This window comes from Canis aureus, chromosome 31 (genome assembly GCF_053574225.1).
Source record: "Canis aureus isolate CA01 chromosome 31, VMU_Caureus_v.1.0, whole genome shotgun sequence".
Taxonomy (NCBI): Eukaryota; Metazoa; Chordata; class Mammalia; order Carnivora; family Canidae; genus Canis; species Canis aureus.
The window spans coordinates 11,363,076-11,424,023 of record NC_135641.1 but is presented as its reverse complement, the minus strand read 5'-3'; the positions used below and the strand labels follow the sequence as shown (position 1 = coordinate 11,424,023).

At 39.6% G+C, this 60,948-nt stretch overlaps 1 long non-coding RNA gene across 3 annotated transcripts; it reads left to right on the top strand.

The window, feature by feature from the left end:
• Window positions 1-1,671: 1,671 nt before the first annotated feature.
• Window positions 1,672-58,189, top strand: LOC144302349 (uncharacterized). 3 transcript variants are annotated; one of them, XR_013369204.1, is made up of 6 exons: window positions 1,679-1,797; window positions 29,015-29,116; window positions 39,290-39,584; window positions 51,497-51,793; window positions 52,957-53,040; window positions 53,480-56,289. It is a non-coding gene; the product is annotated as an uncharacterized LOC144302349 (long non-coding RNA). The 3 variants fall into 3 exon arrangements; XR_013369205.1 differs by lacking the exon at window positions 29,015-29,116 and having other exon boundaries at window positions 1,672-1,797; XR_013369206.1 differs by lacking the exons at window positions 52,957-53,040; window positions 53,480-56,289 and adding an exon at window positions 57,730-58,189.
• Window positions 58,190-60,948: the final 2,759 nt, after the last annotated feature.

The window sequence follows — 60,948 nt, the reverse complement described above, 5'->3', positions numbered from 1 at the left end:
ATTCCATCATGCTGATTATTGACTCAATCTATCATATCATTTGCAGTAAAACTTGAATTTAGCTTTAATATAAAAGAGGTCATCTCTTTTGTATGGTATAAATGTCCTTGGCTTACTTATTTTTAACCAAAAGTATTCACAATGGAATGAATGTTTATGTTCCTCAAAACCCGTAAATTTATATGTTGAAATTCTAACCTCCAAGGTGATATTATTGGGTGGTGAGGGCCTTCGGAGATGTGATTAAGTCATAAGGGCAGAGCCCCCATGAATGGGACTAAGGTCCTTATGAAAAAGGCTCCAGAGAGATCCCTATTCCCTTCCCCTCTGTGAGGACATGGTCTGTGAACCAAGAAGTGGGCCCTCATCTGACACCAAATCTACCAGTGTCTTAGATTTCTTGGCCTCCAGAGAAATAAATGTTTGTTGTTTATATGCTGCCCGTTTATGCTGCTTTTGTTACAGCAGTCCAAACCAAATAAGACAGCATTATTTTAGAATTTCCTTATAAATTTCTCAAATATTAACTATTCAAGCAGATAGACTACAGGATTTGAACTTAATGGGGTGGTTCACAATGATCACTTTTGATCCTTTGTTTAAAGAGTCGATACATACTGGAGTGCTTGGGTGGCTCAGTTGGTTAAGCGGCTGCCTTTGGCTCAGGACCTGATCTTAAGGTCCTGGGGTTGAGCCCCATGTCAGGCTCTCTGCTCAGAGGGGAGTCTGCTTATCCCTCTCCTTCTGTGTTCTCTCTTTCTCTCATAAATCAATCAATCAATCTTTTAAAAAATCTTTTAAAAATTAAAAAAAGAGTCTATACAAACTACGTCTTTGCAAATATGCTTATTCACAACAATTAATTTTGTTGAGGAGTATATTCTGATATGTTCCCCCCCAAATAAACACAACCAGATGTTTCTTTCTTCACCTTGGGATTGCATATTTCAACACTAGAATGGCTAAAATAGGGCAGCCCAGCGGTTTAGTGCCACCTTCAGCCCAGGGCATGATCCTGGAGACCCGGGATCAAGTCCCACTTCGGGCTCCCAGCATGGAGCCTGCTTTTCCCTCTGCCTATGTCTCTGCCTCTCTCTCTCTCTCTCTCTCTCTCTCTCTCTCTCTCTCTCTCCCTCTCCTGAATAAATGAATAAAATATTTAAAAAATAAAATAGAATGACTAAAATAAAATCAATGCCTAGAAGAATGGGTTGCAAATAAATCCTCAGTTGGCTATCTAAGAACATGTAATTGATAAAGACAGTGGGTGCACAACATAACAATGTTTAACCACAGACATTGATTTCTCTGCCATGTTGATGGCATCAATCTCGCCATCAGTGTCTGGTGGCAAGCAGCAGTGTTGGGATAATTAATGTATTTCTGTTATCCCACAATGACCGCTGTAGAATCAAGTCGCTGACAGATATTTATTCCAAAAGCATAAGAAGTGACACATAAAAATTTATTTTTAATATTTATTGTCTACAAGTGAATAACTGAACGCCATTCATAACTCAAAGCACTGCGAAACATTAACATATAAAATCAGAGAGAATTCAGATAAAATTCAGAGAGAATTCTGCTGCAGCAGAATTGCAACAAAGTGGTTTATTTATGAATGCTTCCAGCAATCTTACCGTAGTTCAAGTTCAGCTCATGATACGTTATTTTGCTCACTGGATTCCAGATGGAATGGAACAAGGGTGGAACACTGGGCTGGGAATCAGGAAACATGACCCAGCATGTGGCCTTGGAAAGTTCACTTGTCTCTGAGTCTTCACCTGGGAGGAAAAGGTAGGGAGAGAGAAGGTAGAGTAGCAGGAAAGGGGGCCAGGGGCATTTGGGCCCCTCCTCCATGTAGTTCACCTGGGCCTTCAGGGCCTGATCTTGTATATATGACTTCCAATTAATGCTGGAGTGTTGCTGTGCACATCCAACTTTATGGCTTTGGAGGATCAGACACCTGTAAGAGAACATTTGCTCATGATGAGTTGTGAAAGCCCCTTCTGGCTGTACTGATCTTTGGGTTGTCTCTCTTAATAATCAAATAGGAAATGGGAGCTGTATAAAACCAGATGGTTTGAAATAAATAATAAGTCTATATGTCAAACAAAAATTTTTTTGACAAACAAAAAACAAAAAAAATATTTTTTTTGTCAAATAAAGTTCATAGCGAGAAAGCTTCTTATATCAGTATTTTAATAATTTAATGTTTGTATTGGATCAGTACAATTGCTTAATTATTAGCTTTGGAAAAACAATAAACATGCCCTTAGATTATGAATTTCTCAAATTGGCAGTGTGGATGGATACTACTGAAATGTGCTATAAGGTCTGCTAGAGAAATGCAAATCTAAATTTGTTAATATGAATAGACCCATTATAGAAATGGCCCAGGAGGTTAAAGGCTGAAAGCATGTATATCAAACAGATTGATCCTAAAAACTCCAACCCTAATTCTACTAGTAGCATGTTTTGTCCCTAACAAAATTATATTTCCTAAGCAAAATTTATATCAATTAGGGGAGAGCTGTATATTCACTAATCCCTCTGCCATCCACTCTGAAGAGATGGAATCAAAGAAGCAGGATTTTACTTTTCAAAACATTTTCCTTATGAAACTTTCTTATTCTGTAGGTTTCTTTTTCTTTATAGCTGGCAGTTATTGAATTTCTTACTGTATGATAAACTCTTAAACGTGATACAGCTGTCCACAAACCTATCACCTGTCTATGATTACCAGCATTATCGTTTCACACCAGAGGTAATTGATGCTCAGACATAAAGGAAGTCAGTGGCAGAATTGGGAGTGGAATGTCATGCCTTCTGACTTCAAGGTTCAAACCTACCCCATCTACCCCCTCTCTCCCTCCTCTTACCTCCTACCATCTTGTTCTTGGTTTGCAAACCAGCTCTTATACATGGTTTGCAAAGATGAAAGAAGAGGACCATTCCAGTTGGTAGGTGGCAGGTTTCATAAGCAAGGGAACTTACACAGGGGCTTGTCTTGAGCCAAGACAAGTAGATCCACACATGCATCAGCCAGAATCCTGAAAGTTTATATAGACCCCTTAACAGAGTTGAGTCAGGTATTCAGGACCTTTGGTCCCAACAGCTCATTGCTTCTCAAGGCTATGTCCTTGAAATGGCTGCTGGAATGGGAATAGGGGGCAGAATGAACATTCCAAGGGCAGAGGAGGGGGTTAGGTGTCTCTAGTTGCCCAGGACCCACGGTCACATCCTCTCGGTGACCTCCTCCAACACTTGTTCTTTTCCTCTGCTCTCACAACAACTCTGCAAGGTAAATGGTAAATGCTATTACCTCTATTTTGCAGTTGAGGAAACTGAGCCCTTGTGTGGAGAGGTGACTTGGCTAGGCCACTTAGCTGGTAAGATGCTGAAAAATCTATATTCTGACCTATATCCCAGCTCCGCTAGGCTACTGGCTCTTTGATGTGGGTGCAGACGCCCTGTGCGTGTTGGCCAGGAACACTGGATCCAATGCCATCCTGAACTTTCTGCTGCTTCAGGGCAGAGGCAGAGGGAGTGCTACTTCAACCCTTGCTGTCAATTAAGACCTGAATATATTTTGTTAATAGTTTAATGTTCACATCTTTCTGTACTTTATTTCTTGCAGTGACCTATGTTCCGAAAGTTAAAAAAAAAAAAATTAGGAATTCTCAGCTGAGAATTGTGCTGGTCTTAAAATTCATCATCATTTAGAATATCTAAAACCCTTAAAGTGAGGATATGGTAAAATCACTGGGGACAAGCACTGGGGGCCACCCAGTGAGAGGCGAGGAGGGCAAAGGTGGAGAGACGGACTTACACTCAGGCTAACATGTGGGCCGGTGCACCAGCTCTGATTTGCCTCCTCTTCTAAGCATCACCAGCACCTGCAGGTCATGTGTTGCCTCATGTTGTTTTCTTAAGATTTATTTATTTTAGACAGAGAGAGAGAGAGAGCAAGCAGGGGGACAGGCAGAGGGAGAGGGAGAGAAAATCTCAAGCAGACTCCATGTCGAGTATGGAACCAACTCTCATTTAAGCCCCTGATTCTGAATCCAGGCCCCTGTTCTTCTCCTAGCATTGCTTTAACCTATGTCTTTGTCCCATACTGTCGCTGACCGCACGTGGGCCTTTCATGGCAATTGTCAAGAATATTGTAAAGGATGTTGAATTTAATGACAAATGTAGTCTTTGCAGCAGTGATCACTTTCAAACTTTGGCAGTACATGATCATGGTCTTCAAGGGCTACAACAGGGGAAAAGAAAACCAGTGTTTTTTTTAGCTCAACAAAACCCTGAATTTGTTACCAGCACGCAAAATCGGTAACATATGTGACACCTAATGAAGTACACCGTGAACGTGGGTGAGGTATGTATTGAGAGAGATATATGTTATTTATTTATTTATTTATTTATTTATTTATTTATTTGAGGAAGGAGGGAGGGAGAGAATCCCAGATTCCACGTTTGGTGCAGAGCCCAAAGCAGGGTTTGATCCCACAACACTGAGACCATGACCTGAGCCGAAAAAATCAAGAGTCAGATGCTTAACTGGCTAAAACACCCAGGCTTCCCTGTGCTATTTATTGGAAGGTGACTTTTTGCTAATTTTACAGAAAATACCAACAGCAGGTTTCTGTGAAACTTCAATAAGCAGAAGCATAGGATGCAAATATTGGCGAATATCTTTTGGAAACAATAGGAACTGTATTGTGCTAAATATAATATGTTAAATGAAACAAGTGGCTCCGATCGACTTTTCTTTGGATGACTAAATATTGATTGGTAGACATGGCTAGTGTAAACACAGGATTTTTTTGGACTCTGGTTTCTCTTGAATAACTGGAATTTTCATGCAGAGGATACTTTTCACTTTACGACACAATACCACATGCATCAGATGAGGAAACCAAAGCTCAGACAGACAGGTTAGGCTATTCTCCCATGGTCATAGAGCAAGCAGAGAGTAGGGTGGGGATTTGAACTCAGATCTGCTACTTCTGTAAATGTTTAGCTTTATTGATAATGTAGGGACTGCTGGCTATGAGTCTGAATTCCAGGATACAAGTTATGTCATGCTTTTTGGTTCTTACAACGTAGAGGTTGTTTTAAATGTGACTTGCTTCACATTTTACAAGCTGCAAAACATAAAGAAAAATCAATTAGGAAAACATTCTGTTGATCATAAGGGACGTAGATGAAAAGGCTGTGTATTAGGCCAGCACTCAGCTGAAATGTCTCGGTGTAGGGGTCACACCCCAGCCTTATGCATCTCCCTCTCAATGGTTTACTTAGATTTTAGAATTAGGTTATGAAGAAGTCCCTTAATTATACTCAAATGAATCCTTGACAATGGAATTCTTGACAATGAACTCACATACATGAAAAAATTGCTCTTGATTGACATATCCTAACAACATCTGTGATGTTCTAGAAATGAAAATAATTACTCATTATCTCCTTGTTCTAAATAAATGTTTATTTGAAGCTGCTCTAAATTGGAAGTTTTTTATTGTCATATGCCTACTTCATGAGGCTGCCTGTGAAACCCAAGCCACTCAGGACTATCATGGAAGAGAGAGGCTGTCAGAGACTGCTCTCCATCACTGCACATGGGGGAGCCACTCCCAGGGGCCCTGTAGGGCTTAGCTCCCAGGCTGAATTATTCTGCATTCTTGTAAAATTCAGATGTCAGGGGTGACTGGGTGACTTAGTTAAGCGTCCAACTCTTGATCTCAGCTCAAGTCTTGATCTCAGGGTCATGAGTTCAAGCCCCATGTTGGGCTCCTCACTGGGTGTGGAGCCTACTTAAAAAAAATTTTTTTTTCAGATGTCAGCTATAGTTTCTCAGCCCCATGGTGGGGGAGAATGTGCCATAAATCTCCTGGTCTTCCCCACTGTGCCTGAGCAATTGTATAGCTAAGAGAGGCTAAGCTGCCCATAAGATACCCATGAATTTCAAGGAAACCTTGAGAGTTTAAGAGCTCAGAGTCTCTTTGACCACCTGGAGTTGGCTTCTTTTGTGGACTCTCTGTTCTTACCGTTGACCTCAGCCTTCATCAGATTTCTCCACCTAACCTTCTGTTCTCACTCCTGGCTTGATTTGTTCCCTCCCTTGGGTTTAATTTCCCTGGACCTTTGTGATGACTGCTCTCTGACCACCACACTTCCTCCCACAGCTTCCTATCCTTTCATGGATGCATGTTGGAGGTCTTCTTCAAAGGACTGACAATGCTTGGTTGCCCATTTTTATTTGAAAGGGAGTTGGTAAAAACCTGATTTGACACACTGTGCGAGTGAGCACCTCTGAAGGGGATTGTCCTGCAGGTGCTTTCGATAGAGACCACATCGTTCTGCTGGAGAACCCACAAATGTGTCTGTGTCTTTCTTCCTGGGCGGTTCAGTTTTTCCAGGAGAAATCTGCCATTCTCTCCTGCCTGTGCCCTAAAGTGGCTGCTGTTACCCTAGGCTCGGTGGGGATAATGACACAGGGACACACATATATATAGTTTCTAGACCTCTGCTGTCCTACATTGGACAACAGGAAGCTACCTAAATTTAAATGGATTAACATGAGTTAACATGAAAATCTTACTTCTTTGCTTACACTAGCCTCATTTCAAGTGTTCAAGAGCCAGAACTTGCTCCTGAGTCATTGGGTAGTTTTCACTTAGAACATACTCATCATTTCATAGTTTATTCCGAGAGAACTATTCCAGAGTTTCACTCCATCTTCAGGAAGCCAACCTGTGCTTAGCTGAGTCTGGTGCCCTGAGAGTAGAATCTCTATGTATCGACCTCTCCAGAAAGAAAACCCCAGCATTTGGCTGGGGTAGAGATGAGGGCTCTCTCTGCCTCTCCCACAGACTGCTATTAGGTGTTCCTCCCTGGGATGGCAGCTGTGTTCCTGGACCTTCGTCATTCTGGGACATGACACTTTGTTCCTCCTGTGTTCCCCCACTGTAGTCTCTTAATTTATACTTTTTTTCATTCTGCTAAGTGAGTTACCACTCATGCGTGCATCTGCTCTCCAGCTCCCAAAACTTGGTTTTCATTCACCGTTATCTCCCCTTCTTCTTGCTTTGTCTTTGTGGCTTCATAAGCTTTTTATTTATCCCTTTATCCTCCTGTGGCAGGGGCTCAGGAGAAACCATGGTTTGTTGCATGGATTCTTCCCACCATGTTTGATCTGGAAGACTTGTCACTTCTTATTACCTGTATCAGAGGCCTTAGGCAACAGAATGACACTAAGGGATATTTTGCCTCTGGCAAAGGAAGGCATAATTACCGTGACTCACAGCTGAAGGCACTGATAGCCGAAGATGTGCAGTAAGTACCACAGCTGTTATGTAGAACAGAAATGAGCCTGAGACCCTAGTTTTCCACCTCCTGGTTTAGATGGCAACTCTCCATCCATGTCATGTGGTTGAACCTGTTTCCAAAGGTTTAGGTGGAATCATCCCCATGATGCACATTATCTCAGGCTGATTAAGTTTTCCTCTTTCATTGAAAATTAATTTCTTTTGGATATAAGTAATTATTGATAACACCAGTCAAATTCTGGTGTTAATAGTATCCCAGAAGAACTAACACTACCCTGATATCCAACCATCAATCCATCCATCCACCATCCATCCATCAATTCAATAAACATTTATGTAGTAGGTTAAGAAGCCAGATCTCTAGTCCAGAATAACAAAAGTTCTAATAATAGCCTAACAATTATTTTTAAATGTTTTAAATTACTTTTGAATTAATAATGTAAAAATTCTTAGAAATATCCTACTTCCCCATATATTTTCACTAATCCTCTGAATTCTTTTATAAAGTTAATGAAAATGATTAGTTTCAATTTTAGACATACAACCTAGATTAACCCCAAACTCCAAAACCATTGGGATCTGAACAGTAATTTTTTTCTTCAGAACTTTTCAGCTGCTTTTAGAATCCAGCTTTCCATTCATTCCTTCCAGTGGATGATAACTGCGTTCATCTTGCAACCATATGATTCATTGTCCACCACCTCATTTTCTCTGTCTCATTTCTCCCTCTGAGTGCTTGACACCAGGCAGGCGACTTGCAAACCCCTTTCCAGCCCAACTCCCCTTCCCAGCTCTTGTCCTCATCTTTACCTTCCTCCTGAGCATTTACAGTTAGTTGTTCTGCTCTCCTCCAAGCTCAGCACAATTGAGCTAGCATGCTTGTACTTTCCAAGATGCTATTTATCTCTGTTTCCCTAATATCTGTAGGCTTAGCATTTTCTAATTCCCTTTAGATTAGAACTTTGTTATGTTTTCCTCCTTCATCTCACTCTATGTATCCTGTTCTCAAGTCTTATGATCTTCTTCCACTTTTTTATTCCTTCCCACACCATTTCACTGCAGGCATTGTCACGTGTCACTTGCCCTCATGCGACAGCTTCCAAACTATGGTTTCTTGCTCTCCATGGTATACACCAACAGAAGTCTAGCCTTCCTAAATTGATGCTTTATTATATCATCAGTTGACACTAAAATGACTGAGGTTTCCCTATTATTCTAGATGATAAGCATCCAATTCCTATATCTGGCATTCCAGGCTTCTAGTACAAGACTCCATCTCTCCTGACCTCTGTGGAGCTCTTCTCTGGTAAATCACTATCTGAAGTTGCATGCGTTGTCTATGCTTCTGACTTCAATAAATCTCTTTGCCCTATGTAATAGCAATTATCTTCCAAATCTTCCTCCTAACCTCTCCAAGGTTGACGTATCTGTCATGGCTCAAATCAACTGTTCTTCAACTTGGAATTCCACCCGGTGGCTCCAGCTCATCATGTTTACCTCCTCTCTGGACTCAGAACAAGTATTCCTTTATCTTCCTCTGCATCACTTTGGTCTTTTGCATTTCTACCCTTCTTTCTGTTGTTACACTGTTTGATTCTGAATTTCTCTTTGCCCAGGAATCATGGACTAGATTTTAAATCCTTGGGACTCCGAATGAAGATTTATATATCTGTGCTTGTCCTCAGGCAAATGAAGTTCATTGGACAGGCGAGTATTTACTGGCAGGCTTGGGCAGCACCAAATGAATCAAGTATACCACCTAATAAAAAAGTCAATAAATTCTTCACTTTATCTAAAATATAGCTAGAAAAAAGTTAACAGAAAAAAGAAAAAGAAAAATGTTAACAGAAATAGTGGTGAGGTTTAGTGCTGCCAGCCTCTAAATTTTACTCATACCCTAAAACATACATCTCTTTGGTATGTGACTAAATGTAAAATACTGGCAAGATCTTGAGATCAGTAGAGTTAATATGAATCTTGTAGACTGGCCTAAATCCATAAATTGAGGTGGCATATTCATAGAATTAACCAAATAGGATTATTTTCCCCACAAAACAAAAGCCTGCAAAATTTAGTTTGCCTGGATTTTTCTTACCTATGATGAACAAATGCAGTAAGATGATTGATGTCCTATTTTTATTATTCTGTTTGAAGTGCTTCATTCTTTATAGGTACTAACTAAACCAATGCCTGTGGCATTTGATATTAGCTTCCATTTTTAGCCATGCTAGACCTCATTGGTTTGAAAGTGAAATGAAATCATTAACAGTGTTTGCATGAATAATGGAAAACTTCATTTCCTTCACGGAAAATTGCAATATTTAGTTTTTCAGAAGTCAAAGTTCCTTTCCTGCTGGGGAGTCAGCTTGTGCCACCTGCCCTCCTTTCAAGTCTCTCTGCGTTGATGCTACTTTTCACCGGCAATTCCTGTGGCTTGGAGACCAAGGGATATTCCATTAAATTTCTTCCATAGCTAGCACTTAGGTGTGAAGGAGAAAATTAATAACCAGAAGAGGACTTAGGTGTATTTATAGTTTGTTGTAACTTCCCTCCTCACCTGAAACCGATTGGCTCTAGGGTACATAATGTAAAAGACATGACAAGTCAGTGATTTTAGGTCTGTCCTGATAGAGTTCTCTGGAAATAAGGTTGGAAGTGAGTAGGCAAAGAGAAGCAAAACAAAAACTGATGGACTTGGTCTGAAAGCCAACAGATTCAGGGCAGAGGGAGGGTAGGCCCTGTCATTCCTTCCATCGTGATGTCATACTTCTCTGTACCACATCTCTTCCCCCAAGCCAAGAATTTCTTTTACCAAAATGAAGCCCATCAATGCAACTTTTGACTGCATATTCCTTTTTGTGAACTTCTGGGGGACTATGCTTTGCCATGTTCCTTTCCCCTAAATTTGCCATATCCTTTCTCTGAATCAGAAAGGAGTTCTGAAATGTAGCTCACATTCTGGTTGTGTTACTCAGGTGGTGATAATAAGAGTACTGTGTTAACAGGCAGGTTACATAACTTGGTGTTTTGTTTCTGCATAATTAATGCCTCAAACATCCCCAGAGAGAGCTGTTCTAAATTAAGGTTCGACCTGGAGCACTCTGGCCCTTTCTGTGCCTTAACCATTAGGATTCCACATGTTTGCACAGAATATGAAGATCATAGAGAATACTCACATGGGGAATTTGCATGAGAATAGGGTTTATTTAGTCCAGTAAATGAAAAAGAAGCAGATGGGTAGGCTTCAAGCTTGCAAAGAACTTTGCTATGAGCCTCATGTCTTGGCTCAGTGTGGTTAAGGCACTTTCAAGAAGCCCTCCTTCTGTGCTTCCCTATCATTTTGAACTGCTTCTACTGGCCTATGCCAACAAAACACTGGAAACCAAGTTGAGAAGTGGCCAATCCCGGAGCTGCAGTCTGAGGGCTACTTGTCAGCAGGAAGCATCTTTATGTTCACATTGTGCATAGTGAAGCATTTGCTTTTCTTTTCTTTTTTTTTTTTTAATTTTTATTTATTTATGATAGTCAGAGAGAGAGAGAGGCAGAGACACAGGCAGAGGGAGAAGCAGGCAGAGGGAGAAGCAGGCTCCATGCACCGGGAGCCCGACATGGGACTCGATCCCGGGTCTCCAGGACAGTGCCCTGGGCCAAAGGCAGGCGCCAAACCGCTGCGCCACCCAGGGATCCCCAGCATTTGCTTTTCAAATCTTACCCAATCAGGGCACCTGGTGGCTCAGTGGTTGAGTGTCTGCCTTCAGCTCAGGGCATGATCCACGAATCCTCCCTGTGGGGATCCTGCTTCTCCCCCTGCCTATGTCCCTTCCTCTCTGTATGTGTCTCTCATGAATAAATAAATAAAACTTTAAAAAATCTTATCCAATCAAAGAGGACTTTTCTCTTTCCTGGCCAGAAGTAGTAGGCACCTGGTGGGAAACACACTAATTGGACATGGACACCAAAGATTTGGACAAAGAGAGAATTCAGTTGGGACAGATATCTCACTGTGTTTTGGGGAGCAAACCATTTCATGCAGCAGCAGATTTGGGCTGAATCAATTCTGTGGGACTTTGAGCAAGACTGGATTTTTCTGAAAATGGTAATGAACATCCAGAGAGGAGGACATAGCACTGGAAAAGCCATAGTGAGTGGGATAAGAGCTGTGGGAAGCACAAGAGTGGGCAGCGGATGCAGGTCCAGATATGAAGATTAGTGTGGAATGGTCCACAAAAGAGAGAATGAGGGTTTTACTCTAATTCCCCAATAACAAGAAATTGGAAGTCTATGTGTTGTTATTGATAGTTTGTGGTGTTTGATGCTATTCAAGATATTTAGGGTAGACCACTGACTTTACTAGTTGCATAATGTGGCTTGTCATTTACCATGAAGCTTTTTATGGTCACTGGGTGAGGAAGTGCAGATATTGGTACACACAGTTTCTCCCCCACCTGACACTTGCCCCTGGTTTCATAGAGAAGCAATCAGAGAATTCCATCACTATCTCCCCACCAATTCTGCCAGTGGCTTTGGTCTATATCCATAAACTCTGCTGTCTCTCCTGTGACAAGGAATGGATTCTCCTTATCCTGGCAAAGGCCAGCTCTCCCCCTGTGTACTAGACTGCCCCATTTCTCATCTGTTCTGGAGTTTGGCTCCTGAAATTCTCCTTTTAAATCTTATATAATCAAATTTTAATTTTGACAAGGGCATTTGCATCAGCATTTGAAAATGCTGTATTTTCTCTCTTTAAAACATCCTTCCCATGGCATAATTATCCCTTCAGCCATTTCACCCTGACCCTTGAAAGCAAATTTCCTGAGAGGACTTCTCTTTTTTTGTCTTCACTTTCTCAGCTCTTTTCTCATATGAGTGTATTTCAAGCAAGGCTTTGACCCAACAATCCCACTGGAACCACCATTATCAAGGCCCCTAACAACTGTCACTTTCTCCAATCCAATGGCCCATTCCAGCTCTCAGTGCCATATGGTAGACTCTATGTGCACTAATGTGCTAATGTAGTATATGAATCATGAAATGTATCCCAAAAGAGATATGAAAAATCTTACATTAAAGATAAAATGGGTAACACTTAAATTTTTCATAAATTTCCAACACTTCAAACTATCTTTTGCTTATATTTCAAAGCACAGTATGATTGCTAATGTGGGTCTATAAAATGTAATTCTGCACTATTAATAGTCTTCTGACAATTTTGAATGTTTTGGGCTAACTCTTGTCAAACCCAATTAGACCACTATCCTTTGCCTCTTTTGAAGGCTAAAGAAGACTCTGGAAACTCTGCCCTCCCCTGTTGGTCACCTGTGCTTGCACTGTGAGCTTTATGTTCCATAATTACTTTCTTTCCTGGGATCCTTTAAAGCCAGCTGTGCATTTTGTGGGGATTTACGTAGTTGAGATTTGATTATACCCATAAATATTTACTGCCATATGTAAATTGGCCACACATATGGCATCCATGGCAGCATTCGTTGAGGGTGAGCAATGGAGTGTAGAAAACCTGTCATGGGTTAACCCATCAGAGGTTAACTTGTCATGGTGAGGACCCCATTGCACTTGCCTGTTATAGTGGCTACCTGATATTGGGCCGAACAAGAGCACAAATGTCAATCCACACACTCGATATTATTCAGGCCAATTTTTTTTCTTTTTGAAAAATATAAATATATACTACACAAATAGAAATAATAAGGTTTCTTCTTTACTACAGTGTCCCATGGCACAATCCCCTTTGCTGAGTCTCTGCTTGGCAGAGCACTGCTCTGAATGGCACAATGCGTGGACGCACCCTTTCTCATCCCCCAGTACTGAGTGGGGACGCCAGGGTTTGAATGTAGGAACTATGGTTGTGATAGTCCCATAGGTAATCTGATAGGTGTGAACATTAGTATTGTACCAATCATTGTCTTCAATAGGCGACCTTCTCTCATTTTTTTCATAATACCTTGCGTATTATTGCTGCTAGGGCAATGTGACAAAACACCACATATTGGGTGGCTTAAAACATAGGAAGTTATTTTCTCACATTTCAGGAGGCTATAAGTACAAGAGCAAGGTCATCAAGGATGGTTTCTGGGGAAAGCCAGCTTCCCAGCTTGCAAATGACTGACTCTTGCTGTGTCCTCAGATCTCTGTGTCTCTTTCTCTTCTTATAAGGACATGAGTCCTATCAGAGTAAGGTCCCAGCCTTATGACCTCATTTATCCTTAATTACCTCCTTCTAAACCCTATCTCTAAATATAGAGATTTAGATTAAGGGGATTAAGGGGACTAAGGGGATTAAGGGTTCAATATATAAATTTTGGAGGAACACCATTCAGTCCATAATATCCAATGACAGTTAATTTTACATGTCAACTTGGCTAAGTTAGGCACTCAACTGTTTGGATAAATGCTTATATAGATGTTGACGTGAAGGTATTTTGTTTTTGTTTTTGTTTTGTTTTGTTTTTTGGCATTTTGTTGATGCTATTAGCATCTACAATCAGTTGACTTCAAGTAAAGGCAATTACCCTGGATAATGTGGGTGGACCTCATCTAGTCATTTGAAAATCTTAAGAGCAAAAACCAAGGTTTCCTGGAGAAGAAGAAATTCTACCTCAAGTCTGTAACATGGAAATTCTGCCTGAATGTCCAGCCTGCCTGTCTGGGCCCCAAACTTTGGACATGCCAGCCTCCACGATCCCATGAGTCAGTTCCTTAGAAAATTTATATCCATCCTTATTGGTTTGGCTCCTTCAGAGAGCCCTGTCTGACACACACTTTTCTTATTTTAAGAGTAACACATATTAAATTGATAAATTTCATATATATATAAATAAGTGGAAAGTATAAGCTAAAAACCATTATAATTCTAATGTGCAAAGACATACCTATTCTTCCATTGTGCTTTCTGTTGTGCTTTCCTCCATTAACATAATAAAATGCCCATGAAGCAAGAGGTTGCGATTATTTATGTTTGTCTTTACTGCTATACTATGAGCCCCCCAAGAAAAACACTCCCTGTTATGTTTTGTTTTGTTTTGTTTTTACCTCATTGCCTAATATACTATTTAGCAAACTGTGGACCACTAGTAAACATTTTTGAATTAGTGGCTGAGTAAATAGGAGAAGAGATGGGAAAACAGGTAGGCTATTAGACGTGTGGCTAGACTTACAAACATTAATTTGGAGAAAATTCAAGACTAGGGTTATGAGTCAGTAAAGGAAATGGGAGGGGGAGTTGTCTACCAGAAGAAGGACTGCTCTGTTACACATCATAGTGGTAGAGTGGATTATGCTGGCACCAGGAGAAAGGACTGAGCAATTCTTTACAATGGGTATCAGCTCCATCTGTAGAAGATGAGCACTGGTCTAGCATGGCACAGCACACGTAGGGCACAAGGACATGAATGATATCATTTGAAGGTACTGACACTGTTCGATGCAGGTTAGCTTAAAAAACATAAAGGCAAGAGGAGTCAAATGATTAGCTAAGTCCAAAAAACCCCAAATGTACTGGGAGGAAGAGAGGAAAAGAGGAAGGAGTTGGGTTTGTGGTATCTCAAATTTCCTATTTTCAGATGTGAAGAATTTCCAAATGATAACCAGATCCAGGATGCAGGAACCAACCACTGTGGTAAAATAGAAAAGAAGTTTAAAGAAACTGAAAGGTGAAACAATATGCTTTGAGATGAGCATATTGGATGGACTTTCCCAATTGCACTGATGTTGCACAGGAAGCAATTGTATTTAGGGAGGAAAAAATGAGCGTGAGCCTACTAACATTGAGGTCTTCACTGAATTTTGGAATGAGCCAGAAAGACAGAAAGATGATGGGAAGGGGGGGGGGTAGTGGGTAACAGAGACGGATGGTGGCCTGGGAATTTTTCAATGTGGTGAAAGGAAAAGTCAAGAGAATGAGCTCTGTCCCTGAGGTGTTTGGAGTGAGCAACCTGGAGCACTGAGAAGACACAGCCTTCTGCATAGAACCAGTTTAGTATAAAATAGTGTGATTGTTCACTGGAAATTCCTCCTGTTATTAAATATTACTCTGAAAGTTTGGATCACAAGAAATTTAAGGGTTTGTCTTCTTTTCTTTTCTTTTTAGTGAATTGAGGAAGTCAGATGCTATTTGGACCTTTCTAGTTTGGATAGAGAGACACCACATTCAAAGTATGGGAGTCAGATTTAGGACTTTGGATATCCAGGGGAGTGTGCTAAAACTTAGAAAAGAAAGACCAAAGGAAGGTGAAAGAGAATGGAAAGAAATCTCCACTTCCTTTCCCGTAGCCTGGGATTAACCAGGCAGGGTTTTGTCCACAGGTTCTCTCTCTGGCAGCCCATGCGGTTTATCCTTTGGTACGACATGCTTTACCAAAAATCTACATTTTTCCTGGGACTCTTAAGATTACTAAATTTCATGATAATTTTGGTCAGTGAACTCATAAAACAGGCTAATTTTAACATTTGTAATTTTTTTTCAAAAGAGTCTATATTTAGCTAACTCAGTCATAAATCTATTTAGAAAAAAGTCCAATTTTATTTCTTTATTTCAGTAATTTCTGAAAAGCCAATTTATAATAGGAATTTTTTCCTTAAGGGAAAGAAAAAACCTCTCCCTGCAGTCAATCAGCCTCTTTGTCCTGTACTTGGTGTTTCTGACAGTGATTTTTTGGGTTTATAATCTGCTACTTATAGAGTGGTCCAGGGGATCCCTGGGTGGCTCAGCGGTTTAGCACCTGTCCTTGGCCCAGGGTGCGATCCTGGAGTCCCGGGATCAAGTCCCACGTCGGGCTCCCAGCATGGTGCCTGCTTCTCCCTACTCCTATGTCTCTGCCTCTCTCTCGCTCTCTCTCTCTCTCTCTCTCTATCATAAATAAATAAATAAATAAATAAATATTAAAAAAAATAAAGTGGTCCAATTGGAAGTCTATGAATTGGATGTTGGTTTTACGGCTTAGCACACCATAGTCAGTACTGGGCAGAAGGAAAGGAAATAATTTTTATATTATTTGTGTATTAGAGCATATTGAGTTTATTTGCATCACTTTGTAAGGAGACGTGGATGAATCTGGAAAACTTAGTTTGGTTCCTAAAGTGCTTCAATAAGCAAATCTTGTTTTTTATTTTGAATTCCTTTGGAGAAAACTCTGAATAACCTACACGTTGACATTTTGTATGATCATGATACTTTCTTAGACATCTAGACTACAGGAGTTGATCTTAAGAGTTCAGAGTCTTTCTATAAATGACGTGTTAGAAAGTAAAAGAGCAACAGATTTTATTTTCCCCATTTTAGACCCTAGAGAAAGTTGACATTCAAGGAACTTAAATGTCATTCTGAAGCCTAGGTGTGCTGATTCTACTTCTATGCTTTGGCTATGAATCCAGATGGTCTCTCTGAAACAAAGCCTTACAGATGGTGATGGAAATTTAGATTCCTAGGATCTTCCTGCAGGAAATTCCTTGGTTCAGAATTCAGTTGCTCTTTTTTTCCATCAGATTCTTATCATCCTGCATACATTGTTCTTTCTTTTAAGATACCCAAGGAAAGAAAACATTTTTGTGCAATGGCCTTTTAATTTTATCAGGTGTTTTTGTAGCTCTTGTCTGGAATGCTGCTGCTCTACTATGTCCATGAGTGAAAGGTGTAACTGCTCCTTTAAATGCATATGGACCTAGTACTTGAAATGTATATGAAGGCTGTTTCCCTCAATAAATGTTAAGCACAATCATTTCAACTGATTGTTAAATTCCAAATGGGGACAGTGCATTGGCTTCCTTGGTGTCACTACTATAAGTGAATTTAAATAATTGTCTTTCTATTACTGTTCTAATAGCAACTGTGCAATAAAAATTGAAAAAAAAATCACCCCATACTGGTATCAGTGCATATTACATTATTTTACTTATTTACTCTGCATTTTACTTTAATGTATAAAATGCAAATTTCCTCATATTTACTCTACGAGGAAATAAACTAAATATTTGGATGAGCCTAGAATAGTCTAGGTAATTTGATGATTTATATTTTTAAAGATCCTTTTCAAGTCAAACAAATGGAAAGTAATGTCCTGATTCTACTTCATAATGTATTAAACTAGAAACTCTGTTTCTAAATCACACAGAAGCTGACTTCTTAGAATGAACCCAGGCTGTAATTTTATCTGTTCAGCTATGTCAACCTTTCTTGTCGGGCTGACTATGGTTGTGAAGGTCAAGGAGAGGGAAGGTCAAACAGCAAAACGAAATGATTGACAATTCATAGATACTCTGTCGAATTTTCTCTGCATGTGGCACAGCCTGACATGTCCTCATAAAAGTGATTCATGCCTTAATAACCTCCTTTAAAAATATTTTGCCTCTTTGTGTGGTCACGAGTGAGCCTCTGATTTAAAATTTTATACCCTTGCTGATTCTTATCCCTTTAAAAAAAAATAGGCAAATGATGATAGCTCAGTTTTCTAAAGCACATTTGGCTTTCAAGTATCTTATTTTTAATAAATCATTTTATTCTTTTAAGATCAGAAGTGAATACATGTAGCAAATCCTTACTAGTTCAGATCACCTTAACTTGAATTTTGAGTACTAGTAGAAAAGGATTATATAGATGCTTATACTATTAAGGATAGAAAAGTTAGTTAAATAGCTTAACAACTGCGACAGTACTTCGGAAGGCATATTTAATTTACTTGATAAAATAAACTGTCCTCATGTTCTGGGGAGACATGCATTTACACACTCCAGATCAATTCCAACAAAACAAAATTTTCTTTTCAAAAATTTTTATAAGAATCAATTCAGATCATTCTTCTACCCTCTTCGGAGACTCAGTAAAGTTTTCAGTGCAATCCTGAAAGGAATCGTTGTCAACCAGAGCATTCCTTGCCACTTTCCTGGTAGTTTGGCTCTGCTTTAAATCATTAAGCACAGAAAGGCCAGAATCCTCTTAAAAATAATCCTTGAAAGGGCTGGCAGAGACCTGTGAATTTGGAAATACACTGGGATAGAGCCAAAGTTTAGAAAAGATTAGAATGTGAGGAAAGGGTTTTAAATTTGGGAACCCTTATGTGGTATCTTTGCCTGCAATTAGGGAAATTTCTTGATAAGTCTTACATCTATTTTCAACCCAATTTTACTATTACACTGGGAAAAAAGCCACGACTGAAATGAGAGGATTTCTTTTTTCCCTGCACAGAATCAGTGTTTTCTAACTGGTAATATTCTGAAGACTGTTCTTTTTCCCTTGCTATTTCCAGCAGAAGCAATCTTTGTGGTCAGTTGGTTAATAAGGACAGCGTTTCCAGGTGGGAAATAAATTCTGAAAGAAGACATGTTTTGAATCCTCAGGATCTTTTCATTGAGCTGAGTCATCATGGTGTTTGAAGAATGCAAACCCTTAGCTCTGTGCATAGTGCCATATTCTGTTGTGCTGTGTGATATCGCCTCATAAATATTGTCACGATCTTTACCTTTTGGTCCTCACGTAGGATGTCTCTGTCCACTTATACTTCCAAACCCTTGGCTCATTTGCTAGAGTTGCTGATGGCATTTTGTAATTGTTTGACAATTCAGACCTATGGGGAATAGAGCACACATAAGAAGAACTCAGAATCCCAGGGGCATGTCCCTCCACTGGATAACAAAATAGGGATGCATGAGTTAGTAGCTGTCTCCAGTGGATATCGTTAAAAAGACAGGGAGCAGGAGAATAATTAAAGTCTGCCAAAAAAACATCTGGTAATAGTGCTTTATGACTTTCTCCTCTGAAGAGTGCAACTTTCCAACTATAGACCATCTAATAAACCTCAATTTATGTTAATTTCCCACTATCTGCCTCCAGCTTCCGATCCACAATGCATTCGTGAATAGCAGAGTACAGTAGATCATCATTCTTAAGGGTATAATCGATTTTTCCTGTTCTAAACTTGGCGTAGAGAACCTAGTTTCCGTCTCCTGATGCTTCACTGTTGAATAACGGTGCTCTGCCTACCTTATAAAACACCTTGTGCCTGGTCGCTTGGAAGCAGAAAAAGACAATAACGACACTTCAAAGGTGACAGGTGGCTCCCCAGAGAAGACAGGTACAGTGGGCGCAGAATGAATATGTGCAGAAACTTGGGGTGTTACTGCGAGGAAGAGAGGAAAAACAATGCCCAATGTGGGAAGGAAATGCTAAGAGCAAGAAGAAAGAAATGCAGGCTGACTCACCATAAGCCTTCATGGGATGAGAGCAAGCATGAGTTCAGAAAAAATTATGTTGGGGGCCTGGGGCTGCCTGGTGAAATGGTCTTCCAGATTGTCTCTGAGAACTACCTCAGGCCAAAAACAAAACAAAACAAAACAAAACAAAACAAAACAAAATCACATGTCCACCAGTCCTGTGTGTTCCTACCCTCACTACATCTTGGAGAACTTTTAGTCAGATATGTAACCACTTGTGGCTTCCGATATTCAGCAAATATATTTTTGCCTTTTCCGGGGATATATTTCTGAGCCAAAGATAGATACCATACTTTGCATTTCATAGAGCTGGGGGGCCCTTGCCCCTTTGTGCTTCCAAACAGAGGGTCATCCCCGTGACAAGTTGCTGAGGCATGATGGTGACATTGAATACAGTCACTGTTCCCTGAGCGCCTGACCAGTAGACAGATGTGGACCAGTAGTGTGCAGAGTCCATGACTCCAGGAAGTTTAAGGGGCTCCAGGCTTTCTGGAGTCTTCCCCCCAATGTCATCGTCTGTTTTAGGCTCTGCATTAGGTTGAATTTGTAGACACATTGGAATCATCCCAGGCCGTTGTATAACCAGACAAGGTGATTCGTGGATCTGCATGATTTCCCAGTTATCTTACAAATTCTAGGATATACAAAATTCATTCCTTAGCCTAGTTGTAGCCCTGGATCTGCCCCCTTCTTGCTTCAGGAAGCATCATTTCTCCAGCTTCTGTCACCCTGGTGAGTCCGTAGATCATTGTTGAGAGCCTGCCAGGTGTTGACCACTGACCTGGGCATGGGAGGGGGATACAGAGAAGAGTTGCAGGTGCCCAAGTACCAGACACTAGACCCCAGGAGGGACCAAGAACTGTGATGAGCAGCAGTGAAAGTCTGAACGTTGGCACAGAATGGGATTGCTGGAGTCTGCATGAAGGGTCCAGGCTTCAAGCCGATGAGCCTACTCTGTTCAACAAAAATGAGTGGAATCAAATCTCCCCTAGAATTTCCCTGTCTAGCAAGGAGATTCGAGATTCCACACGTGCTTACAACACAGCAAGGAAAACGCTGAGTGGGAAGCACACACAAGGTAACCAATACTGTAGACCTGGGCTTAAACACAGGAGTCTGTTTCCTCATAGTTCTGGAGAATTAGAAATCCCAAACCAAGGTGTCAGTAAGATGGGTTTCTCCTAAGGCCGCTCTCCTTGGGGTGTAGACAGCCTTCTTCTCCCCGTGTCCTCACACAGGCATCCCTTTGTGTGTGACTGTGTCCTCATCGACTCTTCTTATAAGGACGCCAGTCATATTGGGCTGGGGCATGCCCTCATGACCTTCTGTTACCTTAATTACCTACTAAACACCACATCTTCAAATACAGTCACACTCTGAACACCAGGGGTTGGGACTTCAACACAGGGATTTTGAGGGAGCACAACTGAGCCCATAACAAGCCCAGAGAGTAAATGTGTGGACTCCAGGAGGGTTGTCTCAAGAAAGAGGGGCCTGACTCAAACTTGAAGTACGGCAAGAGGTGGCATGACTATGTCTCCCACGAATGATTGGAAGACCTTCACGGCAGGCCTTTCATCTTTGGACTCCCGGTAGCCCTATAAATACTGCCTTTATATAGAAGGTGAGTAATTATGAGCGGTTGAGCTACAATTCTGTCCCTCCAGGCTTGTTCCTGGGACAGTGTCCGTGGCAGGAATCCAAGCTGCAAGGGCTCGGGGAGCCTGGGCTGGGGACTAGTGTCAGGCTGTATTCTTCCCACACACATCTCTGGGCCCAACCAGCTTCGGGGATGGAGAAATAAGCTCACTCCCTTAATGGGAAGAGTTGCCGTGTCACATTGCAAAGGGCATGGATGTCTGGGGGCAGAGGATTCATGGTCAGTCTTGAAAACCACTACACAGATTATGTGCTGTCATAAATTAGAGCTTTGTACCAGTGCTTGTGTGATGTGTAGTACATGGTATTCTAGAGGATTTGCGGTGAAATATGATTGGAAAGAATGTGGATGGGTCGTTAAGGTTCTCTTCTAACATACCTTAGTGAGATGAGGATTTACCCTAGTAAAATATTAACTCCAAATCTCATCCTGACAACCACAATTATAATTGCTTTTCATAATTATAACTTAAATAATAAGAAATATTCAGATAAAGTTGGAAACTACAGAACATAGCAAAAGTTTGAAATGAAAAGGGAATGTCTCTCTTTTCCCACAAGCTCTGTTTAAACTTATAGCAGTTTCTTGAGATTCTTTTCCCCCATGAAACAATGATAGAGAGATCTTGCTCTTTTGCACTTGCTCTTTCCCCTTCAAATATTTTTTAGCCTTTTTCTATCAGTAAAGGAAAAGCTTTTTTATTCTCCCTGCTGTGAATATTCGTTTTTTATTTAAATTCAATTAGGCAACATATAGTATATCATTAGTTTCAGATACAGTGTTCAATAATTCATCGGTTGCTTAAAACACCCAGTACTCATCCTATCACGTGTCCTTCTTCATGCCCGTCACCCAGTTACCCATCCCTGGCCAGCTCCCCCTCATCAACCCTGTTTGTTTCTCAGAGTTAGGAGTCTCTCATGGTTTGTGTCCCACTCTGATTTCTTCCCATTCAGTTGTGAGTATTCTAATATTTGCATTTATCATAACACATGATGTGTTTCCTACTGATGGTTCTTCACTTCTATTTGGTTTTTGGTATTATAAACCATGCTACAAGGGGTATTCTTGCACATATATATACCTTTGCAAACATTTTATTCTTTAAAATTTTTAAGGTTTATTTCTTTACTGGGGGGGCTAGAAGGGCAGAGAGAGAGGGAGAGATAAAGTCTTAAGGATGCTTCATGCTAAGCACAGAGACCCACATGGGGCTCAATCTCACGACCCTGAGATCAGGACCCTGAGACCATGACCTGAGCTGAAACCAAGAGCTGCTCACCTAACCGACTGCACCACCCAGGCGCCTTTCCTTTGCAAACATTTTGAAAGCAAGATATATGTAGGATAAAGTTCTAGCAGTAGATTTCTAAGGCAAAGGTTAAGTATATTAATATTTTGATTTATATTAGCAAATTGAATGCCACAATTTTGTATACCTATAAAGTCCTACCTGCATATTGAGAGATTGTCTATATCCTCAAACAACATCAGCACCAGGAATTGTCAATATCTTTCCTCTTTTGACTCTCTGGTAAGTTAAAAACAATGAAATTTATCATTACTATTTTTGATTTGCACATCTTTGATTTTGAATTAAGAACTTTTTGATCGTTATTGCTTATTGGTCAGCTTTTCTGTAAATGACCATCAATGCCCTTGGCCATCTTTTCACTGACTTTTTATTATCTTTGCCTGATTTGTATACATTTTTTGTAATTTGAGGAAAATTAAACCTGTGTATTAAAAAATATTCCCAGTTTATCTTTTGGAAATTTCAGAATGTAGCAAAAGTTTGAAATGAAAAGTGAATAGCTCTCTTTTCCCACAAGTTCTGTTTATTTATAGCATGTAATATTTTACTAAATTGTGAAATATTAAATCACAGGAAGTGAATGATTAGAAGGTAATTTTCTATGTCGTTATAATACAGAAGTTTAAAATGTTTATGTCAAATTTATTAATATGGCCTGTGGATTTTTTTTATAGTAATAGTATAAACTGTATTTGAACCCATTTGTTGAATATCATGTACTAGGCCTTATTGGTTTTTTTTGGAGGCACAGCACATAAGCTACAGTGAACAAAGTGTTTTCAATAAATTGTAAACCCCAGCACTGTCACTGCTGCTATCAGAAGAGTCCTCTTCCTCCTCAGAATCAGAATAAAATTTCTTAGCAGGATTCTCTTTCTTTGCTTTTCCTGCTGGAGTCCATTCTTTTGCCTGCAACTCTATTACTTCTACATTTCGAACTGATGGGTCCAGCGCCGCCTCTGGCCAATTAGATAATTCCAGGTACCCGATAGCTATAGTGTTGAGAGTATGAGATAAAGTGCCAAGCTGGAAATGATCCCTATCTTTAAAGGGAGATTCAAGCAGTGGTGCAGGTTTTTGTGCTAGGAATATTTTTTTGGCATATTTACTTAAAGCTCCACTCTTCTCATTCGGAACAACAAGCTGCCTAATAAATCTTGTATGGTTTCTGATATCGTAGTTTTGATCATACTTGCCGAGATTTAATATGTACTGGGTAAGCAATTTTGTCTGTTTGGAGTTGGTTAAATACAATTTTGCTCCCAGATTTAAAATCTGCATTTTTACCAGATCATCTTCATTAGTAAAACTTTTAGCCATCTTCCTCAAAACATCAGGGGCAATCTTAGGAACTCATTCACAGTTTTCTCCAATGTGTGGAGAATGTGCGCTACTTTAAAAAATCTTCATTATTCTAATATTATAAATAATTTCTCTGATCTTCTAGTATTTTTATAGTGTCAATTTTTTAAATGTTTATGTTTTTTATCTGAAATTTTACTGTGGTGGAGTGTGAGGATGTTATGTTTTTCTATTACTTGAACAGATAGCTAATCGTACTAACACCATTTGCCAAAAATTCCCTTCTTTTCACATTGATTTAAAACATTTCCTTTATCATAAATAGATATCCTGTGTATTCTAGGTTAATTCTGTACTCAATTTTTTTACAGATCCATTTTTTTCAGAATTAAATAGTTTTAATTAAATTTAATTTTAGTATAAAATAGGGCCACTGGCTGGAGAAGGTTTATGCTCATGGATAGGAGGGCAAAGAGAATGTGGGAGTTGGGGAGGTGAATGGAAAATTAGGCTACAGAAAACAGATGAAATGCAGACTTTGCTATTTGGAGCTTCTAGGGATTATCAAGGAAGATGTTTTAAAATATTTTTATAACACCTTTTCAGAGAAGGACTATTCTCTAATGGACACACACACTCTCACACAACGTTTTGTTTTTGTTTTAGTAAAACAGAATCCTGTATCTAGTAGCAAGGAAAACATGAAGCTGTAGCACATGTGTTGGGGGATTATTCATGTGTTTGCTTTCATGAAATCTACATACAATTTTCTGTATGTCAACTTGAGGAATAAGGTCAAGGTCAAGAAGAGTCCCTGGCCACCACTCGACAAAAATCTGTGGTGCCCAGGGAGTCACACATGCTGGAAAGGAGAGCCTGCCCCATTTCCCATTTTTGTTCATGGAGAAGACTAAGTTTTTCAGTTTGCCTTGCAGTTTGGTTGCAGCCCATGGGACGAAGATGGTAGTGATGTAGCCCAGCCATGAAGCCACCCACATGACTCTCCATCGTCTCTTCTCCTTGGGTGCTCATGTTGAAAATGAGGTTATCATCAGAGGAAGCAGCCTAGGTTTGTGAATGCAATCCTGAGAGAGAGACTCTCAGACATCACTGGATGTGCATGTTGGAGAGTAAGGGAAGTGTTTTGGGTTCATCCCCCAAGATCTGAAGGACATTCGCTTCAGCATCAATCACTGACTAATGCAACCCAACCATACAATTGAAAACATCACATTTTTAAAGCCAGTATTTCAAGACAGGAGTATATTCTCAATTTTTTATATATAACAAATAATACTTGAATACTCAAAAACTGTCCACAGTCACCCAGTTTGGTGGTGGTGGTGTTTGGAAATTCCATGATTTAGGGTCAACACTCCATCAGAAGTAAAGATATGGACCAAGAATCTACAAGCAAAGAGCAACTTGAATTCTTTCCAGGTTAGAAACACTATTTTAAATCAAAATACATCCTGACCCTTATATATCTTCCCTCCTTACCTCCTCCCAGGCTGCTGTACAAAAAATAACATCCCTTGCAGCTACGTGTTTCATTTCTACTCACTTCTGAAGCTTACTATAATGTATTAAGCATTTCCTCCTAGTATGTTTTTGAGTATCTGAAAGTGTGTGTGTGTGTTTGTGTGCACCTGTGCACGAGTGCGTGAAGGACCTGGGGCTGGTTTTAGAGAGGATTGGATTCAAAATGAGCAGGAGAAGACTTTCAGTTGAAGGCAAGGAGGTGAGGTTTTTGAACATGGGCAGATGGCAGTTTCCTGGGAAGAGGGTGTCCATGGAATGTCCTTCCAAAGGAGAGATGGAACAGAGGGAAAGAAGATGGATTTAACATGCAATAGCCTCATTCCCAGGGAAATTCACATCATAAAAATCATGGAATCCACCTACATACATCTATGGAACCAAAAGCTGGTAGCTGATCCTCTATGGACTAAATTCTTGTCTTGTGTGCTGCCTCTGAGAGTCTTTGGGTGAAGAAAGGAGAATGGCTGGCATTAGAGGTCATGGCAGCATGTCTGAGATTACACACACACACAGCATTCTTTTCACCTTCTTTCATCCACTCCATTCCCTAACTTTCAGCCTTGACAACAGCCATTGACATCCTTCAGCCATGACAGAAATCCAAGTGGAAGAAGTCCGGTACCCATGCTCTGTTGCGTGAATTTGCATCATGCAATATCATTATTTTTATCATGAGTCTTAGGAAATGTACCTGTCACAAAAAGCCTCAGGGCACAGAAAAGCAAAAATCTCTAATTAAAATATGTACAAGAGACAGCTGTACATTTCAATCGCTCAGGGAGCAGGGAAGTGTCTCCCTCATTGCTTGCTGTAACAAGATTGATTTGTCAGCTGTGGTTACATTCATAGAAGGTCAGACTCTAGGGGTGATTTCACGCCAAGAAGATGAAGTAAATACAGTTTTTAATTTAGTATGTGAAGTTTGTAAATGATACAATGGGATCATATTGTCAGAACATATGGAAATGTTTTGAGGGATCATTTTTTTCCCATCTGATTTAGTGCCTGAAATTCAAAAAGCAGTAAAAGGAGTTATTTTGGTGACCTCAATGTTGCCCTTTTTATTTGAGCATTGGGGATATTTTATCAGGAAAGAATACTCAGTAAGGAAACCTATAACATAAAGATGCAAATGAGGGGACATAGGAGGCCAGGTCAGAAAGGGTACTTGGATGAAGAATCCCCCTTCTATTACTTCTTGGCAGAGGATTGGCAATATGTCTGTTCTCATTTCTCAGTTCTCTTTGGAGAAACACTCAGAGTGAGAATTGTTTAATTATTGTCATTCTCTGGTAGACAAGACAAAATTATAATGACTCACTGCACTCATACTATGTGTATAAATTAGTTGTTTATAGCAAAACTTGTACAGTGCCTCCCAAGTTTGAGTTTGAATACAGTCACATGGAGTTTTATTCAGATGCAGATTCTGATGCAGCAGGTCCTGGGTGTGGCCTGACTTTCTGCCCTCTGTAATGTTATTTATTGGAAGACTAAGCTTTGTGTTGCAAGGCTGTAGGTAATGAATCTTCAGACTGGCAACTTTGCCTTGGGAGAACTATGATTACCCGAACCCCCAAGTCACATGCAATTTGTAGGCATATATGTATGTATATTTTTCAGGAGTAGTGTTGGCTTTACTCATATTCTCCAAAAGTGTCTATGGGCTAAGAGGTCAAGAGCTTTTGTCGCAGAAGGAATAGGTATCCAATCTGGAAAAAAAAGTGGCCATGTCCAATAATCCCTTATGCATTATAGGAGAGATTAGTGAGATGTAGATAAGATAGAAAACCAGTTTAGCGACTAAAGTTTGGAAAGAAGGTACATGGCCCTCAGCTAACTACCACAAAATCTGAAAATGAAGCAGAAGTTCAGGGAAGAAGTGACCTTCTTTCCTATTTGAGGCATATGGCGACAACAAAATAGGCCTAGATGCTGCCTACATCATGGTACTCTGGCTACAGAGGTGATTCATCTTTACTTATCCTTGTGCTATCCCTACAGATGCCAGGCAAGGTATTGGTTTGCTAAGCCTGCCATGACAAAATACCATAGTCCTGGTGGCTTAGCAACAGATCATTATTTTCTGAGTTCTGGAGGCTACAAGTTCCCAGATCAGTACCAACATGGCTGATTGTGTTCTGGTGAGGCCCTCTTCCTGACTTAGAGATGGCCATCTTCTCCTTGTCCCCACATAGCAGAGAATGAAAGAGACAGAGACAGAGACTGAGAGAAGGAGATATTCTTCTTATAAGGCCACTGATTCTATTGGACTAGGGCCTTACCCATATGACCTCATTCAACACTTTAATTGCCTCCTAAAAGGCCTTATCTCTAGATAGAGTCACTTCAATGTATCACTACTAGGGGACACAATTCAGTCCACAGCAGTGGGTATGTTCAGAGTGAGGCATTTGCCTTTCAAAAATCCACAGCTGAAATTTCCACGTAGTCCAGATGGAGATCCATCCAATGGGACTAGAATAATAGGTGAAGAAATTAGTTGCACCTGAGAATAGAAATACCTTTTAGAAACCGGTAGGTGTCAGACTCAGGAATGTTGTGCTACTATTGGGATGGTCTTTTGGGGGCCATGGAATGCAGAGTGGACATCTTCCAAGAGTACTGGGTTTTCATTGCCAATCAGGCTGCCAACCTGCTGAGACAGAGGTTAATCCTAGGGTGTGAAATGGGGATTCAAGAAGGCAGCACTCATGCTAGGAGATGAAATATTATTCTTCGGGGTTAGAGGTCTTATGCCTGGATTCTAAGGCATGGAGAACCTCAGAAGACTCCAAGCAGTGGTGATAGGACCATATGCTGAACTCCCTCATTCCATAAGAACAAATCCTAGAAACAGCTTGGAGTTGAACCTGAGGTCAGGTCTCTCTCCTGGTGTCCCAGAACAGCCACCTTTAGTAGTGGGAGGTGAGTTACTCTCAGTTTCTCCTTCCCTTTGGCCCCTTCCCTTCCCAGGGATCAACACAATCTTGTGAAAGGTAATCATAGCAGAACAAAGATGGCAGGAAGGGTGGCAGTGGCAAGAGTGACCTCATGGTGTAATGAGGAAGCTAAAATGAAAATGGCATGACCACTGGCTGGTGGGCATGTGTGGAAGACTCTAGAGGAGAACACTTGGGAATGGGACTGGGGGGACATCGAGGGGAATAATTTTGAGCAACTAGTTCCCTGGGTCTTAGGTGGCATGATTTGGGTATTAAAAATAACTACAACTGGGACCCTTAGGAGAAAAATAATAAATGAGAGGAACAGAAATTTCTTGCCTAGGTCGAGTGAAATGGTTTACATGAAAAAAGAAATTTGGGAGATGAAGAGGGAGTAACTTCACCCAGTGGGTCAGTTTTAGCAAAGAAGGGTCCAATATTCTGAGCCTTAAAATGGCCACAAGTCCCCACCTATCTTGAGTCAGCAAGTGCAAAAAAAGAATATCCACCTTTCTAGGATTTTGGGTATTCCCAGCTCTTCAGCCAGTATCCCACATCTGCTCAGAAAGGGTGTAAGGAAGGAGAGGAGCCTGGAGGTGCTTGCTGAGAGCCTTCTCAGGTTACATTTCATGTGCAAAGGAGCCCCTTCCATGGGGATACACTTTGTGGAACAGGTGGTCCAACCGTGTTGTTTCAGGTGAGGAAAGCTGCAGAAGATATAGATATTTTCTCCAAGACCTCTCCGAAGATCTAAGACAGATCCAGAACCTATATGGGACTTCCAGAACTCTGAATATTGGTAAGGATAAAAACTCTGAGCTTAATTAACTTGTCCATTTTCATGACTTGGTGTATTAATTCTCTGTGGGCCACTGGATTTGGTTACCTAAGTCCTACTGGTTCAATGTCCTAAATATCCTGTTCACGCTTCAGAGCCAATTCTTTCCCCTTTCCAATGTGTACTGCTTCCTCTTTCTCTCTTCTTCACTACTAGGTATTTTTTCAAAATACATTAATATATTTAAGGTCCAAATACCATTTAAAAAATCCTTCCTTCTGTTAAAGTCTCCTCTGGGATGGCACGTGCTCTCTCTACACCGTCAAGCTTCTGAGAAGAGCAGTATACACTTGCCATCTCTGTTTGATGTGTGTTCCCATCACTCTCCACCCACTCCTTACTGTTTTTTGTGCCTATCTCTTCACTACATTACATTTTCAGGTCACCATAGGATTCTTTTGGCTAAATCCTATAATTCCCCCTTTCATTACTCATCTTTCTTGGTTGCTCAGTGGTGTTGGATGTGAATAAGCAGTCCCTTCTCTTTGAATCTCCTTTGACCTCCATGACATCACTACTGGTTTTCTTCCTACCTCTTGGACTTATCCTTTACTCTGCCCTAGAGGCATCTTCTCTTCTTAGTCTCAAACATTCCTGGTGTTTCAATCACCATCACTTATTTTGTATCTAAGAAACGTGTGCCTTTATCAGGATCTCTCCCTTGAATTCCTGAGCTGATATTCAGCCCTTTATTGTACATTTCTGCTTGGATGCCCTGATGACCTTTCATTCTCAACCTGTTCAACATCAAAGTTATCTTTGTCATCCTCAACCTTACCCTGGATGAACCTGCTTTTCTTCTAGTGTCCCTTGAGTAATCAGGACAAAGGCTGGGCTTTTTCTTTGATTTCTCTTACACTCTACAGGAAAATCCTATTGAATCTGGATCCTATATATTCATCTGGCAAACTATTCCCACTCTCACAACATATCACCCTGTATTTAATTTCCCACTTAGTTGTCTGAATTTCACTGTTGACTATAAGTAAGCTCCATCTTGATCATTTTTGTACATAGTGGGCACACAGGAAATACTGTGAAAAAATTAGTTAATCCTCTTATGTTGTTTCCTATAAACCTTGCTGTCAACTATCTCCAAAGAAAGTCAGCAAAACAAAAATGAGGCTAGTAGAATCTTCAAGGTCACGACTAGATAAGAAATTGTCTGTCATTTCATACCCCAGGAAGACTGTTTAGGTTTCCTTTTCACGCTGAGGTATGAATTAGACCTTATTGAAAATAGGTTGCTCATTAAAGGTGTTGCTTACCTTATTGAATCACTCCTCTTTGCAGATGCTGAGCCAAGCTAACAGGCTCCCTGGGGAAAAGCAAATTGGATTCACCAGAAAGTTAGGAGTTTGTGGCTGGATGATTAATTAGAACACTTGTTCTTGGTACTTTCCTGGAATTGTAGTCAATAAGCCATTTGAAGTAGTTATCTTTCCATTGATGCCATTGTGACAAGAGATGAATGATTTCCAACTTCCTTGTGTCAGGCATTTCCTGATGGAGGCATGGGGTCTAGTCACTTCAACAAACACATAGTAAAGTGAGAATCTCTGTGCTGGGCACCCTGTGGGGGAAGGGAAGGTGCACAATAGAGGAAATCATATCTGAACTCAAGTTGCTTACAGTCTCCCAAGAGGAAGTGGTTGTGTTCATGCACTTAAGACATGATTATTCAGTATGTCACAGCTGTTATGAAATAGTCACATAGTGTTCTAGACATTCATGGTGGGGAAATTACATTTAGTAGCATATTCAAGAGAGCCCTCACAGAAAATAAAATGTTTCGTGGTTCTGGAAATGGGGCTGGATTTCCATGGGCAGTCACAATAGGGAGAATGGCCATCATTGGCAGAGGAACTGATAGTCTGTTTAGAATTTGGATTATTGAAAGATACAGTGGGTAGGAATGGAGTGTCTTGCAATATAGCCTGAGGAGCCAGCTGTGAAAAGTAAATGTCTTGAAAGCTCATAATTGATTTTAAAATGTCTACTCCTTAATGCATCTATCTTTACTTAAAATAAAAAATGTTCTATTACTCATCAATGACTACAGTAGTTACCACAGGTCATTTCTGGAGCATTCCATGGTCCTGGGTATCCCATGGTGCATTGTCATGTCCACATGGGTAATAGGTCCCAGTTTGAGAAACATGATATTTTATTTCTGTGTCAAGTTTACCTGTAAAGTTTATTATGTGCTACAAACTACTAAATTTACAAATATTAACTAGTTTAAATCTTAAAAGCAAGCTTATGAGGTAGGTGCTCTCATTATCCCCATTTTGAAGAAAAAGAAAGTGAAGCTCAGGATGAGAGAGTGCCTGCCCAAAGAGAGAAGCCTGGTAGGGGAAAGAGCCCCAGGGATGGTGCTCTAACCACCAGTCACTGAAATTCTGGAGAACTCTGAACTTCATTTCAGAAACTAAATTGAGCCAAATAGCTAGACTACTGAATATAAAATCAGTCTACATTTTTCACTGGTGTGCAAAAAATATTTTTCCTAATATTGTTTGTACATATCTGTGTGTACAGGTACATATGTGGCGTGTATGTGTGTATACACACATGAATTGTAGTTTTAAATGCTTTGGCTTTATTGGTGATTATGACTTTCACTCTAAATATGTAATATTAGTTCTCAATGTAAATACCATGTGACCAGAATGTTTTAGGACAAGCCGTTGCTACAAACACAGAAAGTGTGCAAGGTAATCTAACTCTAAAAGTACAAACAAGATGCTTACCATGCACAGAGTCATGGCGTGGAATGCTATCTCCTGAGGCTTTATCAGCATTGGTGATAAGACCTTTGGTTAGGTGCTTGCTGGAGATGACCCATAGGTCAAGTCCCTGAGGGGAGACAGGCATGCTCCAACTCTGATCTGCCCTGGGGAAGACATCAGTAGATGAAATGTGTCTTTATAGTCCTGTCTTTTGGGTGAAGATCTTGAGAAACTCAGATATTCCAGCCCCCCAATTTCTATAGATAAAAAGCCAGAAAAAGACATGACTGACAGTCCATGATGGTCCAACATGGTAGCTGACCAGGGAGGTGGGCTTCAGATTTCAGGTTACAAACCCTCTTAATGTCTCCACAACACTGTCCAGGCTACTCTCCTTGAGGGATCTTGGACAATGAATAACTCTGAAGCTACTGCATGTAGTTCAGAGCCAAACAGGAAGTGCATACCTGAAGAAATAAATCATCCAATGATGGAGTCAACCTTCAAATTATTTTGCCTAAAATATTAAATCACGTGAATGTTACCAGACACATTATCATGTTTGCCTACAAGTACACTTGAATTGCTGATTCTGAATCATCAGCAGACAGCGAACATAGAGTTCACTTAGTTATTCATTTATTTCTTCATTCTACAAATATTCATTAGTGTTATCTGTGGTTCAGGTATTGCCTAGGTGCTGAAACATGGGAGGGGAATAAGGACACTTAATGGAACTTTGACTCTAGGACAAGAAGAAAAGCAGCCCATAATTATAATTATAGAATTGAAAATAAATGTGCAATGCATTAATAGTTGTTAGTCAAAGATGTAAAGACAGTAGCCAAGGAGAGACTATAGAGAAGGACTGGTCCTGGCTGAGGGCTGCTTGAATAGATGGACAGTTTAAGGCCTCTGCAGAAGGGAGAATAAAAGCAAAACTCACAAGATAAGATGTGAAGAGCATGGAAAGAAGAATCCCAACCAGAAGACTGGGAGATGAGAATGCATTGACTTCTTTGAATAATGGAAAGGAGGCAGGGGGATGTCCAAAGGGAAGAGGGAAGAGGAGGCTGGAGGTGCTGGCAGACCAGCTCCATGGCCCACAGGGTGGCAAAGAACTGGTGCCCAGATTTTTTTCCCAATTCTTTATAATGACTTTGAAAATGTCATCAGTCCCCATGGATTTTTATCATTATCTTTATACTCTCAAATATGACTTCCTAAGTCAATTTTGCTGGAAACACTTAAAAAGCTATGGGAAAAACTCCTTGGTCATTTTCCTAATTAGTTTGTATCAATTAGGCTATACCAGGACTTTACTTTTTCCTATTTTGCAGAACTGTTAAAGCCATTTTCTCGCTGCTTTGAAAATTAAAAATTATTGCTTTCACATAAGTGGCAAAAGCTTATTAAAATCACCATAGAGAGTGTTTCAAATTTGGGAAGTGTGACAAGAACAATCCAATTCTCCTTCAATGAGTTGAAGAAAAACTAAAGGACAGTTCAATATTAATTATCACTGTGAGAAGACAGAGGGCTCAAGAGAAAAATGTTGGTCTGGAGGCCAGTTGCACGGGAGAAGGGAAAGATGAGCCCATGGACTCACTCATGACCAGACTTGAGCTCCAGGACATGGGAGAGGTTGCATGTGGGAGACAAATCTGGGGGAAATGCAATAATAGGCTTGGGTCATTGAATATAAAAGATGCTGAGCTTCACCAGTTGTTGGCTCCCATTGCCTCATCATTTAGAATTTCCAAGATGTAGGACACAGAGATCCATCAAATTGAAATTCATTCTCCATCACTGGCTTGGGCTCTGCTGTCAACTAGAGAGCTGGTATGGATGGCATGTGGTTTTCCAAAACTTCCATTTTATCCTTCCAAATTCAAGATCAGAAGTATGCTTGATTGATCATATTTCCTTGTGCTTTTCATCTAGAAGATGCACTCCATCTTCTATGGGGAGGCACCTGTTTGAAGCAGAAAGGGCACCACTGGCATCTTGCTGCTCTGGAATCTGGAAGGCTGAGAGTTTTGCGAGGACAACTGGCTCACATTGTGTGCTCTGAAACTGCAGAGCACTGTGTGGTTTTCATATGAGTTGTTATTCTATTTCATCTTTTGTGCCTACAGTTCAGGGGTGCAGGGAACGATAGGAGTGTGGCTAACAAAATTAATTTCATAGGAAGCAGTTGGAAACTCAATTTTATTGAAAACTTATTATGTGCCAGAAAAGTTTAGAACAGGGACTCTTGGGTGACTCAGTGGGTTGTTTGACTCTTGTTTTTTGTTCAGGTCATGATCTCAGGGTCATGGGATTGAGCCCCACATTGGGCTCTGCTCTCAGTGAAGAGTCTGCTTTTCTCCCTCTCCCTCTGCCTTTCCACCTATTCCTGCTTTCTCTCTCCCTCCCTCCCTCTCTCTCTCTCTCTCTCTCTCTCTCTTTTTCTCTGGAATAAATAAAAAATCTTTTTTAAAAAAAGAAAGAAAAGTGTAGAACACATTACATGGATGAACCTATTTAATGATCATAACTTCTAGGATATAAACTATCACTATATACATTTTACATATGAGGATGTCAAGCAATTTAACTCAAGATCTTACCTGAGACTTCTGACTCCTGAACTCACATTGTTAACCACTGTGCTCTTTCTTACTTGGGCTCAAGGAAGTGTAAATCCTCAGCAGTAAAGTCGAAGGAGTTAAGGTAATTTTTGAAATATAGAGAGGACCAAGGAAGCCCTCTTAACATGGAATTCATAAACCTAAGGACCTCTGATATAAAGTAGATATTTTATAACAAAAATATTTGGCTTGGGTTGAGAACTATGCATCTTAGAGTTAGTCACACTTCTAATAAACTAAGGATTTTTGCTCAGAACTATGGTTGGAGGAATCAGAACAGTGCTTGCAATTAATGAATTACACTTCACATGAGATCTACCCTCTGAGCCGATTAAGTGTATCATACACACAGTGTTGCACAGCACGTCTCCAGAACTGTTTCCTCTTGCATAACTGAATGTTCATAACCAGTAAATAGTAGCTTCCCATTATTCCCTTTCTTCCAGCTCCTGGAAACCACCATTCTACTCTCAGTTTCTATTAATTTGATTCTTTTAGGCATGTCATGTAAGTGGAACCATGCAGTATTTGTCCTCCTTGACTGGCTGCTTTCACTTAGTATAACGTTTGCAAGGTTCTTCAGTGTTGTCACGTATGGCACAATCTTACCTTTTTCCTAAGGTTAAATCATATTTTATTGTATCTCTCTCTCTCTGTCTCTGTATGCTTATGTATGCACCACATTTTCTTTGTCCATTAATATGTTGTTGGACTTTTTTTAAAAGATTTTATTTATTTACTTATTCATGGGAGACACAGAGAGAAACAGAGAGGCAGAGACACAGGCAGAGGGAGAAGCAGGCTCCATGCAGGGAGCCCGACTGGGACTTGATCCCGGGTCTCCAGGATCACGCTCCCCAGCTGAAGGTGGCGCTAAACCACTGAGCCACCCAGGCTGCCCTGTTGTTGGACTTTTAAGTTGTTTCTGTTTCTTAACCTTGGTGAATAACACAGGGGTGTGTACATCTGTTTGTCATCCAGAGATCAATTCTTTTGGATATACACTCAGAAATGAGGTTGTGAGATTAAAGGGTAATTCTAATTTTTAACTTTTTGAGGTACTTTCATACCATTTTCCACAGTTGCTGCACCATTTATATTCCTGCCAGCAGTAGACAAGGTTCCTAATTTCTCCACACGCTTGTCAACACCTCTTATCTCTTTTTGGCTAATACCCACCTTGACAGGTATGAGGTGATTTCTTATTGTGGTTTTGACTTGCATTTCCCTGGTGATTAGTAATAATGAGCATCTTTTCATCTGCTGTTAGCTATTTGTATTTCTCCTTTGGGGAAATGTCTATTCAAGTCCTTTACCTAATTTTTTTTAATTGGGTTATTTGTTTTTTTTTTTCCTTATCAAGTTGTAAAAGTTCCTTCTATAATTTGAAGATCAATCTTTTGTCAGATAGATAGTTTGCAAAAACTTTCTCCCATTCTGTGGGTTGCTTTTCCATGCCATTGATCTGTTTCCTTTCAAGTGCAGAAACTTTGATTTGATGTAGACCCACGTGCCTGATTTTGCTTTGGTTGCTGATGCTTTTTTTAAATCATATCCAAGAAATCACTGACAAGACTTATCATGAAGCCTTTACTTTATATTTTCTTCTAGGAGTTTTAAAATTTCAGGTCTTATGTTTATATCTTTAATCCATTTTTAGTTGACATCTGTGCATGGTGTAAGACGAGTGTCCAATTTCATTCTTTTGCATATCAGATCTTTTGCATATCAGATCCAACACCATTTGTTGACGAGACTATCCTTTCCCCATTGTGTACTCCTGACATAACTGATATTTGACAAGAGATTTTCAAAGATAAGTTAACTATAAGTGCCTGGGTTTATTTCTTGGTCCACTATTCTATTCCATTGTCAATATGTCTGTTTTTAAATTGGAAGTTTTAATAGTAATAACAAAAATCATAATTCTTTTTGTGTAGTTGTGTATGAGTGTGTATTTCAAAATGGATATATGTCAGTTTTTGATGATTTTAAAAGTAATACAGACGAATTGTAGGAAATTTACAAAGAAGAAATTTTAAATTCCCAGTAACCCCATTGGATTTAACCAATAGCATCTGCCTCGGCTTAGAGGTGCCTGCTATGAACTGTGAGGAACTTCACATGTTTTTTCTCCACTATCTCATTCTATCATCCTATAAATATGTGACAAAAGTATTCATACCCCCACTTTATGGATAGGAAAATGAAACTCATGGATTCAATTGCCCTATTTTTTTTAAAGATTTATTTATTTATTTTAGAGAGAGAGCACATGAGTGGGGGTAGGGGTAGGGACAGAAGGAGAGGATCTCAAGCTGATTCTGCACTGAGCTTGGAGCCCAAAGTGAGATCAGATCTCACGACCCTGAGATCATGACCTGAACCGAAACCAAGACTCAGATGCTTAACTGACTGAACCATCCGGGTGCCCTTCAATTGTCCGATTTTAATTGTAGAGTTAGAATAAAAGTTACTTTGATCAGCTTTTATTTTTTTCACTTTCCTTCTTCATAGTTATGCACTTTTTTCCTATAAAATGGTAATCTCCACAAAAATGATTTCTCTCATTGCTAGGGAAAAATTGGGAGGATGTAATCATTCATGAGAGCAATGACATATCTACATGTCTGATAAGTCAAAGGGTTTGAACGTTTCTAGCTTAAAAAATTATCCTATCAAGTGCTGATCGGGACAGCATGGCTAGAGAAATAATCACAGTCAGGTTATATATCCAACATGGCTTATGTTAAAATATTTCTAGGTTTAAATCTAACGACTTAACAGTAAGAAGTATTAGGTTGCCAGAAGCAAATGAATATGCATATCCACTTGATGTCTCCACAGAGGCCTTTTCTTTAATGACCTTTCATGTTCTCCCCGCTTTGATGAACCAGATTTTCAGCAGGGAGTGGAACTGACAAATATATGCCATTATAGATTTAGTCTATCTGAATAGGGTGATTTTGGTTTTGAGAACACTCCAGTGAACACATTTACCTCATACATCAGGCGTTATGTTGAAAAGAAGGCTGCGAAGCAAACACATCAATTTATAGAAAATGAACGTTTTGAACTCTGTTCGGTACACCTAAGGTACCCTCGTGAGTGGGTTAATTGCCAAATATAATGATCTCTTGACTCTATTTTAACAGTGATATGAGGACCACCAACCCAATCATCACATAAAACAAAAGCTTGCAGAACATAAAAGATGTGAAGAAACAGCCATTTACTGTCACAGAAAACATCAGTTGGCACATGTACACTTCCCAAGACAGAAGACAGACTCTACTTGACTATTTATAGCTTTGAGTTGTCCTTTTTTGGGAAACTTGTCTTTGGAGGAAAAGGCTGTATAGACAGATTTTGCCAATTTTTTAGCTTTTCTGATTTCATGAAGAAATGAATAGAACTAAAAATGACCAAAGCTCCTTTTTCTGTTTCAGCAATTTTTTTTCCTTTGCTGATAAAGACAATCTTATCCACAGGTTTATAATACAAAGTCATTAAATATAGTTCTGTTATTTTAAGAAGCCAGTATTAATAATTGATATGTTTTTTAACCTAAGAGGAGAATTCATAAATACTGTTCATTAAAAATTCAAGACAGTTAAAAGATTAAAAATATTTCCATTTATCAAATAAGTAGGTTCATCTGAGTAACTATTTTTTCCCTAATGATTCAGTTTTACATATGCCTAGTTTTATGTTTTCCTTATTGCTACATTAGTTGTTACAATGCCAATTGGTACCAAGGAAGAATTGTACAATCTTGAGAAATACTGGTGCATTCACAAAACATATCGATTCTTAATTATGGATAGCTACCTCTAATATGGAATTCATTTGCTACTTTGCAAATTGACTCTGGACTCTTGTCCAGTAACTAAAATGTAGACAGCCTGCAATGTGCAAACAAATGTACTCCAAAAGTTCACATGAGAGTTTCTCTTACGCATAATGATTTGGTTGTGAAGTGAACAGAAGCAAGCCCATATAGTTTACAGGGAATTTTGAAGTCCACATTGGGCCTCTTCCATTTGCTCCTTTGGTTTCTTCTTTTTTCCTCTTCTCCTCAGCAAGGAATGTGTGTGTGTGTGTGTGTGTGTGTGTGTGTGTGTGTATGAGAGCACTTGTGGTATGTGTGTGCATGTGGGTTTGTGTGTGCACGTACATCAGGTTGGGTAGAAGATGCAGGAGAAGAATGGGAGGTACTCTGCTCCATGCCCTTGTATCTTAGTTTTAACGACACTGTTTCTTATTTTTGAGAGAAGAGAAGATATAAGAATGGGAATCTGTTTGGAACTGGGAGTGTCTGCAGTGGTCAAAGGAGTAAAGCTGGGGAAAGAGGCACCCTGGCATCCTTTGGATGAAATTGTAATTACCCCGTGAGGAGAGTACAGAAGAGAAACATCCTATTGGGCCTGAATAGCTCAGTGGCCTGCATGTAAATAAATGGCTTACAGTCTATAGATACTATTTTTCCCAAGGAACTTGAGAGATTTGAGCAGCAGTAGACAGGAGCCAACCTATGTGCCATGCGCTGCAGGAAGCAGGGTCGTGCTGAAAAGGCAGCACCCACAAGCAATTGAAATTCAGAAGAATCCAGCTCATTTGCCAGTCTGGATGGAAGCAGATCTCTATGCAGGGAGCTGCCAGCCATTGGCTGCACCATCCCGTCTGGCCTGTGGCTTTCCAAAGTGAGCAGGCCAGATGGCCAGTGCCTCCTCTGGGTGATGAGCTGATTAATCCTTTGGTCTTCACAGGCTGGATTTTCACACAATTCAGAAACCATAAGAAAACTCCCCTGGTGGCAGGGAAAGGTGCTAGAAATCACCTCCCAGCCCAGCGACCTCTTCAAGGACATGATTGAAAGATACACATCAAATGTCTCTCACCAGAAACAAGGAGATGAACATGAATTATTTTCTCGAATGGGATTTAAACCTTCATGGCTGAGCAGATCCTAATTTGCCACAGGACATCTTAAATCTGCCTTTTCTGGAAACATCTTTATGAAAAGTAGGAAAGTGCATGTACGCTTGTTTTAAAATGTTGCAGGTAAGAAATCCTGTTTATGCCTCCATTTCCCAGGGTTCGATATTGTGAGAGACGGGAACGATCCTGCCAGCGCTGTTCAAGTACAAGTCGGCAAAGCATCCTTGTTTAAGGGGAAAAGAACCAATGCAGAGGGTTGAAATTTTTCCCTGAAAAATAGAAGCTGTGACCTAATTGTGAAGTACTGCATCTAAGCAATCTTTTTTCACATCCCTCTAACTCCTGTAAAAAAAAAAAAATACACTATGTCTTCGTAAATCCTATCTAAAATCTATGGATACTAAGATCAAATTAATTGCTTTTCACATAGAAACCTGTGGTTTTTATCTTACATAGCAAGTGAAGAAATGTGGAAAGAGAATGAGCACTAAACCACACTTAGTTTTTCTGAAAAACTAAATGCACCAAACTTCTGTGTTTTTTTTTGGATCTACAGAAGCATCAGTAATAAATGACCCCATCCTCCAGAATTGTCATCAGCTCACCCAGTTTTTAAGTTTTTCTACCACTTGTTCCTCCCCAACCCCATGTTCCCCTTATGTCTTCACACTGCTTCTAGTGTTGTCATGGGGACTCCTGGCTCCATTGACAAGAGGTCCCCATACTCCTCTTCCTTGTCCCTTCCAAAACACAACATCTTAGGCTCAGTTGTGTTAGGCTGCTGTTAGGTGTTCAAATGTTTGTTGATGGACTTAGTAATCAAAATACTAATTGGGCTACTTTCTTTATGACCATGCTTCCATGTATGATTCATATTCAAATAATACGCATGCATTTTCACAAAGGCCTTGAATAGTAATATCACAAAGGGATGTGTGGAACATCAAATGTGGGCAGGAACAGAGTGGATCATAGTTATTAGTAGGACTTAGTGTGACCCTGAGATGATGACATGGACATGGGCTCATATACTGGCTGGAGGGGAGGGGCGTAGCCTAGTAAGGCACAAGCCTGTGGAGACCATATAAGGCTGCTGAGCTGTCACAAGTGGGGTGAAATATCCCATAAGGAAAATAGCACCAACAGCTTGCTTTAACAGAACTCTTCTCAGAGAGCAGTAACAGTGGACAAAAAGAATATTTTAATAAGCTGTTTGCAGTGGGACCTGCTGGTGTGATGGTACAAGATGGCCTGGCCCCTGGCAGCACTTGGATGGCATGGGGGGACAGAGGGTCTTGGTGAGGCAGTTGGGTCCCACCCCTGGTGCCATCTTTCTCTTTCTCTCCACATGGTACCCAGCCCCAAAGTAACAACCACAACATTTTTGCTTCTGTATTTGTCTTTAAGGAATACAACTTTGAAGGGGACTTTGATCTGTTTCTGAAATGGCTGGATCTCAGACTAGCCCTGCAATAAGAGATGGAGAGAGAAACTGAAGATGTAATGCATGGGGATTTCAAATTTTCAAATATGCCAATTTCCTCCCAATTTGCAATCAAAATGCAGGAGGGAAGGACATGGAGCCGCTGAAGCTCGCATTGTGCTTGGTTTCCGCGAACATTGGCTGATTATCACAAGCAGGGAAATTTTTCCTGATTCCAATAAAATCACTTTGGCTTCTGGCCTTTTATACGATAGGCTATGTTATGTAGCAAACTACCAAAGTCCAGAGCAACAAATCTGAGATTCCCCTCTCTTGTCCTGTTCCACTTCCTTCTCCTTCTTCTTTGAAAGGACAAAATAGTCTGTCCTGAGACGGCTTAGGCCATTTCAAAATAATTTGGGTGTATATATAGAGAGTTTTGATTTCAAAGCTTCAAAGCTTCAGATCTGAGGCAGTATATACATATCTCTGGCTACTGGCTCTTCCCCAAAGGTGTGTAATCATTGTCTAGTTTTCCACCTGAAATGAATACACCCCTGCCTTGCACTAGCGCTTACTCTATCCTTTACAGACGAATTTCTGGAGTCTATGAAAGAGCAAGGTAGAGTCTGTCTTGTTCGCTCTCTCACGTTCAGTGTATCACATAGCTCCTGTCATAAAATGTGTGCTCAGTAAGAAGGAATGGGCTACAGGAATAAATAAATGAAAGGTCTCCTCTCTCATACTTCATTCTCTAAATACGTAAATAAAATTGCATAAAAACAGTTATGGTCAGCTTAATAGATTATCACAAAGCAAATATCTATATAATTACCACTCAGGCTATGACGCAGAATTTTGTCAGCCTCCCAGATAAGCACTTGGACCACTTCCTAGTATTGCCTCCCTGCAAAGTTAATTACTATCCTGACTTCTAAATTACCATAGCCTAGTTTATCTCGTTTTGTATTTTATATAAATGGAATCACACATATATTTTCTTCTGTCTCTGATTCACTTTGCTCAGTGTTGTATCTGTCAAAGTCATCTACATAGTCGTGGATTTTATTCTTAAGGAAACATTGTAAGACCTTATCATAATTTAACTTATCCAATACGTTGTTGAAGGATTTTGTTTTGTTTTGTTTTGTTTCCAATTTGAGACTAACTTCTCCTTTTGCTAGGACCAATTTGTTCATGTCTCTTGTTTGCGTGCACACACATTTTATGGGGGCAGAACTAAACTGTGTTATAGAATGTGTATGTTTTCAACTTCGGTGGAGAAATCCAAGTGTTAGCATCATTTTACACTCCTAGGACTTGAGCGTTTCAGCTTCTCTAAACCGTCACTAAAACTTGACATCATATTATTTTGAATTCCAGTTCTTCTGGTAGGTGGAGTGATAGCTCATTGTGGGTTTAATTTGCATCTTCCAGATTGTAATTTAGCTGGAAGACCTTTTTAAGTGTTTATTGACCATTTTGATTTCCTCTTTTACAAAACGCCTGGATAAATTGTTTGCTTGTTTTCCATTGAGATATCCATCTTTTCTCATATTGATTTGTAAGAGGCCTCTTATTTTAAATATGACCTTTCCCAAATTACATATGTTGTAAATATCTTGTCTCACTCTGAGGATTGTCTTTGCTTTCTCAAGCACACAATTTTTATCCATAGATTATGATTAATGAATGAGTCCTGGAAGATTGTTGGGCAGAGATAGATATGCAAAAATCAATTGCATTTCTATTCACTAGTAAAAAAGTTTAAAAATAAAGCTAAGGAAACAATCCCATTTATAATTGCATCAATAATAATAAAATATTTAAGTCTAACAAAAGAAGTGGAAAGCTTATAGCCTGGAAACAACAAATTATTGCTTTAAAGAATTTCAAGAAGTGCGATATAAATAAAAAGACATCCGTATTTATGGATTGGAAAACTTAATATCATCAAGATGACAGTATTCCTCAAATTGATCTAAAGATTCAATGCAATCCAATCAGAATTCCAGCTTGCTTCTTTGTAAAAATTGGAAGGCTTACTTAAAATTATATGAAAATTCCAGGGGCCCATAATAGCCCAAGTGATCTTGAAAAATAAGAACAAATTTGGAAGACTGACACTTTTTTACTTCAGAACTTACTGCAAAGTTACAGTAATCAAGCCAATGTGTACTGGCATAAGATTGGTAAGACTGACATATTGGCATATACATCAATGGTTTAGAAATGAGAGTCCATAAACAAACCTTTACATTCACAACCAACTGGTTTTTTACAAGAGTGTCAAGACCATTCAAGAAAAAATTCTACAAATGATGCTGGAGCAAAAGCATATCCACATACAAACCAAAGGAAGCTGGACAGCTACTTCACACCATATCTAAGTAGTAACTTGAAATGAGTCATACACCTAAATGTAGTAACTACAAGTAGAAAGTCCAAAAGAAAATATAAATTATATCTTAGTAAAATTGTTACATAAAATTGGTAGAACCTAAGAATAGTGAATGTACTTTTTGAAAAGCAAACCATTTGTCAGCAAATGTTATGCACCTGCTGACTAGCTGGCCACGAGAGAGACTGTCACTAAATTCAATCACTAATAACTGTTCAGTGATCAGGATAGCTGCAATTCGTGTATGTTTGTTTCACTGTGTCTTAGCTATGCTTTAGGGCATTGATTAAGGGTTTTGATTAAGGTGTAATGCATTATAATTTTTCCATTAAAAATAATTAGAAGTAAATTTATCATTAGTATTTTTGTATAAAGCTTGTGATTATCGGGGACATATTATCAGCACTAAGCATATGATACTTGGATTTCATTTGTTCCTCTTTTTAAGCTTGGTAATTACATATTGTTTTAGTGGGCTTTTTAGTTGTTTCCTCAGAGATTGCAACCTTCAATATTGACTCATTGATGTCTGCCTTCTCCCTCACAACTTTAACTCCATTACCTTCTGCGTTTTAATTTCAGTCATATTTATATTCCCAGATATTGTTAATATCATTTTTATTATTCAGTACATCTTTAGTTTTACTCATGTGTTTATTCCTCTTATTAATTTTTTCTAGTCTTTCCTTCATCTTTAACTTTCAACTGAAATCATTTTTTCCACCTGAAGGTATTCTAAAATATCACCTGTCTTACAGGTTCATTACTAATGATTTATTTATTTAATTTGTTGTTGTCTGAACTATATACTTCAAACTCGAAGGGATTTATTTTTTGGATGTAAACTGCTAGCTCACTTTTTGTTTTTTGTTTTGTTTTGTTTTGTTTTAATTTATTTTTTATTGGTGTTCAATTTACCAACATACAGAATAACCCCCAGTGCCCGTCACGCATTCACCCCCACCCCCCGCCCTCCTCCCCTTCCACCACCCCTAGTTCGTTTCCCAGAGTTAGCAGTCTTTACGTTCTGTCTGCCTTTCTGATATTTCCCACACATTTCTTCCCCCTTCCCTTATATTCCCTTTCACTATTATTCATATTCCCCAAATGAATGAGAACATATAATGTTTGTCCTTCTCCGATTGACTTACTTCACTCAGCTTTTTTTTTTTTTTTTTTTTACATATCATCGCATTTTCTGCTGATTTGCTTTTGTTCCTGGTACGAAGTGAACTCTGAGTCTTATTGCTTCCTCTTTGACGATGATCTTTTTTTTTTTTCTAGACTATTTCAATATTTTCTTCTTGTGTTTGAGTTTCTTCAACTTTACCCTGAAATTTATGGCTTTCTTTTTATTTGTCTGGTTTGGGAGTTCAGGGTCTTTTACAATTTGTGTCTCTACATTTTCCATTAATTTTTGAAAATTGTCATCCATTCTCTCCTCAAATATTTTTTTTCTGCTTTATATTAAGTTTCCTCTCTGTCTGGGACAATTATATGTATGTTAGATATTTTCACTTACCCTCTCCTTTTTAAAATTGACTTTGCATTCTGTGCTTCATTCTGGATTTTATTTCTGTGTCATCTTTTAACTCCTTCATTTTTTCATTAGCTGTGTCTAATCTGCTACTGATCCATCTAATACATTCTTAACTTTAGTCATTTCAATTTTTATGTCTATGATTTTTATTTTTTCCTCTTAGAGCTTCCAGTTCTTTTTCTCTAGCTTTTTGTTCTTGTGTTTTACATCCTTGCAAATGCAGGTCTGCTTCTATTGTTGTTTTCTTCCTTTTAATTCACGTTATTTGTCTGATTGTGTGTGGGTCATTGTTGATTCAGCGCAAGACATTGTATACAGAACTGTACAAATACCCTTGAGGCCTAGAATAATGATTCTGTCCTCCAGAGAATATTTAATTTTCTAAAAATATTTTATTTAATTATTCATGAGAGATGCAGAGAGAGAGGCAGACACATAGGCAGAAGGAGAAGTAAGCTCCTTGCGGAGAACCCAATGCAGGACTTGATCCCGGGATTCCGAGATCACAATCTGAGCCAAAGGCAGATGCTCCACCACTGAATCATCCAGGCATCCCAAGAATATTTCATTTTTAAATTTAAGTTTTGCTTTTAGCAGGTATTGGCACTAAGATGCTGCCTCACCCTCATTCACTCCCAGGATCCAAAATGATTCGAAACTCTGCTAAGGAATTGCTAAGGCTAACTCATTTCTTTTTTTAAAGTTCACTTTTATCTGGAGATGCCTCCCACAAGCATCATACCTGAAATCTCAATAGCAAGGAAGGACTCCTTTCCACTATCTCTGATATCCGCTGCCCATTTTATTTATACTTCTGTGAGGTTGCCAGAAAAATGGGCTCATAATTTTCGTTTTTTTTTCCTGCTACACATTCTAGAATTTGTAAGATGCCATTAAGTGAAATGATAACCCAAAAGTTTCTTCTCCTGGACCTAACTCTGGGTATATTACCTTATTAGGTCTGTCTTGTATCATCTAGCAGACTTTTTAGATTATGCCCAAGTTTTCTGGTTGTCCTCAGTAGAAGTATCCCTGCACATTTTCTAGTCTAACCTCTATTCATTCTTAAATCCACCTCATTCAGAATTTTCCCACTGTGTCTCCATCAAAACTTCTCTCTATAAAGTCACCAATAGCCTCCATGTCAGAAGCTCTGGTGGACAGTTTCAGGCCTTAGCTTTTTGAATACTCTTAATCATATGATTCTTTTGTCCTCTTCCACCTCTTAAAAATTCCCTGTTGATGTCTTCCTTTCCCAGCTGATCTCTTCTCATTCTGCTTTGCCAGTGTCTCCTCCTCTTCTCAATAATTACACCCTCTCCCTGAGAGAGTTCACCCACTCCAGTGGCTTCAATTAGTGTTTATATATTGATAACCCTTGAAGTTATGTCTCTAGAGAAGCCTTTTCTGTGAGCTCTAGCCTGATGCATAGCTACATAGAAAGTGACTCTATCCAGATACCTCATTAATATCTCAATTTGAATGTGACCAAATGGCATCATCTTTCTCTAAACCTCACAGGTATCCTAATCCCATAGTTCTGCATTGTTGCTCAGTTTGAAAGCCTTGCTGATTATTTCTTCTCAATATTTCTCAAATATACCCATTTTTCCTAGCCCTATTGTTTGCCTCTGCCTTGGACCAAATTAAGCCTATCTAAACTTCCTAAACCAACATTTGTTTTTGCTCCTTTCAACATATTCCCTATTTCTGTTTATCATAGCCAACAAGGGGGCTTCATATCACAGTAACTCAGGTACCCAGATTGACCTGTTCCATCCTGATATGTTCTTGAATGATCACAGGAACAAGGAAAGGAGAGCTTGCCAAACCTCTCAGTGGCTCCTGAAGTGTTTTGCCCCAGAGTGACTTGTGTCACTTCTATTCGGATTCCATTGGCTGAATTGCATCCTGAGCACACCTGACCTCACTATGAAGGATGTATACTCACCCCCAAAATTAGGTGAGCACATATTAGAGTTCACCATATTTCTCTTCTTCTCTCCCTATCCTTCCTTCTCCACAACATTGGCCTAATCAGCTCCTAATTCACATGGTTGTGCAAATATTGCTTCCTCAGAAAGTGTTTCCTGCTTCCATAGATTAGGCCGGTTGCATCATTAAACCGTCGTCCATCACACTAACCTTTACTAACCTTACAACCTCATGTTGTAAGATTCATGAGGGCAGAGTCTGTGTCTGTCTCATTTGCCTCTAACTCCCTTGTATCAAGCCCAGCACCTGGCCTTTAACATGTTTCATTAAATAGCCATTGAATAGATGGATGAATGTTTCCAGGATGCCGAGAGGAGCATTGTATACAATTTAATCAGTGAGCTTGATGGATAGCTGGCAGTTAATCTACCATCAGGAGACAGAAATCACTCCTTTCTGGCTGGGAGAAGGTTGCTACTGATGCTCAGGTAACAAAGACCTATATTTTAATACCACTATGATCATATGCTGGTTAGTTAACTTCTTTGAAAATCTATATACACCCATAAAATGGAAATGCTGCCTGTGCTGGTTAGCTCACGCAGTTGTTGTGAGGATAAAGGCCAGCGTATCATATTATATCTAGCTCATTTTTAAGAGCAGCAACTCAAAAACAGATGTTTTCAGGAAGTTGTGTTTCCTCCCTTTCTCCTTGTTTATCCTTCTTCTTTGTATTTCTGGTTTTTTCATCCCCTCTCCTTCTCCATTATGTGTTTATAACTAACAGGTGAGGTGCTTACTGTTTGAGACTTTGTGGAACCACAATCATGAATCTAGTTTCATCCTCAAGAGTTAAGTACTGTTTTTATCCCTACTTTTAACTGCTGTTATGTGAACAGTGGCCTTACTTGATAATCCTTCACTTTTCTGGGTTTCAGTTGCCATTAAAAATTAGTAGTCAGAATGGCACTATGTCATGTTTTCCTCTGTGTAACAATGATGAAATTTTGTTTATACTGAGATTATAGACCTTCACATAGGAGTTCTACTTCTATAGAACTATAGAACCACCATAACCATTCATAGAGACAGGATGGGCTGGGTTCAAATCCTAGCCCTGTCACCCTATCACTTAATGTTATCTTGGCTAATATGGATCTTGGCTAACTGAAATTACTTTCCAAGTGTCAGTTTCCATTTCTTTTAAATAGGAATGAAAAAAGCTACCTCATCGATTTTTGTTATTGTTGAAGATTATATACCATTGTGTGAAAATGCCTAGCATGATGCATATACACAGTGGGATCTCTCTAAATTACACTTGCTTTAGTATTTACTATATCAGTATATACTTAAGAAGATAGATTAGTTGGGTATAATTCATTAATGTAGACCAGATATTAACCTGTTCAGAATATGGCTAATAATGATAGACCTGGCCTTATATCGCTTTAGTCTAAAGATGGTTTGAGAAAAAGGTCTTTGACAGCTATGATTATACCATCACTCCAAGTTGTTCTGGAAGAAGAAAAACCAACAGTGTTAATATACAATATAAATAATATATAGTAGTATTAGTTATATAATATTAAATATAATATTTTAATAATAGTTAATATTTGTTGAATACCTACAATACTCCAAGCACATTTCTATATAGTTTCTATGTATTAACTCATTCAACTCACACAACTACCTTCTTTTTTTTTTTTTTTTTTGTTTTTTTTTTGTTTTTTTTTTTTTTTTTACACAACTACCTTCTGATGTAGCCTATGCATCTCATTTCTCAGCTGAGGGAACTGAGACATAGGGAGTCTTAGTTACCTGGCGAAATCACACAGCTAGCAAAGTATGGGGGCTGGAGATAATGTCCAAAGCAGCTCTCCTCTGAAATCCAGGATCTAACTCAATGCTGTCAATAGGACTTTCAACAGTAATGGGAATTCCATTTACACACCGCCCTGCATGTTTTCCACTAGCAACAAGTGGCTGTTGTTGAACATTTGGAATGTCACTAGTGCAACTGAGGTACTTTTAAAATTAAATTAAATTAAATTAAATTTTAATAGACACATGTGACTCACAGCTACCATAGTAGTGTAGCTGTCACCTGTATGGTCCATACCACCAGTAAAGTTAAAAACCTCCAAAGCATTCATAATAAAATTATCACAATAAAACATCCGCACTTTTAAAATGAAAAACTTGAGTATCTGTAAGTCCATTCGCTTGAATTAATTATTTGCATTTGTGCTCAATGGAATGTAGCCTAGGCATTTAAAAAAATTCCAGGGGTGCCTGGATAGCTCAGTTTGTTAAGCATCCAACTCTTTTTTCAGCTCAGGTCCTGATCTCAGGGTTGTGAAATGAAGCCCCAAGTCAGGCTTCACACTCAGCAAAGAGTCTTCTTGAGATTTTCTATCTCTCCTTCTGCCCCTGCCCCTCCCCACTCCATGTGTGTGCGCTCTCTCTCTGAAATAAATAAATCTTTAAAAATAAAATAATTTTAAATTCTAGTTTTATTTTTTATTTTTATTTTTTGAAGATTTATTTATTTATTTTAGAGCAAGAGAGCAAGCAGGGATTGGGGCAGAAAGAGAAGAAGATAAGCAGACTCCCCACTGAGAGGGGAGCTTGACGTAGGGCTCAATCCCAGGATCCCAAGAACATGACCTGAGCTGAAACCAAGAGTTGGACACTCATCCAACTGTCCCTCCAGCTTTGTTTAATAAAATAATTTAAGGCCTTAAAATTTGCTCTAAAAAATAAAACTCAAAAAAGTATATAATATAATGCAAATTTACTGCCTTATTACCTGAAAAAAAGAGCTTTGATAAAACATAACATAGACAGAGTTAAATGCATGTGACAGGCCAGAAGAATGTTTTCGTGACCTGTCACAGAAGTAACCTGAACAACATGAAGTGCCAACAAGGAGGAGACCAAAGGAAAACAAAAAAATAAAGGCCATAACAAACACGACTGATGACAGGCAAAAGATAAAGCAACATATTATGAGATCCCTAGCTTCACTAATAAGAAAATGAGCACTTCTATGTAAGTCTTAAGGGCACAGGAAGGCCTGAGTTTGGCCAGCTCCAGGGCAGATGGTGAAGTTGGCTTCTCTTCTTCTTCTTAAAACCTGACCAGTTGAGCCTGGAAATCATGTCCTTGTGTCCCTGGAGCAGTTAAGAGTGTAGTCCCAGAGATTAGTTGGAGAAGACATCTGTTCCTGCCTGCCCACCCCCCAGGCTTGTGATTCAGGGTGGTCCTTTCACACCTCAGACCCTGTCTTCCACCTTGCAAGGATTTGCAAGATACACCCTGCCCCCGATGGCAATACTTGCCAAACCTTGTGTCTGTGCCATGTGGACCATCACTGCAGCACTTTATATAAAAGAAAACATGGTGATGAGCATCTCTACTCTTTTCAGTACCTCTGGCTTTTTTGCTTTATTAGAATTTGTTTCCAAAGAGTTTTAAAAGTGTGTGTGAATTCAGTTTGTCAGACTTATGTGGAAGTGGAAATGTTTGCAAATGGCATTTGTCTGTCATTCATGGATCAATCAACAAATACTCTTGCTTGCTCAAGGCACAGAGCTAGGGGCTATGGAGGAGGATCTGTCAGGATCAGACCAGAGCTAGTTGGGGGAATTCAATATGGATCCCAAAAGGAACGGTATAAGACACATCACTTACATGCTGATTGAGAGACCTTACAAACTGTATTTTATCCAATTACTGATCCCTAAAGTTTTCTGCATTCCCAACCATGGAAATGCATAGAACAGCTAATTTTATTGTTCATATCCTTGTCTTATATTATTTAAATGATCGTTTCTGTCTCTTCAATTAAAATGCAAACTCCACTTCAACTGTATTCTCATTCCGATTTTCAGGGTGAAATGAACTACATGTAGGCTGAAAAGATTTACCTTTTACTTATTTTTTTTTTAATATTTTATTTTAAGTACTCCCCACACCCACGTGGGGCTTGAACTCATGACCCTGAAATATGGACTTTATATGGACTGAGCCAGCCAGGCTCCCAATTTACCTTTTTATTCTTAATAAAAGACTAGGTTTAGAGTTGAAGGATTTCAGATTTTCTTTCTTCTTCATCAACATGCGCTTACTGACCACACAGATGGAAAGTAACTATAAATTTATAGTATGTGTGAGTTTATTGGGTCTAAAAATGTTGTGTCATTATTTATATCTTACTGTAAGAAAGACCTTGTCTGGGGAGAAGAAAAACAGCCTCAGGCTGCCAAACATGGTTGATATAATTATTAGCTAAATAAAGACTGAGGTTTTCTTCCTGCTAGAACATAAATATGAATTTATTATTGCACACTTTCCATGTTTCAGAGTCCCTGAGCATTGTTTGTAGAGTGCTGTCACCAGGCATGCTGGGTGCTTGTCATTTCTCTGGACTCAAGGCCCAGGCATGAGGGCTGTAAAAGGTACCACTCAGGGGCACCTGGTGGCTCAGTCCATTGAGTGTTTGCCTTCAGCTCAGTTCCTGATCTCAGAGTCTTGGAATAGAGTCCTGTGTCCCACTATCTGCTCAGCAAGGAGTCTGCTTCTCCCTCTGCCCCTCCCCGCTCAGATAAATACATTTAAAAAAAATTTTTTTTTAAAGTGCTATCCAGGTTGTCTTTTCACAATCTTTTGAAGACAAATCTCTTTGATCTTGGATGTGAAAGTGAATTGTTTTTCCGCCTTATTTCCAGGGAGAAGACAGAAGACAATGAGAAAGCAAAACAGCAGCCTACAGGGGGATGCTGAATGAACTAAGACATTCATTCTTTTCATGAAAATACAAGTGCCTACTGTCCATTCCATACAATGCATAGTTCCTGGGGTCCAAAGATCAATCACTATAGTAGAATTCCTACCCTCTAGAAGCTCAGAATCTAGAAGAGTCTATTGTGACTTAAGCCAATGACAAAGACTGGTTAAAGTCAACTGGTTGAGTCATTCTGCCACTGGGTTGCTTTATGCATCTTCTCTGGTCGATGCTGCTTGTGGTATGATGATTATCCTACTTTGTGTCCATCCACTCTTTTTTTTAAAATCTTATTTAATTTCAATTCAATTAATTAACATATAATGTATCATTAGTTTCAGAGGTAGAGGTCAGTGATTCATCAGTTGTGTACAACACCCAGTGCTCATCACATCACATGCCCTCCCTAATGCCCGTCGCCCACTTACCTTTTATCCATCTCCCCTCCAGCAACCCTCAGTTGGTCCCTAGCATTCAGTCTTTTCTGGTTTGTCTCCCTCTCTGCTTTTGTCTTATTTTTTTTTTCTCTGCACCCCAGGGTAGACGAATCTGTTTACTATCCCTCAATACTACCCCTCCCCATTGCAGTTCACAGCCCAGGCAGGGGTTGGATCCCATCGTTATCCTGTCTCCACCTGTCTTTCCATCTACTCTGTGGTCCTGCTCTCCTTTCTTGCACAGAGCTGTTCACTCAGCCCTCACTTCTTCAGGGGGATTTGCTCTATATGTGAGTATGGATGGGGTGTATTTGTGCAGGATGTGAGTTTAGGGTCCTCCCGAATAGCCATCCTGGACCCTCCTATGCCCACCCATTTTTGTGCACCTTTCCATTCCCTCTACCCACCTTTCTTTGTATTCATCATTCAATCTTTTATCTCCAGGCTCTTGACCAGCTGGTCAGGCTATTCATCACTGTGTCACTAGTCTTATATATATTCTGCCCTATGGTCACTTCTCTCTCTACACCACGGATGGCCAAAGCTCTGCCCATTTCCTTCTCCCTGTCTTTCACTGTCACCTGAGTGAGGCTATGGTCAGCTTTTGTTATGACCTTGGGGTTCTTTGCCTCTTCGATATAGGGACAGACACGAGGCCAAGGATGGTGCAGGGAGCAGTTAGTGTAAGATTATGCCTGAGCACAAGGAAAACAGCCACAGTAAGAGAGTTACCAGCATCTTCCCCCAGCAAAGGCCAGGGAAAGCTTTAGAAGGGGCTGAGTGGGAAAGGAGTGACATCTAGGCACATAGTGGTGGGGAAATATGGAAAGTTGGGGGCAATTGACAAAACATGCTTTTTCATACATTGTATGTATTCAAGTCTTCACCCCTGGGCATGATTTTTAGCATGATAATGAGGGGAAGGAGGCCCAGTGTGGCTCTAAATGGTCTGGTCTGGTTTTTGCAGGAGCAAGCCAGTTGTAAGTTGCGCCCTGGAGCTTGGTTCAAGCTTGTGGCTTTTGTCTTTCTGAGTACAAGAAACACCTGCAAGGTGGGCTGGGAAGTTGGCTACCTGAGGGGGCCTGTGGTTTTCTGCAAGTTCCTCTCCTGTAAAAGAAGTGCCTAAGAACAGGGATCCCTGGGTGGCGCAGCGGTTTAGCGCCTGCCTTTGGCCCAGGGCGTGATCCTGGAGACCCGGGATCAAATCCCACATTGGGCTCCCGGTGCATGGAGCCTGCTTCTCCCTCTGCCTGTGTCTCTGCCTCTCTCTCTCTCTCTCTCTGTGACTATCATAAATAAATAAATAAAAATAAAAAAAAAAAGAAGTGCCTAAGAACAGAAAAACCGCAAATGGGCGGCAGATTTTTAAAGAACTTTTATTTTGAAATGGGCTAAAATTGTAAGGAGATTAGGGTCCAGGGTGACTTGGTGCCAAGACCAAGTTTTTGTCTTGTGTTTTTGTTTTTGTTTTTTGTTTTTTGTTTTTCCAGGCAGGTGCCTCGGAATCCCTGAGTCTCACTAACAGCTATATTCTGAGCCAGTCTGTGCATCATACCCAGCTTCGGTTCCCACTCTCCTGCCGTACAGAGTATGCCAGAGATCCACAGGGATGACAGGATGATAGTCCCTTCTGAGGAAAGTGCCAGTGTGTTTTACTTCTACTGGAGATAGTTGTATCATGTTAGCCAAAAGCATGCCTTTGTTATCTTTATTTGAAAATGGATTGTGGGTTAGAGAAATGCACATGACTGCCACATTGGCAAGGGGTGGACTGTGGGAGACCTGACAGTGTCCCTTTGGCTGGACTGGAAAACGTTTCCCAGAGTTCCCTTCCAGGAAATTCCCAGTACGGTGAGGCATGAAGGGTGTTTTTGTGCACAATCTGGAGGGTAGGAGTCAAGTGGCAATCATTTTGCCCTTATGCTGGAAGTTCAGGGCAGGTACTTGTGTTGGCACATGCAGGTTTTGAAGCATGTGCACACACACATTGCTACTTACCTCCTAGCTCAGCTCATGCATGTGAGGAAGAAGTAAGGGCTGTATCTGCTCTTTGGGTTCATCCTTGTGGGTTCATCTGTTTTTCTTGACTAATATGTAAGTGTCCTATTGCTGTATAACAATTTACCAAAATTTCATGATTTAAAACAACATGAATTTATTATTTCACAGTTCTGGAGATCAGAATTCCAAAATACATCTCACCTGAACTAAAGTCAAGGAGTCACCAGGGCTGTGTTTCTTTCTGGAGGTTCTAGGGGTGAATCCACTTTCTTGCCTTTCACAGCTTCTAAAGCTGCTTCATGTCTTCCTAGGCATGTGGCCACCTTCTTCTACCTTAAAAACCATCAATATCACCACATCTGTCTCTGATCAAGGCTGAAAAAGAGCCTCTGCTTTTCTGTGCTTACATTTGGTGCATCCAGATGATCCAGATGGTCTCTCCACTTCAAGACCCCTACTCTTAATCATATCTACAAATACCCTTTTCCTTGTAATGTGACATATTCAGAGTTCTGGGGATTTGGATAGGGGTATCTATGGGGGCTGTTACTCTGCCCACCACAGCTGGCTCATCCACCATTGCCCCACCATCAAACAACACTTCTTTGTCAAGATGCCTACCCAAACATGGCCTCCTCCATGTCTTTCAGGCCTGTTCTCCCCCTATAAACTTCGATTCTTTATTGCTACTCCTCCAGCACCCTAAACTCAACATGTATGAAGCAATGCATCTTCCTGCCTGGCTCATTGTCCCTTCTGATGCGAGTCTTCTCCTGTCTGAGTCTGTATGTTGCTCCTTTTCCTAAAGATGCATCTGATCAGCTTGCAGTACTATACATAACAAAATAGAATAAATCAATAGATAAGCAGGAAGGATTAATTGTAAGATATGGGCAGAAAAGTAAAGCAAGAAGGAGGTAAGGCTAGTGCACAGTATTGTCTCTGAAGTAATGTTCAAACACCAACATAGGCTCACAGGTATGGCTCTGAGTTTCCTTGATGTCAGAGCAGAGTAAATTAGGATCATTCACAAGAATTTTTTTAAATCATTTTTGGCAGCAATTTTTATTTTTATTTTTTTATGATTTATTCCAAATACCTCCAAACTATAATATGGACTAAAGCCAAAGTGTTCCTAAAATCCCATCTCTCCCATCTTGGTCTTTGAACACATCAGGGTAACTCCAGCCTTGTACCTTTGCATTATCTTGTTCCTTATCCCGGGGCACCTTTGCCCACAATCCACACTGCCTGCTTCTTCTTTTCCTTTGGTGATTGGCTTACAGGCCACTTACCCTGCACTTTCCACTTCTCTTATACTGAGTTACTTTTCTAGGCCACTATTATTGACATACTATGTATTCAGTTCGGCCACCCCCATTGGAGGATTCCTAACAAGATACACACGGCAGCCCACATCCCATATGTGTAAATGTCTTCAAGTTAGAAGTCAACCTAACAAAAAGTTAAATGAAATATGTTCTGCTATCCTTTCTGACAAGTGTATCATTTTAATGAACAAATTAAAAATATGGTTTTGAAATCGCTGAAAGTCATTCAAAATGAAAGGCAACTGAAGTGATTGAGCACTACTCACATCTGGGTGTTCTGTTCATGGACCATGCACATTGTATTAGTAATAAAATAACATACACATATATAATTTGTAAACTACTATACGTTTATTCCATGTGATTTATTTTTCTTTTTTCTTTTTTTAGAAAGATTTTATTTTATTTTATTATTCATGAAAGACAGAGAGAGAGAGGCAGAGACACAGGCAGAGGGAGAAGCAGGCTCTATGCAGAGATCCCGACATGGGACTCCATCCCGGGTGTCCAGGATCACGCCCTGGGCTGAAGGCGGTGCTAAACCGCGGAGCCACCCAGGCTGCCCTATTTTTCTTTAAATATAGTTTTAACGAAACTGATATTCTGTAGACAGAAATGATTCAAATAATTAAACAGTAAACTATCATTACATTTGAAATGTACTTTAAAAAGTCCACTCAAGGGGTCCCTGGGTGGTTCAGTGGTTGAGTGTCTGTCTGCCTATGGCACAGGGTGTGATCCCGGAGTCCCAGGATGAGTCCCACATCGGCCTCTTTGTATGGAGCCTGCTTCTTCTCCCTCTACCTGTGTCTCTGCTTCTCTTTCTGTGTCTCTCATGAATAAATAAATAATCTTTAAAAAATAAAAAGTCCACTAAAGAAAATATAAAAATTTTGAATAATTAAAATTATTTCCAATTTTAGTTTATAAATTCTATTCTATTTGAAATATCCAAAATTATCTGTTAGAATGAAAAGGTAAAAATACAAATTATAATGAACAATTCATAATTTAAATTAGAAAATCCGTAATGTCTATTTCTTCAGTTTTGTAAGAAATTTATTGAATCTCATCACATATATTTAGATAAGTGTGACTACTTTTTGTCACCAAAGTCAGGATTAGGTTTTGTTCCTGGGTTCACATCCTGACTTAGAAATACACAAATACAACAGGGGACTCCCAGCCACCAAAGCAACAGGTGTGAGAACCAACCCTGGTTTGTTAGATGAAAGCCAGGAACAAAAGGGAAATACAAGAGGACACAAAGCACAGCTGGGAACATACCTCCTCAGGGAAGAGTCTGTGACATTTATGATATAGGAGGGGAAGATTTTGATACAGTGGTAACAACTGTGTTCCCCTCTTTCTCAGATATTTCTGCCATTCAGAGCCCCCCCCCCCCCACTCTGAAGCCAGTCTCTGTTCACTGCTGCCCTTATTTTATTATCTCACTCACCAATTCCAGAAGTGGCTTTCCTTCACTTCCTTGCTCCTCACACAAGAGGGAAAGTCAGCTTGGCGAGGGACGTGGCCTTGCCTATCTTGGCCACTGCTCAGCCAGGCATGAGCTCCAAGTCAGGAACAATGTGTACTCATCTCCATGCAGATCACACATTTAGTTTTTATTAAAATCTTCAAGGTGAGTCTTTTCATTTGGCATGTGAGAAAATGGAAGTGCAGAGAGCCTACAAAGTTATAGGTGATGGAGCAAGGACCTGAGTCCAAACCTGGCTGACCTCACAGCCTGTGCCTGCATAGCAGAGACCAGGGCTGTGTCTTTAAGGAGTTGACGTGAATAGCCACAGCTAGGACGGATTGCCCTTCCTATGTGTTCTTGCTGCTTTCAGCTTCTTTCTGGATAATTTCGTCATTGTAATCAGGAAATCACCCCTAATTCAGGAGGATCTGCTTATCTTCTCTGGTGCCCTTTCTTCTCCTATAAACTCTTTGGGAGCGCAAATGAGTGTGATGTTCAGAACATGCATGTTGCATGATCTAGAACTGGGTTTTTTTCCTTTTATAGCGAAGATCTCTTTGTAGTACTGGCTTTACTTGCCTATACCAACACTTGTGCCAAGATAGGTGAGCATTTTAATACCAAGCCATCCACCTCTTGTGAACTCGGACATTGCAGTCCAGACACTTCAAAAAAGGGGTTGTTCTTGACTGGCTTATCAATTAAGGAGTAAAGTGTTGGGTTTGTTGAGAATCATCTGCTGACTTTAACCAAAATGAAACCCCAGTAGTCACTTAGAGCCAGGACTGAATTTACAAGAGAGCAGTGACTGGATTGACAATTCAGTGGGTATATTGCAGGATCAACTCTGCTGGGCGTGGTCCTGGGGGCTGCAGGTGCAGACTTGGACCCATGGTCTTGTGTCCTTAAGATGCTCATTTTCTCATAGGAAAGAAAGACAAACAGATACAAGACCAGAAGAAAATGGCAAGCATTATTTGTTTTTCATCTTTGTTTCTTCAGCACCCACCACCCTTCTGGTGCAAAGCGACCATTTACTGAATCAAATAGGATGCAAGAATTACTAAACCACACATGTATTATTTTGCAAAGAACAAGCTAAATTCACAGGATTTCAACTACTCGTGTTATACCACAATAGAACATGATTTCCAGGGAAAATTTTTACTGTTTTCATATAATAAATACATATTATTTTTTACTATTATAAGATAGCTGAATTTTTTTATCTTCCCCACATTAGAACTTTTCAAATCCATTTTTCCCATATTATAGGCTATCAAAAACAGAGAGTAAGCCTGTAATTTATATTTTTTGTAAATTCCTACACATACTAATGATGGGCCAGTTCAATTACACATACAACCAACAGCATTTCAATTTCAGATGCATGTTGTTATCTGAGTGTCAAGATTAAATAAAAACTGGTTACCAAAACAAAACAAAAAACACCTGGTTACATTTCTCAGTTCCCTGCAGTGAAGTTAACCATTTGAAGAAGACGTTGGAGTCTAACCTCAGGCCATGTGTCTTAGCTGTCAGCAAGGTTGCCCTGATGAGATTCTCTCCTTGCCATGTGTCTGCTAGCCAAGATCCCTACAACAGTCATCCTAAAAGGAGGGGATTTGGGGGGATCATTAGAGGGATTGCTATATCTTGATACCCTACCAAATTGAGATTATCATTTATGTTTGGGGGAGAAAACAATTTCTGACAATTCCTTTTAAAAAGTTTCAATTCTCTATTGCCCCTGGCTTATTAATCTCAGAGTGTGAAAAACTAGACCTCTCTTTCTCTGTGTATTTGCACCCATATTTTCCTGCTAACCATACCCCGATTTCCAATGGCCTGAGGGAGGCTTGTGTGTAAAAGGCTTCTCTCCAGGTTTTCCCAACACTTGGGGAAAGGCACATGTTTCAGAAGAGCAGATGTTTTCAGCTCTGGCATCAGGATCAAGTCAGAGTGGGGGAGGAGTCTGTCCCAGCTCCTGCCACAAAGTTACACCCTGAGAAATGACTGCCAGGAGTAGGTTGTTTCTAAACATAAGATCAGTTGATATATTCCTTCCAGGTAAAGATGATGCTTTAACAAAGCAGAAGAAAGCAACTGCATTTCAAAAGGAATATGCTCTGTAACAAGAGCATCAGAAGTAAGTGCTTGGAAAAGTTTTCATCAGTGCATTGGAGTCATTGAGGTGGTGTTGCTGACATAACCTCACCTTTGAAACCATTTATATTCACACACTTTAAAAATTGGAAATAATTTTCTGCCCTATTTAATAATCTTTCAAATAAGGACTTTCAGTGAGTTTTAATCCTATTTGTTTAAAACATTGAAAAGCTTGCACATTCTAATTACACGCTGAGAGAAATGAACTGACATTTTAGTACAAAGACCAGTTCAGTTGAATACAGAACAATTTGGTTTCACAGGTGAGTTTTAACAAAATTTGGCATCATCAGTTGATGGAATTGGTAAATAAGTACTATAATTTAGTAAATTCTGGATTACTTTATTGGACATCATATAGTCTCATGAGGTTTCTTTTTTCAACTTAGCAGCCAGTAAACTGGAATTTGAACTGGAATTTCACAACACATTGAACACAAAGTGAGAAACCAAGATTCCCAAATGCAATAATGATATTTCACAGTATCCCAGTAGATTTTTAAATTACAAATTTGAATCCCTATCCACTTTAATTCAGCATCAATACTTCAAGGAACCTATCCTAAAATAAAATTGTACAAATATCTGTGTATTGATATTCAAAGGAATTAATAGTAACATTATTTAAAATAGAAAAGCAAGATGGAAATACAATTAAATGTCTAACAAAAAGGGAATTAGATCATACATTTTGATAAAAATATACCTGGAATAATATGTAACTTTCAGAAAGCATGAAGCATGATTATAGAGGTTGACATGCAGAAGATTTACAGTGTAAAGAAAATGAAACACTTAAACTGTCAAGTGAAGGAGCCAGTTACCTACCAGTCTGAATACCTTTATTCTTCTCACTGTGTGTATATATGTGTGTGTGTGTGTGTGTGTATGCAAGTGGAAACCCAGATTTGTATACTTAAGAGTAAAAGGGACTGACTCTATTTGCATATTAGTGAACTAGGCAGTCAGTTCAACTCTTCCACTAAGGATTCATAGAACAAAATAAAAGTATACGTTATAAAAATGTGCTGGAATGCAAAGGAGACTTAGCAAAGTATTGGATTATTTGGCCAAGACTAGTTATATTGGCTACATAAAGAAAACAGGCTTTCAAAAAATGCATGTAGAAGAAACAAAATTCACCCTAAACCCATCTGGTTGCCTTCCTCAATTCAGCAGATGGAAACTCTGCCCTATAGATAATCATGATCCCTTTTTCTTTTCATTCATGTGGCTTCTTCTTGTGTGCCAGGTTATCTTCGATTTTTGTACCAGGCATTTTACTTACAAACATTATTCACAGGAAGCCTGGGATCATATCATCTTCCTCCAGAAAGGATTTTTATTAACTTTTCCTAAGCACTTTGGACACAACAATCTAGGGTTGACTTCATCCAATTTCAGAAAGCAATTGTTTTCTGAGCCTCCAGGTGACTCAGTGTTGGGCTGCAGCCTGTGTAAATACTGGTTTCCTAGCATGCAACCTCTCTTATTCCAATCAAAGGTACAGGTGGTTTATCAAGACCTCACTTTGGGGGATCTCTCTCACTCCAAATTTTGTTCTCCTGGGCTAAGAAGTTGGGCAAATCAACTGTTTCACCTCTTAGCCTTGTGTTCTATAATGGTAAATGTTCCTGGGTGGAGGTAGTCCCAATCATCAAGCCCACCCTTTTTTGCTGATAGAAAAGCAGACCAAAAAGTCATTAATGATGTAAAAAAATGAATAACAATCAACAGACATGGCCTGACAGCCAAATATTAAACACTTTACCCACCAAATGTAGAAGCACATTTCATTTTTCAAGCATACATTGGTTGCTTACAAAAACTAACCCAAATATGATTCCTCAAGCAAATCTCAAAAGGATTAAAATTATACAGCAAATAGTTTTGACCACAATTCAAGTAATCAATAAATCAATAAAAGTATATAACTAGAAAATTGCCTTATATGTGAGTTAAGAAACACACTTCTAAA